Source organism: Prorops nasuta, unplaced genomic scaffold (assembly GCF_024137725.1).
Source record: "Prorops nasuta isolate Cenicafe-Biocafe unplaced genomic scaffold, Cenicafe_Pnas_1.2 PNAS00031, whole genome shotgun sequence".
NCBI classification, from domain to species: domain Eukaryota; kingdom Metazoa; phylum Arthropoda; class Insecta; order Hymenoptera; family Bethylidae; genus Prorops; species Prorops nasuta.
The window spans coordinates 2,091,222-2,163,310 of NW_027116828.1; the positions used below are offsets into that span (position 1 = coordinate 2,091,222).

General features: G+C 36.4%; 4 protein-coding genes across 4 annotated transcripts; 3 read left to right on the top strand and 1 right to left on the bottom strand.

The window, feature by feature from the left end:
- Window positions 1-12,526: 12,526 nt before the first annotated feature.
- LOC136783016 (piggyBac transposable element-derived protein 4-like) lies at window positions 12,527-14,173 on the top strand. The gene has a single exon (XM_066742809.1). The coding sequence runs from the start codon at window positions 12,527-12,529 to the stop codon at window positions 14,171-14,173; it is 1,647 nt and encodes a 548-aa protein (XP_066598906.1).
- A 21,435-nt stretch (window positions 14,174-35,608) lies between these two features.
- LOC136783017 (piggyBac transposable element-derived protein 4-like) lies at window positions 35,609-37,204 on the bottom strand. The gene has a single exon (XM_066742810.1). The coding sequence runs from the start codon at window positions 37,202-37,204 to the stop codon at window positions 35,609-35,611; it is 1,596 nt and encodes a 531-aa protein (XP_066598907.1).
- A 13,184-nt stretch (window positions 37,205-50,388) lies between these two features.
- On the top strand, window positions 50,389-51,390 carry LOC136783018 (uncharacterized). The gene has a single exon (XM_066742812.1). The coding sequence runs from the start codon at window positions 50,389-50,391 to the stop codon at window positions 51,388-51,390; it is 1,002 nt and encodes a 333-aa protein (XP_066598909.1).
- Window positions 51,391-51,725: 335 nt separating this feature from the next.
- On the top strand, window positions 51,726-55,508 carry LOC136783019 (uncharacterized). Its single transcript, XM_066742813.1, has one exon. The coding sequence runs from the start codon at window positions 51,726-51,728 to the stop codon at window positions 55,506-55,508; it is 3,783 nt and encodes a 1,260-aa protein (XP_066598910.1).
- The last annotated feature ends 16,581 nt before the right edge of the window (window positions 55,509-72,089 follow it).

The following is a 72,089-nucleotide window of genomic DNA, read 5'->3' on the forward strand; positions in this document are numbered from 1 at the left end:
TGTCCGCGAAATTTGATAAACCCATTTACGTGGGAATGAGTATTTTAGATATTTCAAAAATTTGCTTGTATGAATTTCACTATGACTATATGCTTCCTACATTCGGCGGTAAATGTAGAGCGATGTATACCGACACGGACAGTCTGATATACAGTGTCGAGTGCGACGACGTTTACTCGGTCATGAAACGCGATCTCGCGCGATTCGACACCAGCGATTATCCTGACGATAATCGGTATGACTTGCCACGCGTCAACAAAAAGATACCCGGTCTGATGAAGGACGAGAACAATGGTCGTATCATGACCGAGTTCGTAGGACTGAGGGCAAAAATGTATACTTTCAAGGTGCAGGACTGTGCGAGAATTACCAAAAAAGCCAAAGGTGTCAAAGGTTACGTTATCGATAGAAATATAACATTTGACGACTACAAGGATTGTTTGAACAATTTCACCGTACAGTCTCGCAGTCAAAATTTAATAAGATCGAAGCTGCACCGAGTTTTCTCGATCAGTCAGCGGAAGGTCGCCCTCAGTCCGTACGACGACAAGCGTTTCGTTACACCCGACACCGCGGCGACTCTACCCTGGGGACATTATAGTCTAAAATTATAATTTATTTATTGTTTTTATTTATTCGCTTTATTTAGTTATTTATGTATTTATTCTATATTTTGATACATCTTAATAAAAGTTTTTATAAAACATTGCTCTTATTTATCCAGGAATTGTGCGTACTGTCGAATCCCAGCCACTTAACGAACACTTTTTCGCCCTTTCTGCGCAATACTCTCTCCACCAGATACACATCGGGATTGATGGTTTTCGAAAGCTCGTATTCGTAAAATCCACCCAACAGTTGCGTGCCCCTGGAATCCTTGAGGAGATACGTAGCGGGATTGGTACTCTGCACTTTCGCCACCTCGAATATTTCGGTCGTCCAATTTGGCGTGTAGCCTTTGGCGAACATCTGCTTGTATTTACTGATTCGTACGAAATCGCCGACTTTGAACTTGGCACGACCTGCGACCTTGATGTTACTGTATACTGTCTTGAGTAGCTTATCTGCATGCTCGGGTTTCACATCCACGGGACGCATTCCCGTGGTACGATGCTTTCGCGCATTGTACGCGTCCACCAACTCATGCAGCATAGCGCGCCACTTGTAATTACCGTTCAACGTAAATCGTTTCCACATTTCCGTCTTCAACGTACGATTCCAGCGCTCGACTATCGACGCTTTCATCACGCTGTAGGTCGAGTAGTGATTTATCCCGCGTTTCCTCATCAACGCCCGAAAGTCACTGTTGTAAAACTCCTTGCCGTTGTCGGTCTGTAAATTTTTCGGACATCTGCCGTCCTTCAGTAGGATTCTCGTCATTGCCGTTGTCACTTCTCCGCCGCTCTTGGTCTTCAATGCCACCGCCCAAGCGTATTTTGAGAGGGTATCGATTACAGTGAGAATGTACTGGTGACCCGCATCGACGTAATTGCGCATATCAACAAGATCGGCCTGCCAGAGATCGTCGAAGCCGCGCACGATGACTCTTCTGCGTGGAAAATTTATCCTCGCCGGTGCGTGGAGCTCCTCCACCAACTGTATCTTTTCTTTGCTCATTTTTTTTTTTTTTTCGAAATTCCTAATGAAAAGTGTTGCTAAGTATTGCTCTTTCCAGATCTCTTTTACTCACTTTATCATCCAATTTTTCGCAAATTGTTTGAAAAATTTGGTCCATCTTTTTCTCAAATTGTTCATTATGTGTATTCAATGCCATTGTCAGATATTGCTTGAATTCAAGCAGTAAATGCTCTAAATTGGGTTCGTGTTTCCTACTCTCACCATCCAGTCCAATTCCAAATTTATTTATCGACATTTCAAATGCACTACTTTGTATTTCAAAAATCAGTCTCTTTTTCCTCGCTATTATTCCTCTTTTTGATGGCTCGTAATGTCGAGAGTAAACATTCTACGATGTATGTTAAACAAATGCAAATTTCACAACAGCAGGAATCAGACATTTAATTTTTTTTTTTTTACCTCGTACTACCGAAAGACGTTGATATTACACTGAGGTAAGAGTGTAACGTGCAACTTTCTTTATACGATGAGATCCTCCTCGCGCAACTCCTCGATTATCGACTGTATCTCGTTGTGATGACTCGTATTACCGGCAGCCACCGACGCGATCAAAAGTCTCAAACGTTCGATCAATTCATTCGGATCGTTCCAATGTACGTAGTTGATTGGTCCCTCGGTGACACGCATTAGTCCTTTACCCCTTTTTTTCGATGCTGTTGATGCTGCGCCTGACGGTTTACTTGCGCCCGACGGTTTACTTGCGCTAGACGGTTTACTTGCGCCCGATGTTGACGCGTCAGAAGTTGACGATTTTCTTGCGCGTGATGTTGATGGTAACCGATAAGGTGGTAAAATAGGTTTTCCCAATAGCAATGGTTTCATAATTTCTGTATATTTTGCACCTCTATTACCTTTGATTTGTTTTAGACTATCGTTTAACAGTTTATGCGCTTTAGTTTGATTGAGAATACTCTTGTATCGTTCCAAATCGTCGGGTTCTATAATGGCTCGATTGGGTTCTCTCATGAAAATTAGTTCATAAGTACCTCTTGTACCGGTGTATAACTTCTTATCGAGAATAATATCTCCCTCATGACTTATTTCAAATTTACATTTACCAAGCGTCAGTTGATCATCTTCATAACGAGGTCCAAAAGCATGATCAATCAAGTTCTCCCTATCAGTCAGAAGTAATTTAATATACTTGCCAGGGATCGGATGTAATTTAATATGTTGAAAGACATGTTGAAACAAGCCTGGTTCCTGTTTTTCATCAACATTTAATTTTTCTAGCAAACTTTTTTTTGAATCGGGCGACGGTTGATCGGTTATAGAAGACTCGTCGTCGTCGTCGTCGGTCATGAAATCCAATGGATTCGTAATAGTTTCACTAATATTACTACTACTAAGATTCTTTGCTCGTTTATGCGGTGTCGATGTGAAGTAGGCTCCCCTCTTCAATTTATCGTTGTATTTGACAAACGAACTATTATTATTATTATTTGTGTTATCCTCCGTTTGCGAAACGAGTTTCTTCAATGGTTCGACTATCGGCTTGAATGTCTCGTTCAAACTGCTCTCCATTATCGCCTTCTCCGATTTCAAGGCACGATGCTTGTCGCGAATGACCTCGCTCGTCTTGGCGATCCTCTTCAGAAGCGATTTTTCATCCATCGCGATGCTGTATAAAACAGCTTTCCCCCGAATTGAACGGTTTTTAACCGACCTGTTGCGATGCTGTATTCTCCCCGAACCGACACGGGTTTTAACCGACCTGACACGGTGATCCGAACAGCCTGCGCTCCAGTATCAAACTGACACTCAAGGCCGTGATCGTGAAACCTTACCGGCATGATTATCGACATTCACAAGGCCGAAACCTTACCGGCAAGGTCGAAACCTTACCGGCCTGACAAGACCGTTCACTCGATCGTGGCGTACTCGTTGAAACCTTTGCGATAACGACCGTTCCTCAGAGAGCTATCCTTGTCTATTACTAGGAAACCGTAATCGCGACTCCAACAGGTCGAACACAATGTGAGAAATTTCTCATACGACATATCACTGTTGACGTGATCGTTGAAAATATGCTTCAGATTAGTTCCATCCTGCTTAAATATTATTAGCAAGTTTGCGTTATCTCGTATCAGATGCTTCGGTATTTTCGCATAAGTCTGACAGAGGTAGAAACAATCGATGTTGGAATGTCTACCCATGCAAAAGTAGTCCCTTATATTGTCCTGCTTGTCGTTGGCCACATCGTCGAATATGAAAATGGAATTCGGCTTTGCATCCGCGACGTTCACAACCTCGCAATTGTTGGAAAATTGAAAGTAACCGATTTCCTCCGTTTCCTGCAGAAGCTGCTCCAGATATCGATACTTCGGTTGCTGCAGCGATTTCGAGTAGACGTACAGGTTCTCGAATCTCACACCGTGCGGACTCTCTATGAGGCTCAGCAGCACGTTTGTCTTACCGCAATTCGACGGACCGCAAACTATGCAGCGTATCGTAGATGGTAATAGCGATCCGTGACGTTTTTTTTTTATTTGCGCGGTAGCATTGTGAGCATCCAAATTTGTCACGCGAATAGTCGGCACGTGCTTCACGAAATGCATCCACGCTATTGACCTTCGGCAACAGCCGTATCGTTCATTTATATTTCGCGATTCACGGAACTATTCGGTCAGTTGCCATTACGATGGCGTTCATGCTAGTCGTCGTCGATTCCCTGCATAACTTGACGAATCATCAGCTCGAACACATACCGAAGATCGTATTGCTCGAGTACTTTCCAGACAGTATCGCGAGTGTGTGGGAAAGATTACCTCGGCACATTCGCGCGGACTCGGATGTGCAGCAATATCAATATTGTTTGCAACACTACAATCTACCTGATACCACTCACCACGACGGACCACCGAGACGGATAAAAGACTGTTACGTTTGTCAGCAAGAGAAGCAGTTGCTCTAAATGTCTGGATCGTTCTTCAATAAAGTCTTGAAAAAATTGCCATTTGAGCTGCACGTGCCCGGTTACAATTATTGCGGACCCGGCACTCGACTTCGCGAAAGATTGGAGCGCGGCGATCGTGGTATAAATCCGCTGGACGAGGCCTGCCTCGATCACGACTTAGCATATTGGCACAACGAGGATCTACCGGAGCGTCATCAGGCCGATAAAGTGCTAGCGAGGAGAGCGCGTGAACGTATTAACGCAAGAGACGCGACCTTGGGTGAACGCGCGGTCGCCGCAGCCGTATGGGCATCGATGAATGCTAAGCGTAAACTTGGCTTGGGATTACATAATAATAATATTGTTGCGATGAAGAAAGCAGTAGCGGCTAAAAAAAAGAACAACAACAACAAGAAAAAAATTGGTATTACGAGGAAGAGAAGAATTCGAATGCCGAGGAAACGGGGTGGTATAATACCTATACTTCCACTACTAGGTGCAGTCGGAGCATTGGCAGGTGGAGCATCGGGTATAGCGAGTGCTGTAAACCGTGCAAAAGCTGAGAGAGAACGATTGCGGGAAATGCAACGTCACAATCGCGCGATGGAAGCGTCGCGCGAGAGAGGCCGAGGTCTTTATCTGAAACCGTACAAGCGAGTCGTCGGAGCGGGTATCCGTGGAAAAAAAAAAAAAAAAAACAACAAAAAAAACGGTCGAGGAAGAAAATGAATGAGGGAAAATTTCGTCGTCGTCGCGATGCTCTCCCGGATTCAGGTCCTACTAGTAACGTACAATTGGCACTCATCTGCCGACGCATACCATACTTCCGTGGAGTCTTTATGCGCACATCTCTGCCGCTAGACGGACCGCGGTGCAACGAGTGCGCGATCGTGAATCTCGACGATCAATGCGGTCCTGGTACCCACTGGGTAGCCTACGTCAAGCGTAACGACATCGTCCTATACTTTGATTCCTTCGGAAATTTGAAACCGCCGAAAGAATGTGTGCGTTACTTTGGCCCTAATGTTACAATCTACTACAATCATGATCGATATCAATCGTACGATAAAAGCAATTGCGGTCAGTTGTGCGTGAAATTCCTGCGAGAACAGATACTTTGAAACAAAAATGTCTTTCACCGTGACATTATCGGATCGTAAATCAGTATTAAATTCAGATTTCTTCCCCCCCATCAATCTGCAAGACGATCGCTACGAGATCGGTCTCGTGGACATGCAAACGTTCAACTCGATAGCCAATGTGGACGAGACGAATAATAAGTTTTACTACGATAACGATAAGGTACTGACGATACCCAGAGGCTGTTACGAGTTGAGTGCCATAAATGAATTTTTCCAGTCTGAAATTTCTGCGAGACATGAAATTAAAGACAACATTGACAGCGTCATTCTTCTACGAGCGAATAACAATACACTGAAGAGTGAAATATTCTGTAAATATTCGATTGACTTTGGAAAACCGAATAACATTGGCTCGCTACTGGGCTTCTCGTCGAATCGCGTGATCGAGCCGAACGTCCAGGCTGAATCCGACGATACCGTGGACATTGTGAAAACAAATATTCTACGCATCGAGTGCAACATTGCGGTTGGTGCGTACACCCAGTGATGGGAACTTGTGGGAATTCGGTATCCCCACCACGCCGCCACTAGCTAGCACGCACACAGTGCCAGCGGTACATCGGTGAGCCAACCCCACTACTGTCGCCGCTCGCTGGTCACGCACACAGCTACATCGTTACGTGCGTGTCTCGGCTTTCGCCGTTGAAGTTCGGTTAGCTCCGTTGAGGTATGAGTACGAGAGGGATGAATATAATTTTTTCTCGGACCTCTCTTTCGCTCTCTATTTCTCCCAAGTTTAGCCAACGAGCCGCGCCAAACTCCTTTTCCACAGTATCGGCCGGTTCGATGCAATGGGAAAATAAATTTACTTTTTGACAATTATAATTCATGAAAATTTTTAAATGTTATTACAATTTGATAAATATTTTGAAAATGGTAAAAAATTATTGTGGAAAAAAAAATAAAAGTAACAAATAAATAATATTGTCCGTGACAGTAATTGAAAGAAAAAATCCTTGTTATATTGCACAAAATTATCACTGAAGTGTGACATTTAAAATTCATTAAACAAACAAAAATTATACGAAAATACATTAAAGATTGATTAGTATGAAAAAATGGTTAAAAATTAGGTAAAAACTCGTACATTCTCTTGCAATATCACTGCATCGATAGCAATTCGGATTTGTAAATATGACCAAATTCATTAATATATACTATGAAATGCAAAAATCTGACCTAATTTCTATGATGAGAGCCTAATAACAGAAAATGTGAGGCTGCTCGGAAATTTCTTCGGTTATTTTCCAATATGGAACACCTAAGCGAACTGAAATATCCTAAACTATATGCAAAAATAATAATAGGAAATAAAATTAGGACTTAATATATCAAAATGTGAAATAATGTCAAGAAATAGCTCAAACCCACTATTTTCAAATTTTTTTTATGCAAAATTTGAGTCTAGAAGGTACTTCTGCCTTGAAACTTTTGCAAATTCATATATAATTGTTAATAACTAAATAATTATTGCTCCAGAATTTATTTAAAATAAAAGTTTATTGAAATTGAGTTTTACGCTATGATATTGATAAATCTGACTTTATCTCTGCATTGAGAGGCAAATAACTCAATTTCTTATGCTTCTCGGATGTTTCTTCGGCTATAATCTGGTATAATATGTCCGAATGAACACAAATAGATGCTATTAATTATCAACAAATTATGTGGGAATCAAAATTGGGGATTCTAAGCTATGCTACAAAATATTGACCAGAAATGGCTAAAATTGTCCAATTTCAAATTGATTTTCTACAAAATTGGAGTATCGTAGGCGCTTTCGGTTTGAATTTTTTGCAATTTCAGTTATGTCCGAAGAATCATCCGAGAAATACGAGAAATTTAATTATTTGCATCTGAATATTTGCATAAAGCCAGATTTTTCAATATCATAGCGTAAAACTCAATTTCAATAAACTTTTATTTTAAGTAAATTCTGGAGCAATAATTATTTAGTTATTAACAATTATATATGAATTTGCAAAAGTTTCAAGGCAGAAGTACCTTCTAGACTCAAATTTTGCATAAAAAAAATTTGAAAATAGTGGGTTTGAGCTATTTCTTGACATTATTTCACATTTTGATATATTAAGTCCTAATTTTATTTCCTATTATTATTTTTGCATATAGTTTAGGATATTTCAGTTCGCTTAGGTGTTCCATATTGGAAAATAACCGAAGAAATTTCCGAGCAGCCTCACATTTTCTGTTATTAGGCTCTCATCATAGAAATTAGGCCAGATTTTTACATTTCATAGTACATATTAACGAATTTGGTCATATTTACAAATCCGAATTGCTATCGATGCAGTGATATTGCAAGAGAATGTACGAGTTTTTACCTAATTTTTAACCATTTTTTCATACTAATCAATCTTTAATGTATTTTCGTATAATTTTTGTTTGTTTAATGAATTTTAAATGTCACACTTCAGTGATAATTTTGTGCAATATAACAAGGATTTTTTCTTTCAATTACTGTCACGGACAATATTATTTATTTGTTACTTTTATTTTTTTTTCCACAATAATTTTTTATCATTTTCAAAATATTTATCAAATTGTAATAACATTTAAAAATTTTCATGAATTATAATTGTCAAAAAGTAAATTTATTTTCCCATTGCATCGAACCGGCCGATACTGTGGAAAAGGAGTTTGGCGCGGCTCGTTGGCTAAACTTGGGAGAAATAGAGAGCGAAAGAGAGGTCCGAGAAAAAATTATATTCATCCCTCTCGTACTCATACCTCAACGGAGCTAACCGAACTTCAACGGCGAAAGCCGAGACACGCACGTAACGATGTAGCTGTGTGCGTGACCAGCGAGCGGCGACAGTAGTGGGGTTGGCTCACCGATGTACCGCTGGCACTGTGTGCGTGCTAGCTAGTGGCGGCGTGGTGGGGATACCGAATTCCCACAAGTTCCCATCACTGCGTACACCAACGGTAGACCACGACACATTATTCACGAGTTCTTTCCCAGCGTACCACCGGGCTATAAAATCTCGGAGGCACCGAAAACCGTCATTTATCTACCGGTCATCGTCAGAGTAATCGACCGTCTCACGTTACGTATCCTCGATCAGGACGATCGTCTCGTAGACTTTGGACGTGAAGAAATTACCATAAGATTACACATTAAGAAATGTTAATTTACAAAAGTAGTAGCGAGGATTATAAAGCGGTGAAACTGGATGAAACGTTCGCTAGTCGTTCGTCCTACGTGGAGTCGAATACACCGGCTCGGAGTGAAAATCGCGACAAGAGGAGCTTCCTGCTAACGAGAAGAAATATCGAATTTTTACAATCATTGGGATTCACCGTGAAGAGATTGGGCGAAGGTAGTACATAGTGGAACAATGGCAGATCCCTTGAACGTCACCGCACCGCTGACCTACGACAATCGCATCACGAAAATGGAGATGCATGCCTATAATCCGTATGCGAACGCCTCGTTGGCGAACAGCGACGAGATTCGCATTCCCATACAGCAGCAAGATTTGATACTCCTGCCGTGCGAGAGTTATCTCTACGTCGAGGGCCAGGTGGTGGAGGGTACGCGTGACGCGAGCGCCACCAACGATGATACAGTTACGCTCGACTGCAATTCCGCGGCTTTCCTCTTCGACGAGATTCGTTATGAATTGAACGGTATCGAGATCGACCGATGCAGAAACGTCGGTATTACCAGCACTCTGAAGAATCTCGTTTCCCTGAGCACCGAGGAGAGCGCTAGTCTACGTCATTCCGGATGGTTCGTCGCTACGGCCAGAGCCCGGCTCAAAAAGGAGGCGGCTGTTAAGAATTTCAGCTTTTGCGTGCCCCTGAAAATGCTGCTGGGATTCTGCGAGGATTATCGGCGAGTCGTCGTTAACGCGCGTCACGAGCTCGTTCTCATTCGCGCGCGCGACGATACAAACGCCATTTACTCGGCGGTGAAAATCACCGATTCGTCGATCAAGCTGCTACGAGTGCAATGGAGAATACCCCATGTGACTCTGAACGAAATTACGAAACTCCAATTTCTCGGTATCGTCGAGCAGGACAAGAGTCTGTCACTCGCTTTTCGCGCCTGGGAACTTTACGAGTATCCCCTTCTGCCCAAGTCGCAGCGACACACGTGGTCCGTGAAAGCGTCCACGCAATTGGAGAAGCCGCGATACGTCATTCTGGCGTTCAGAACGAACAAGAAGAGTAATCAGCACGAGGATGTGCTGAGATTTAATCATTGCAAAGTCCTCGATGTCAAACTCTATCTGAATTCCGAATCCTATCCGTACGATCGTCTCGACACTGATTTCACGAAATCCCGCTACTCCGTCCTCTACGACATGTATGTAAAGTTTTTCACCTCCTATTACGCTGGTGAGAAACTCGGGAGACCCATGCTCGACTATACGGACTTTTTGACGTACGGGCCGCTCTTCGTCATCGACTGCTCGCATCAGAACGAGTCCATAAAAACCGGCACGGTCGACGTTAAACTCGAGATCGAGTGTATGGAAATCATTCCGGATAATACTACAGCCTATTGTTTAATCATACACGATAAAATTGTACAATATAATCCTCTTACGAATATTGTTAGAAATGTAAGTTAAAAAAAAATAAGAAAACAATTTTTATTAAATAAATATATAATAAACAACAAATTTATTCATTATTTTTTGATACAAAATACCTATCAAACTTTAGACTTAAATTCCACGTTGTGATATTTTCCTCCTTTATATAACATTATTAAATTATTGGATGCTGCAGCCTTTTGTAGGTGCTGCAACTGCTCCGTATCTTCCGCCAATTTTGCCATTCTCCCTGGCAAGAATACCCAATCGGTTGTTGACAGCTTTACAATGATTTTCATTCCATATTTTGTCATAATTTTGTCCACTTCGGAAATATCGTACTCTTGATTTTCCGTCAAGCTATTTAATTTCACAAAATTTTTTGGAATGACGCTTCCCAATTCATTGATTTTATTGAAATTCATTTTTATCTCTATGAAAAAAAAAAAAAAAAAAAAAAAAAAAATGATTAGTCTCATTAAAGTTAAAAACTCAATTAAATAATGCATGTACTAATCGAATGAAAAAAAATATCCTTACCTTTTTTATGTAACAAACAAGTTTCTTTTTAATGCGTTCAAACACACACAAACTTATTTTTTCTTAATAGTTCAAGCACGCGTGGTACGACTATGCAGCTCTCGTTTAACAGACTGACTTTTTATATGAACGATATTGTCATATATTAAGCGTATGCAATGTTTGGAAGGGGTAATTTTTGTTTATTTTTTTTCTTTTTTACTTGCGATGAATTTCCATTGTGATTGATCTATAGGTTTATCACAGTATAACACAATAGGAAAAAATATCTATGGATATCACTATACGGGGATTATTCAGAGGGTATAGTGTATCCTTCTTAATTAAGAAAGAAATAATGGAAGGGGTAATTTTTTTTTTTTTTTGCGATAAATTTCCATTGTGATTGACCTGTAGGTTTATCACAGTATAACACAATAGGGAAAAATATCTATGATTAAACAATATTATTATTATTATTATTATTAACCCTTTGCGGCACACATTTTTTACATAATCGGTTTCTCGTAAAAATTGGTATACAATAGTTTTCGGGGTCGCTGATTACGAATCTGATGTCAGAATTTAGAAATTCAAAATGGCGGATCCAAGATGGTGGACAAAAATTTCAATTATTACCGTATTTCAAAAAGAATTGGTATACAATAGTTTTCGGGGTCGCTGATTACGAATCTGATGTCAGAATTTAGAAATTCAAAATGGCGGATCCAAGATGGTGGACAAAAATTTAGATTATTACCGTATTTCAAAAAGAATTGGTATACAATAGTTTTCGGGGTCGCTGATTACGAATCTGATGTCAGAATTTAGAAATTCAAAATGGCGGATCCAAGATGGTGGACAAAAATTTAGATTATTACCGTATTTCAAAAAGAATTGGTATACAATAGTTTTCGGGGTCGCTTATTACGAATCTGATGTCAGAATGTTAGAAATTCAAAATTGCCGATCAGATTTGACGGACAAAATTTTTAAATAATATCAAATTCCAGTAAAAACTAATGTACAGAGATTTTTTAGATCGATAATTCATTCCAAAGTTTAGATATGTAGCTATCGGAGTTAGTAATTTCGAATTTTTAGTGGTGCCCATATGCTTGTAATAACGATTTTATTTCTACAGAAGTGTAGCGGTGAACTTGGACGTATGAGACAGATATTTTGGGTGGCTTATATTCTTTTCTGGGTTTTGAGTAGCTAATCCAATGGATCCTCGATAATTCGTGATTGAAAATAGTTTTTACCTCATTTTTTCTCAAAACAATCATTTCCAAGTATATAGGTACTGTGTAAATGATATATAAGTATATAAGAATACTCAGTGCAATATGTTGAATTATTGATTGAAGATTTAGTATTACTATATTATAAGTAGTTGCTTTCTCCACGTACCTATGCAAGTAAATTACACATGCTGAATCATATACTATTATTATTCAGTTACCGCGTATTACCGAGGGTATTATTTTCATTGTATTGTTTTCAGAATTTCATAATTATGATTTCTTGTTGATACAAATTTTATGTCTATTTTTATCTTTTGTGTCTCAATATAACTGTTACGGGATGGTTTAAATACTTTTCATTTTTTATTATACATTTATAATTTGGGGTATCTAAATTTGGTATCACTTTTTAAAATTCATTGATGATATTTTGATGTGCACAGCCCTTTGGTGGTGTTATTATTCTTCTTCCTTCAATCCTAAAGTTAATAAATTATTGCTTATTATCTGTCTTTTGAAATGGAAATTACTGATATTCCTAGTGATGGGGAGTCTATAGATGGACTTGCTGACTCAGATATTGATGAGAATGAGTATAATCTGATTGATGTAGAAAATGAGTATGTAGAAGAGGATGAAAGTGAGAATGATTTAGATGAAGATGAACAAGAATATTCTGGCAATGAAACATGGACGAAAAAAGGAAAAGAGAGAACAGGCGGACCATTCACAGCTGATTTTGGACCAAATATCCCTGATAATGTAAAATCTCCATTGGAAATTTTTTCATGTCTTGTTTCAGAAGATATTTTAGATATTATAGTTCAACAAACAAATATTTATATACAAAACAATAAACCTAATGCGACATTGATAACGAAAGATGAATTACGTATTTTTATAGGAATCAATATTATGATGGGAATAAAAAAACTACCTTCATATCGTGATTACTGGTCATCTGATCCAAAATTGAATGATTCATTTATGCAATCATTGATGCCTGTTGTTCGTTTTGGATTTATTTTAGGTAATTTACATATCTCTGATAATCGGACAGAACCTAAGAAAGGTAAACCGAACTACGATAAATTATATAAGTTGAGGCCATTACTAAATAGTCTTGAAAAAAATTTCAAAACATATTGGAAACCAAGTAAATATCAGTCAATCGATGAGTCTATGATAAAATTCAAAGGTCGTAGTAGCCTAAAACAATATTTACCAGCTAAGCCGATAAAACGTGGATATAAATGTTGGATTCGAGCAGATGAATCTAGTTTCGTTTGTGAATTTCAAGTCTATACCGGTAAAACGGAAAGTTGTGAAAAACAGTTAGGAGCACGCGTTGTCAAGGATCTGACCCGTGAACTTGTTGGCAAGAATCATCACGTCTATTTTGATAATTTTTTTACTGCTGTTGACTTATTGATTTCACTAAAGAAAGATAACATATTCGCTTGTGGAACGGTACGGTCTAATCGAGCTGGACTACCAAAATCTGTAATATCTGACAAAGAAATGGAACGTGGACAATATGATTTTCGAACATCCAAGACTGGTATTAGTTGGATAAAGTGGATGGATAAAAAAGGTGTACACTTTCTATCAAATTACCATGATCCATCTGAAGTCACAACTGTAAATCGAAGGCAAAGAGATGGCACTTTAGTAAAAGTAGATTGTCCTGTTATATGCTCTGATTACAATAAATACATGGGTTTCGTTGATAGCGCAGACCGCTTGATATCCACATACAAAATTGATCGAAAATCTAAAAAATGGTGGCACAGAATATTTTGGTATTTCATTGATGTGGCGGTTGTAAATTCATTTATCATATATAAAAAAATAAATACCGATAAGTCTGTGACTTTGAAAAAGTTTCGACTACATTTAGTAGATGGATTAGTTTCTAGAACCGTTCCAACTAAAAAAGGAAGGAAGCGACAGCCTTCAATTATCGGTTCTCAAAAACCACAAGTATCTATTGAAAAAAGGCGTTTTCAATCAGCTCATATGCCTATACATATTGAAAATAAGAGACGATGTACACATTGCAGTTCAAAAACAAATAATACACGGACTCATTGGATGTGTAATTTGTGCAATGTACCTTTATGTCTACAATCGGACAGAAATTGCTCCTTGATCTATCATTCGTGAATAAGTACAAAAAAATTAATATGAAAAAGTTGTGAGAAATTGTTTGAAAATGATGTTGAAAATAAAAACAATAATATTTATATAAATATAAAAAACATTATAAAAATAAAAATTATAAAAATAAAAAAAAATACTGAAAAAAGTAAAAAAAAAAAAATGGAAAAAATGGAGATGATAACCGCCACGTCCTCGTTCGTATCTCTGGGTTAGGCTAAGAGCGGATTTCTTTATTTATTTTACTATACTGAATTTCTGATTATTCCAAATCACTTTTCACAAATATCTGAGTTCAGATTCGTAATCAGCGACCCCGAAAATTGTTGTATACCAATTTTTTTTGAAATACGGAAATAATCTAAATTTTTGTCCACCATCTTGAATCCGCCATTTTGAATTTCTACATTCTGACATCAGATTCGTAATCAGGGACCCCGAAAACTATTGTATACCAATTCTTTTTGAAATACGGTAATAATCTAAATTTTTGTCCACCATCTTGAATCCGCCATTTTGAATTTCTAAATTCTGACATCAGATTCGTAATCAGCGACCCCGAAAACTATTGTATACCAATTCTTTTTGAAATACGGTAATAATCTAAATTTTTGTCCACCATCTTGGATCCGCCATTTTGAATTTCTAAATTCTGACATCAGATTCGTAATCAGCGACCCCGAAAACTATTGTATACCAATTCTTTTTGAAATACGGTAATAATCTAAATTTTTGTCCACCATCTTGGATCCGCCATTTTGAATTTCTAAATTCTGACATCAGATTCGTAATCAGCGACCCCGAAAACTATTGTATACCAATTCTTTTTGAAATACGGTAATAATTGAAATTTTTGTCCACCATCTTGGATCCGCCATTTTGAATTTCTAAATTTTGACATCAGATTCGTAATCAGCGACCCCGAAAACCCCTGTATCATTTTTTCCTTACGAATATAGCTACCCATTTCTTCAATAATGATTTTTTTTTAAAAAAAAGGATCTTTTTTTAATTTATTGATTATTACAAATAAATTAACAAACAAATTTATACCTTTTTTGCATAGATTTTAATTGTGTAACATCTCACGATCATAAAAAAACAAAAAGCATTGGTTTAATTGAATTTAAACTACATCAAAATTGTAAAAAACTGTTTTTAAAAAGGTGGCACCGTACCGTGCCACTGTGCCGCAAAGGGTTAACGTTCGTCGTATCAGGTCTCTATTGAAATTCTCTTTGACTGCGTTCCGCTTCTCGGATAGGAGGCTAATACGTTTTGATAAAGAGTAGACTAATATGTATGTATTGATAAAGAAGAAAGAAAGGTATCAGATTAACTACAAAATACGTGTGTAATCAGTAAGTTCATATTTCATTGGAAGATCGTTTTGCATCTGAGCGACTAGTGACGAAAAATCTTGAGATCATTTTAACGCTAGCAACGACAGTGACAATGTTCTGTGATACACCTAAAAAACGAGACATTTTTGAGGATAATCCTGATTTTGATGCCTTGATTGAAGACCTTGTGGGGATAATAAGTGAAATAGAGGAACAAATAGAGGAAGAGGACGAAGATTTGTTGAGGAATCCGGAGGATAATCCTGAATTTAGCGCCTTGGTTAAAGAACTTGTGGAAATAATGGGTAAAATGGGGGAAGAAGTGCAAGAGGACGAAGATTTGTTGGGTGACGATCCTGATTTGATAGTACTAGTTGAAAAACTAGTGGAGCTCAGAAATCGAATACAAGAAGGGCTACAGCAAGCGGAGCAAGAGCAGGTGGAATAAGAGGAAGAAGAAGAAGAAGAAGAAGAGCATGAGGAGGAGGAGGAGGAGGAGGAGGAGGAGGAGGAGGAGGAGGAGGAAAACGAAGGAGAAGCAGCGAAAGCCTAAAAATCTTTTTGTGATTTTTGTAAGTATATTTGCTTTGTTAAAATAGTTATTACAATATCAAAAAAAAAAAAAAAAAAAAAAAAAAAATAACAAAATGTTTTTCAAATATGTCCCAGGTGAAAAATATGGCCACACAAACGGAGTCCATTGCTACAAGAACTGAGGCTACGCAAATGGAGCCTCAGATAGATCTCACACCACATTACTGGTGTACAAATTGTACAAAATATGGTCACCTACGCATCAATTGTTCACTACCAGAGTGATGTAGCATTTGTCATAAATATATACATCATGCAATTGAATGTAAAAAAATTTCTAAAAAAAGCATTGTAAATAAAACCTTTTTAATACTTCAATAAATTATAATTTAAAAAAAAAAAAAAAAAAAAAAAAGATTCCCTTTTTTCTAACTTACGAAAAAAAAAAAATATGGGGGAGCGATCACTGGATCGCTCTCTACGAGTATTCTCTCTCTCTCTCTTTCTCCAAAGCGTCTACACCATTCGCCTTAAAAGAAGTCGGTCGCGCGGGCACCCAGGAGCGTAAAGACTCGGTTGGGCACCCCCCCAACTCTCATCCCAGGAGCGTCAAGATTCGCTTAGGCACCGCTCTTTAAGGAATTTAAGGTAAAAGGGGGAGGCCACATTTGTACCCCCCCCCCCCCCCCCCCCCACCAATGGAGTCAGAGGGGGGATACACGCGACAACTATCGGTAGTTAGCGATACCGACAATCATCGATGGAATCTCTCTCTCTCTCTTTCTCTCTTTCTCTACGTCCACTGCTTAACGTAAGAGGGGGGGGGTCACGTGTGTACCCTACGAGTTTAACGTCGGGGGAACGCGATAATGCGCACAACCGCATGCGCACAACCACACGAGGAGAGGGGGCAATTCCCCTACTTCCCTTGTCCCCGCGGGACCCCGACCCCCTCGCCACGCGGTCATAGAACCATCCTAGCCTATCTACTTACAAACAAATTTTCGAAATATCAAGAATGCTCATACCTACGTATATAGGCTTATCGAATTTAGCTGCTAATTTTGTTAATTCAATCGTGACCAAATTCTCACTGAATATTGTGCGAATGTGAAAATTAGGCTTAGCAATCATTGCTTCAACACCATATCTTCCCTCCCACCTTCTCACGAGTCTCACATCAACTCTATTTCTAACATTCTCCATAGTCTTACCGAACACCGCATTGTTCATTAATTTGAAAAGATTTTTCTCAAACTCATTTTTAGATGCTGCACGCAAACTAGTGTTCAGATCGATATATTTACGTAACCAGGTGGACTGCTGAAATCCTAAAACGCGATGAATGTGTTTTAAGATAACACCATTACGCATACATTGCTGTAAAGCACGATAGTGTATAACATAGCGCTCCTTATTTTCTAAAGTTGCAAGTAGCTTCTTCTGACGTGTACCCGGTGGTGCATCACGTACGGGACAAAATGGAAGGTCGGAATGTTTATCGTGAAGCATGCTTGGATACTCTAAGTCAACCTCTAAATATAACCCTCGGGTGAATCTATCGGTATATTAGAGATATCCAAATTATTAACATTTTCAATTCAGCGAAATCCGTGAGTAGGTAGCGGTTGAGACATTGCCCACCCATACAAATTATTTACATCGTAGTATATTAAATCCCACAAAAAACAAGCTTCGCTTGTAAAAAAATGACGGCAAGTACATAAGTCGTCTCCAGCATGATTAATACAGTAATATAAAATAATTTAATTTAAAAAAATAGTGAAATCCTAATGTTAGGCAAGTATAAATTTTTACCATGGCGAAAATTGAAATTTGGAAAAAAGTAAATAGTAATACAAAAATTACTTGCCGGGCCCGTAATATTCATGTGTAAGTCGCTATCTTGAAATATAAGTGTTGCTTCTCGTAAGTTAAAAATGCGGCTATTTAATACGATTGGATACAACGGGCCGGGCAAGTAATTATTGTGTTACTATTTACATTTTTCCAAATTTCAATTTTCGCCATGGTAAAAATTTATACTTGCCTAACATTAGGATTTCACTATTTTTTTAAATTAAATTATTTTATATTACTGTATTAATCATGCTGGAGACGACTTATGTACTTGCCGTCATTTTTTTACAAGCGAAGCTTGTTTTTTGTGGGATCTTATAACGTTTTGTAAGAATATAGGAATTAAAACTAAACAATTGTTTTAACTAATTCAATATAACAAAACATTTTCCAATGTCCTCATAAATCCATAATGTAAACCTTTAGTTCATAATGTTAATTTATTAATCTATTAAATAAAATACAAAATATTACAATGATGGATTCTTATCATAATTACACTTTTAGAGGCTTTAAACATAGTATTCAATGACTGTTTGAATAATATTTCCAACATTTTATACCCAAAATCACCTTAAAGCTCTTCGCTTTCAAAGATTTGCTTCTAAATTTACCTCTAAATCCACCTTTTTCTTAAGTGTTACTCTCACTATCAATTTTTTATTATGGCTCTTTCTTTGGTAAACTGGTGCCATTTATATATTCTTTTGATTAATATAAACTGTAAAATATATATCAGTTAATGCAATGGAAGCCTATGATTTTTAGGTATACTGCTTTCAGTTTCCTGAAGTTACACATCGTATGCTCTATTACATGTGAAATATTGAAATCCTGAATTACTTTTATATTTACACATCTACATGATTTTATTATAATTTTCATCAACTATGTGATTTCTAATTCCAAAGTTGTATGCCCAAAATCACCTGCAAGTTTGTCCCTCTCAAGGATTTTCTTATGAATTGACCTATTTTTCCACCTTTTTCTTAGCTGTCACTCTCAATATCAACTTTGCATTATGGCACTTTCTCCAGCACATTAACCCATTAACGTCCAAAATGTCAAAATTTCTTGCACGTTTTCAAAGTGATTTTTTCCTATGTAATTGGCGTTGAAAAAATTCTTGAACCACATATTCTGATGTAAAATTGCATGCTCTTTCAGAATCCGTTGCCAGAATCATGATAAAACTCACAGGAAAAGAGATATGCTCGATTGAAACATAAAAAACACCTAAATTTTCGAAAAAAAAAATTTTTAGGATTTTTTTTCGAAGTGTTACGGTGAAGATATCACCTTGCGACCGTGATCAAAGGTGATCATGGGAGTTGAAGTTTAACAGGGAATTTTTTTGTTGACCTTGAACCATCGCTTCTTTACAAAATGGCGGAAAAAACGAATTTTTTTTTTCAATCTTCATCAACTTTTTTCTCGAAATCTATGGTCTTTAGACAAAAATTCATAAAATCAAAAATGCCTTAGAATCGCTCGTGGAACATTCTCAAATTTTTTCAGAATTTTTTGAGACAATTTTTGATTTTCCGGGAAACTTGTGAAATGGAATTTTCAAAAATGTCTCCAAAAATTCGGAAAAAATTTTAGGATGTTTCTCGAGTGCTTCTAAGACATTTTTGTTCTTATGAATTTTTTTCTAAAGTCCATAGATTTCGAGAAAAAAATTGATAAAGTTGAAAAAATAAAAATTCGTTTCGGCCGCTATGTTCTAAAAACCTATTGGTAAAAAACGATTTCTGTGCAAATTTTAGGAAGATTTTTTTACTCTTAGCGTTACCCAGAGACTACGGCGTGGACGTGGTAAAATTCTGTCTCCTTTGGGGTGCTTTTTTCCCGTGAGTCCCCTTGCCTCTCACGTCTCGGGGTGCTTGTTTTCCGTGAGCCCCCTTGCCTCTCACTTATTCATACTTTTAGGTGTGCTTTTTTAGCCAACATTTATTGCAAATATTTAAATTACATGTTTTGCAGAAAATTCTTGTTCTTATTGGACAGTTTCCATTCGAACAAATCCTCAATTTGTCACTATTAGATCGTCCATGTGCTTTACTTTTGCGACTACTTTTTTGTAAGTAGCATTTGGCAATCGAAATAGTGAACTCTTTTATTCCAACTTTTTTCTTTCCATCGTTAGCAGCATTGAAAATTACAAGAGAATTAGTAATAGACGCCTGTATAAGTCTCATAAAAACTACCCATGTCCATTTTTTTGATCGTATACTTGGGAGTATGTCATTGCAATGTCCGTCATGCAGGTCAACACCTCCCATGAATTTGTTATATAGGTGAAAAGCTTGCGGAAAAGGTATTTCAATTTTAGATTTAGCCTCTGCGCTGTATCTTTTTGAAATAGATAGAGGATTGACACCTGCTGCAGTTGAAGCTATTGAGACGGGCTTCGAATCCATGATAGTAATGAAATTTATGCCACTGTTTAGGTCGTGCTTCACCACATATGTCCCTCTTGGAGCTTTCTTATCAAGCACATTTTTTTCTTTGACTCGATTATCTCTGATAGTACCAGTGCATTTCAAACGCAATTTCTTCAAATGTAATACCAAATCCATGTTCGTGAAGAAGTTGTCAAAGTACAGATGAAATTGAGAAATTTTGTTATAACTTATTATTTGAAAAATGGTTGTAATAAATATAATACTACTCGTGAACCTAAAGCACATTTAGATAACTTATCTCCAATTTGAGAATTCTTGCCGCAATAAAGATCCAAATTCAGTAGATAGCCGTCCGAAGTACACAAGCCCCAAAATTTCAAACCAAATCTTATCGGTTTTCCTCGAATAAATTGTTTCAAAACAGTTTTTGCATAGGATTTGGCCATCATCTCATCAACGGATAGAGCAGTTCTCCATATTCCGAATTTCATGATGTTATTTTGAAAAAGTTTCAGTAGAGAACGAACGCGCCATCCTCGATCATTTGAATCTTTGTCTTTGTTTTTTGAAAACTTCAATTTAGATTTTGTGATTTCAAATTGTTGGCGAGACATTGCAGAAGAAACTACTTCATTAGATAAATACGGATCAGATGACCAGTAATCTCTCTGTGATTTTCTGGGATTGAATGTAGAAAAAATAACTATTCCAATAAAAGTATCAAGATCTTTCAATTTCAGATCATAACCATTGTCTTTACACCCATCAATAATATATTTTTTCATTTCAATAGAAAAAAAGGTTTCAAACAATTGAAAAGGTTCGCTCCTACGTATTTTCTTTTTTTGCGATTCGGACAATAATACTTTATCTTCACAAGAATCAGGGTGTAACTTTTCACCCTCAATCCAAGTGAATTCATGACCTTTTTCAAGTTTATCTTGTTTTTCAGAATAATTTGCACGAGCTTTATTGTAAGTGATATTGGGTATTTCATGTTCGCAATCTGAATCAAAATCGGAACCAGAATCATCGGAACCTGAATAGTCAGGATCCGGAATCAATACGTTGCGTTCTGAATCACTATCTGAAGAATCTGATTCATATTCAGAAGATCTTACACGTTTCCGCGACATAATGTATGAAATTAATGATTTCGTTTATTTATCACTCATCCGTATGTACAAAAATACGAAAGAAGAGAACAAAAAAAGACGAATATTCATGAATACATGAGACCAAAAATTACGCTTATCTGCCGAAATGAAATGGAAATAAAGGATGAAATTTTTGTCGGAATCTATAAGTCTTTGAAAAATGAATGAAAATAAGTTAGAATCATTCGAGCAATATTGTAAAATTTTTTCCGAGTTTTCGTAGACAGAACGTTTTTTTACCAATAGGTTTTTAGAACATAGCGGCCGAAACGAATTTTTATTTTTTCAACTTTATCAATTTTTTTCTCGAAATCTATGGACTTTAGAAAAAAATTCATAAGAATAAAAATGTCTTAGAAGCACTCGAGAAACATCCTAAAATTTTTTCAGAATTTTTGGAGACATTTTTGAAAATTCCATTTCACAAGTTTCCCGGAAAATCAAAAATTGTCTCAAAAAATTCTGAAAAAATTTGAGAATGTTCCACGAGCGATTCTAAGGCATTTTTGATTTTATGAATTTTTGTCTAAAGACCATAGATTTCGAGAAAAAAGTTGATGAAGATTGAAAAAAAAAATTCGTTTTTTCCGCCATTTTGTAAAGAAGCGATGGTTCAAGGTCAACAAAAAAATTCCCTGTTAAACTTCAACTCCCATGATCACCTTTGATCACGGTCGCAAGGTGATATCTTCACCGTAACACTTCGAAAAAAAATCCTAAAAATTTTTTTTTTCGAAAATTTAGGTGTTTTTTATGTTTCAATCGAGCATATCTCTTTTCCTGTGAGTTTTATCATGATTCTGGCAACGGATTCTGAAAGAGCATGCAATTTTACATCAGAATATGTGTTTCAAGAATTTTTTCAACGCCAATTACATAGGAAAAAATCACTTTGAAAACGTGCAAGAAATTTTGACATTTTGGACGTTAATGGGTTAATGCCATTTATATTTTCCTTTCATTAATATAAACTAGGAAATACACCAACTCCTGCAATGGATGCCTCTCTTCTTTAGATATATACTTTTCAGCTTCCTAAATTTATTCACCGTATGCCCCATCACATGTTAAATATTGCAATCATGAATTCTTTTCATATTTACAGATCTACATGATTTTGTTATAATTTTCATCAAGTATGTGATTTTTAATTCCAAAATTGTATACCCAAAATTATCTACAAGCCCTTCACTTTTAAGGATTTGCTTAGAAATTCATCTCTTTTTCTTAACTGTTACTCCCAATATCAGCTATGAATCAGGGCTCCTTTTCAAGCAAAATAGTGCCATTTGTATTTTCTTTTCATCAATATAAACTCGAAAATACACAAATTAATGCAATGGAAGCCTCTATTTTAGATATACTGCTTCCTTTTTCCCAAATTTATTCACTGTATGTTCTATCCTTATAACATTTCCTGTGCCAGAGTCCTCAGATGTTCGTTTCGCTAATTTCTATACACTGTTGAAGCTGGTCGGACTTCTGGTGCTACAAAATGGAGTAGAAACCATTAATTTTTGGACTGACTTTCAATTGAGAATAAACATTGCATTTTTTCATCCATACCAATGACCAGTATACTGCCTTTGGCCTAGAATACTAGCATAGGTAACAGAGGAAAACAATTAATAGTTATTAACTCAATTTTTCAGAATTTCATCCAATGAGTCTCATCCTTAAATTATGGCTGAGCAATTGATGACGTTTTTCTGAATATTGGCTTATTCTTACTTTGCCAATCTTCCCATGCTTTCATCTTTGCCTGTTTCAAGTACCAGAATACAGGAGTGAAAAGCCCAGTTGTTGATTCAACTCCAATAGTCAGTATGTGAGCGAGCCTTCTTCCTTGGATTTTTAACTCTATTGTACCAAGTGTATTTATGTCAAAGCACAAGTATTACCATTTGCTATACGACACTTCCACAGTGACTGTAAAATACTAAATGATAACACTATGAGTAAGCCTGAAATCAAATTCATCATTTAACAATCTTAATCTTCAAAGAAAATAAATATTTGAAGCAACATGAAGCATCTCAGTTACTTACCAGTATTTGATTTTGCCCCATCTCCATTTTCTTTATTGCTTGTTGACCTAACTTCTGTAATATTTGGTTGTCTTCGCATCTTTTGTAAACATCTACTATCGTATAATTTGTTCAAATCCAAATACTGGTCAACTTGTATTTTACGTAAATGAAGATTCTTTAGAATGTTTCATATCTTTCAAATAAGCATTGCCATAATTTAATCTGAAATATTTGTTCGTATATATATGATATAACCTATCGGATAGTTACAATCAATATCAGTTTAAAGAAAACAAAAAGCAAAACATGCATTTGATTAATGATTTCAGTACCTGAAAGTTTAGCATATGATTACCTTAACAATTTCTTTCAATTAATATCCTCCTGATAATGACCGATTCACATTAATGTTGAAAGTATACTTCTCATAGGCACAGAGTTGTAAATATTAATCTTATTTAATCCAGTCAGCTCTATCCTCATCAATGAAAATGAAAATGTTCTGTTTTGATTTAATCTGAAAAAGAAAGACCACAAAGTACCACAAAGTATACTACATCCTGCATTGTAAAATATACTGTTATACTTATCTAATTCGCGAATCCTTCAGTCACTGTTAATTGAATTTATTTGTGATTGTATAAATTTAACAGATGCAATATCGCAAAACGATGAATAACCTCACTGCATTAAATAAAAATAACCTCACATTAGAATATACAATTCACAATAGTCGACGGATTAATTATATCGATCATATCGACTTTATTTGACAGTTCACAAACACAGTTCGGTCGTTGGTTATAGTTTATTATCTCGTTAGCGACCAACTTCAGCCCGAGACATACATTTTGGCTGAAAAAAGAGATGAGGAAGGAGAAAAATGTTATTTCGGCATATATATAGATAACAGAGTATGATATCTCTGGATTGCGTGAACCGATTTTCTTGTTCGTGGGCTCAAATGAAAGCTTTTTCAAACCCATTTTAAGAAAATCTTTACTTAAGCAATGACAATGGATTATTCACAGAGATAAATCGATTTGAAAGTTGAGACGGCCAAACTTGCTGTATAAGAGGGTAGTGCCTTGACGGCGGTATAGACACGTCTATACCTACTTTTATGTACTTGCCGTCGAGACACTACCGTGTCTCTTGATACTTAGAAGGCTCCTCGGGATCGTAGTTTTGCATGTACCGATTGTTAGCTTTTTCATAACGGTGCGAGCATTGACTTAAACCACCACGTATGCCCCGTTCTACGAAAAGCAGCATTTCTACGTCAGTGAAAATTTCTAATCTTATTCCTGTATGTTTGAGCATTGCATCCCAAGTGAAGCCTGGGAGTGTACAATAATCGGCAGGATCCAAATTATAAGTTTGCATGCAGTTATCACGAAAATTTTCGAAAACGTCAGCCAACAATAGTACATCAGTTTTCAAATAGAGATCGCTATACTCCCCAAGTGTTCGTATTTGAAATTTGGTCCATACCTCCTTAGCGTAATTATACGCACCCTCACTAATATCACTATCGGATAATCTATTATAGAATATCTCGCGTGGAGGTAAAACAGTTTCTTCCAGACGGTTCAGACTATCTATGTAATCGTAAGGAAAAATACCTTTCCTTGTCAGAAGGTTAAATTGTTCTATGTTTAAATAAGAGAATTCTGACTCTAAATTTTTTAACTGTGATCTCGTTAAATATGAACTCAATTTGTCTAAACTAGATGCCATAAATTTGAAATAATCGATAAACCTTAGTTGTATATTATATTTACGGATGAATTTAGTGAATGAAATATACTTCTCCTTATGTACAGGTAACAAGTGTACTGAACCTTCATACAAATTAGCGTTTGTACCGAAAATAAAATGTGCATCATAACCTGATAAATTATAAAAAATTACAGGTATTACATGTGAATCGTTAAAGTTTAAATTACAATTATTATGAGCAGGTCCCCTATATTTACCAGTTAAATGATCATGATCGCGAACACGTATTTGATCTGGAAGAAACGGCTTTTTACATATATGACAGTTGGGCTCAGTATAATGCCTTGAATTTTCACTAATACTTAGCGTTTTCATAGGCACTACAGTCTTTAGTTTTTCGCTCGCTATGCTAGCAATTTTATCGAGTTCTCGCACAAACCATTCTATACACTCGAGTCCACGATATGATTTGTAAGTTGAGAGCGATGAATCACGAACGCTTTTAAAATAATAACCTATACTAAAAGGTATGTGTTTTTGATAAATACCAATATCGTCATCCGTTTGCTCAACTTTTTCAAGCAAGCATTCAATGTCAGCGTATATGACAAATGGCACCCTCTCACTGTTCTTCATGATATTGAAGGAAACCCAACGGTCCTTGTCAGGTAGCACAATTCGGATGTTTTTATTGAGTTGCGCACAATCACGTTCATGCGATTTTAGTTCCTCATCATTGTGGAAATAGTGTAAGCAACTATAGGAGGGAAAAAGTAATATTAGAATATAGAAGCAGTAATTATATATATATTGTTACGCGGCAAAATCCGACGCGTCTGGCGACTGGTTGCCGCGTAGAGCAATGTTCGTAATGACTACACTAAGGAGTTTCTGAGGGACGATTACAAAATCAATCTTTAAGACGGCGATTACTCTACATTAATACCATAACTAGATCCACCAAAATCCACAATTATTGGGCGCCAGGTCCACTTGGACCAGTATCAATATCGCAAGAACGGAAGATTCTAATTCATACGTCCTCCCAAAGTTTCTCCCGCTGCTAGGCTAGCTCGGTCCCGGTCTGGATAAAGAGAGGGGCAGGGTTAGGATAGACTTTTTAGGGTTATATCATTCAGGATACGATACGTACTGTCTTGGCGACACAAAAGAACACACTAGAAATGTAGTGAAACCAAAGGTCTTTATTCTTTGGTAAGTGGGGAATAAGGATACCCCTTTCAATAAAATATAAAAAAAAACATACAATACGTCGGTAAGATATTCCCACCCGGACCCATATATTGGGCCTCACGGCCACACTCGCGTATCGGAAAGAGGATCTTACAATTAATAAGTCATTATACAAGAAAATAAGTTTAGGAATTATAGGACATTACCGCCTATAGGAATATTTCCACATGAATACTCGGAGAACGACTCCAAAAATCTAATCGAATACAACTAAGGAGCCAATACTCATATCGTTAAACTACCGCCAATGAATTCCTTAGAACCTATATACATTGGAACCACGTCCGATCGTCGGATGTTTCGAGTCCCTACCGTTATCGTCAACACTGCTATATGCCCTAGAGTTTTACTCCAATTACTTAACTCAAACGTTCGATAAACGGAGAAACTAACCCCAAAATATGAGTGAATCGGGGATGAGAGTATGGTATCTATCGACACTCAATCTTGGATTCCCCACCTCTCAACCAGAATTATCTATGCCGAGCCGGCACCAGGTCGGCCTCGACGCGCGACTCCGCCAAACGTTACTTCGCTATTCCTAAAACGCGGTAGTCCCCGTTTCACTCGCTCTACACTAAACTTCCCCAATAAAATCCCTGATTTCGGTAGATGACTCTCCTCATACGATATCGGGACGAAAAGGCATGAAATTGCATGAATAAACTACTAGCTAGGAGGGGACTATAGGGACGGAGTTTAAGACGCGTAATCTGGCATGGTCGACTCGAGTGGAGGGCACTCACCGCCTGATGTCCTTCTTAATTTCTCGATCTCGTTCTCTCTCTGGCGTTTTCTCCCCCTTTTTTGATCTTCTTCCCGACTCCCAAACAGGCTATGTATTTCAGGGAGGGCGGTATAGCACCAGCGAAACACTCGTAGTCGACGTAGTGTAGCTCAGGTCTTGGAGGCTCCAGGTCCACAGCAGAAGTGTCGCACTAAGGCGCACATTCTCGGAATCCTCGATCATCCCCACTTCTTCCACATTGATTTCGGGAATCGAGCGGATCACCGAAAAATCACGATGATTAACGATGTCGGTTCTTGCTGTCTGTATATTGTTCCTTTCCTTACTTCGTCGCCGGGAAAAACTGTCGTCCTAAACGACTCTCAATATTTACGTATCGGTCATGACGGTAGTGGTGGATATAATTCAACGTTGTTAGTGAACTAATATTGGGTATTAGTTGCACTAAAACATGAGCAAACAGTATTCCAAGTGTCTCTCTTTCCGATATCGTCCTTGCTTCGTCACATGGTTCTATCGCTCCAACAAAGCTTCAGGTATGCCCTATCCTTGGGACTCCTCTTCCAGCCTAGTAGTTGGTTCCGAAGGCGGCGGAAAATTCCAGTCGAATCCAAGCACTCTAATATAGGCGCAGCTTGTCCTTGGCGGAGGGTCAATTCCTTGGTGTTTATCGGCGAAGGGCAGTAGCTGAGGCCCTCCCCCCAGGACGACACGGACAGGGAACAGGTTACAATATAGGGGATTATCGTGCCCGAAAGAGCAAAAGCGAGGTCGAAAGTATCCAATAAAAACAAGAATGCGTAGTCCGTCATTAGCATTAACAGAGACCTAGATTAATTATTGTTATTCAAACCTTTGTATATTGGCCGGATCCTGCCGTGGTCCTGGAGTTTCCTCTGCCCTTGAGCTATGGAATCATATTCTAGCATGCCTGAAGAAAGTCAGAAATGCAAGGGTTTTAATACATTATAATAGTCGGGCTAAACAAGGAGGCCATACTCAGGAGTGCCAGAGAAAAGAAAAAAAAACACTATCAATACTTTTGTGACGCCACCAAGCCGCGCAGAATTGGCCACGTCACAATATAGTAAAACATACCGATCACAAATAAGATGAGAGCGTTTTCCTCTAGTAAGCTGTCCATTTAGCAGTCTGGAAAGGTTCCTGATGCATATAAAATGTGCTGCTGCTCCTTGATGCTCGAGAAGAAGAAGAAGATTAGCGATTCTGGTCCTCTTGCATTTTGTTAATTGTAGAGGTGCTATGATTGTATTCTCATTCGTCTCAGTCTCTTCCACCATAGTAAAAATATTAATAGAGACATCATTATCTTCCTCAAATTTCGGAATCTGTTTTAATGTAGTCGGAAACGTTATACTTCTAACGTCGAAAACAGTTGTAAAATGAGGATATGAAGATTTTCGTTGTGGATGAGTATTCGGTTTTGCCGGATAGAGTGCAGCCGTTACAGCCCATGCAAAACATGTATTATCATCACTGTGTATGTTTATCACAGCCTGTTTATTATTAATAGATTCTGGAAGCTCGATGGCACAACCTATATGCAGCGGGTTATAATAATTTATATTTATAATTAAATTCAGAATTTTTTCCAACGCCGATCCACTATCACGCTCTTGAAACTCACTCAATTCTTTTAGAATTTTGTCTATTATATTTGTATTGTACCATTCACTAAAACTATCAGTTTTGTATAAAACTGCATTGCGGGTTGAGATATGTTTAATATCACTTATCTCTTTACAAATAAATTGTCCGTTAAAGATGCAATTTATCTTAACTGCGTTCACGTTATTAAACACTTTTTCTGTGTAGGTCTGTACTAAGTCTTTTGCACCTGTTAGAAAATCACGTGGTTCTATATAATTATAATTTACAACCATTCCGCTACATATTCATGATTTAAATGAAGACTCGAAATCTTACCCAAAAAGCTTTCTCACTCCAATTGATTTCTTATTTTTTGCCACATGCAGAAGTAGACGCTGGATAGTTGTTATTTCAGTCAGATTTTTGTGTACTGTATCGGGAGCTGCAGATCTATTAGCATCTCTTAAACTTCGAATATAATCACGACACTTGCGTACCCACTCATGATAATTATACTGATTTCCTAAATCAGGATTCTTGAGAGCATGATTCAAACAATAACTCTTATCCTTAGCTGCTCTAAGTAGAAGACACTGTATTTGTGCAATTTGTGCAAAATTTTACTGCAGCGTGCCTATAGGTGCGTTGCGATTAGAGTTCTGAGTTTATAAATATATTCACGACACTCGCGTACCCACTCGCGATATTCTTCTTGCGTTTTCAAAACTCTCTTTCGTAGAGACATCTTTTGTTCTTTTCTTCGAGAGGACTATTCAGGAACTGAGGAAAAGTGGGTGGGAAACTGAGCTCTCTTTAGATAAAGGATCTCTGAAACACTTCAGGGGGTAAGAGAACATTGAGGACAGGTAACGACATGTTAGAAAATAGATGCAAGCGTTTTTCAGTTATACATATGTAATGTTCTTATTCTTTTAAACAAAAACACAGGGTTGATTCATCTAAAAATAGAGTTTTTATTAGTTATAATAAATTGATTCATATGTACACGTGTTTCTTACACCAACCTAAAAATAGAGAATCAACAATTCAATGTTTATGCTTCTCTATTTGTACTCTTCACCCAATCACTGTTATCACATTTCACTGATTCTTAATTCTTTGCAATCCTTATAAGAGCCGTGAACTATTCACTCTCAAGTCTTTCTATTGAAACTCTTCCTTCCATCTACTCCCCTTATTCTCTTTCTCCAATTCCTCCTTCTCCCTCCAAGACGCTGCTCCGTCCTGTGGCGACTCCTGTGACAGATCTCAGTATCCATATATGTGATACAAGCGTATAGCTTACATCTTCCCTCCCACGGAGAGATGCTTCATTTGGAGGAGGCAAGTATGAAGCATCTTATCACTGATCATCCATTATAGGGAGTAGTTTTGTGATGTGATATAGACCTGTCGATCTTTTTTTATACCCTATATCTATTTTATATATCGAGTCTGATACCTTTTCTATTATTTTAAAAGGTCCAATTCTGATTTCATCTAATTTTTTTCTATTCAATTTGTTTCCATTAGATACATAGACTAGATCACCTTCTTTGAATTTATGTTGTATTCTGGCTTTATCAAATAGAGATTTATTGTAATCATGGTATTTGTTTGATCGTGTAAGAGCTATTTTTCTATCTTGTTCTAAGTCGTTTATGCTTTTCAATTGGTCTTTTAACTCTAGTGGCAATAAATCAGTAGATTCACCACTTAGTAGGTACTTTGGTGAAAATCCTGTAACTGTGTGGTTTGTTTCATTATATTTTTGTACACATTCTTCTGCTATTTTTGACCAAGTTATTTTTTTTTCTTTTTCATTTATTTTACAACGAATCCTATTCACCAGTGTTTGGTTTGTTCTTTCATTAAGACCATTGGAAAAAGGTGCATCAATAGCTGTAAAAATTTGTTTAATATTTTTGTTATCAAGATAATTTTTGAATTCGTTTGAATTTAGTGCTGGGTATTTGTCCGAAAACAATATATCGATATTATTGTTTTTGGGAACCTTTTCAATTAACTTTATAAAATCTTGTGTGTTTTGATTCTTTGAACATAGAATATATGTGAATCGTGTAAAGTGGTCCACTAGTAAATGTAGATACCTTTTTGTTGAACGTTGGCCTCCAAATCCGCCAACTGTGTCCAATGACATTATTTGAAAAGGCCTCATTGCCGGACCCAGGTGTGACATTTTTCCGTATTTTCTGTTCAATCTTGTTTTGTTTCTCAAACAAATTTCACAGTTTTTACATATCTTACTGATATTTTCCTTTAAGTTTGGTGCTGTGTAAAATTTTGTTATTTTCGCTTCCATTTGGTTTATTCCTATATGGCAGAAATGTTCATGCATCTTTTGAAGAAGAATTTTACTGTATTCTTCACTTAATAGAATTTTCTTTGTTTTTCTATTTGCTGTGTAGTAAATTCCATTTTCTAAGATTATACCCTTTTTCCCTTTTAATTTTTCATTTTTTTTTTTGATCATTCGTTATATCATCCAATGTAATAATATTGACTGTTTTTAAGTTGTCATCCTCGTTTTCATCACTTGTGAAAACTGGGTTTCTGCTTAGGCAGTCTGCTTCTTGGTTTAGTTTACCTGGATGATATTTAATTACAAAATTATATTGCGATAAATAATGAATCATATCGCCCAGTTCTTCATCCGTCCTATTTTTTACATTGAGTTTTTCTAGTGGCTTGTGGTCTGTATATACCGTGAAAAATTTTCCTAGTAACCAGTGTTGCCAGAATATTAGGCTTTCTTTTATTGCCAAACATTCCAAGAAAATGGCTTTTTTTGTTTTTTGGTGATTATTTAATTTTTTTGAGAAGTAGGCCACGGGTTTTATTTCTCCATTTAATTGCGTTTGTTTCAAAACCGCTCCTATTCCTATTATGCTAGCATCCGTATAGATAGATATTGGTAGTTTTGGATCAAAAATAGCTAGAATTGGACTAGAACATAAATAATTTATTACTGTTTTAAATGCATTTTGGCATTCATCTGACCAATGGAATTGTACGTTTTTTCTCAATAAATTGTGTAATGGTTCAAGTATGCTTGTTGCATTTGGTATGAATTTTCCATGAAAGTTAATTTTTCCCAAGAATTGCCTAATGTTTTTTTTGTTTTTTGGCGTTGGAAAATCTTTTATTGATTTTAGATTGTCCTGTAAAGGTGTTACTGTGTTATTTTTTATTATGTGTCCCAGATATTTCACGGAATTATTTGCAAATGAACATTTCGTGAATTTTAGTCTGAATCCTTCTGTTCGTATGGCTTCTAGCAATTTTCTTATATGCATTATATGTTCCCCAAATGTTTTTGAGAATACCAGTATGTCGTCGATATAATTCACTGCAAATCCGGATAAATTATATTTCTTTATTATATTTCTGAGTATCCTTTGGAAAATAGCAGGTGAAGTTTTTAGGCCAAAGGGAAGGCACGTCCACTGGTAATGACCTTCTTGTGTTACAAATCCTGTTTTTATTCTATCTGATATTTTTAAAGGTATTGACCAAAATGCAGAGTTAATATCTAACGTTGTGAAATATTTGCAATTTCTAGTTTGCAATATTATATCTTCGATTAGAGGAATTGGTTGAAATTGAGGAATTACTATTTTATTTAATTCTCTAAAATCTACGCATAGGCGATTTTTCTTTCCTTCATCCCTTTTATACGCGAGCGTCACTGGCGCTGCAAAGGGTCCGTAGCAATCTTCGACCAACTTTGCTTTTAGGAGTTCTGCTATTTGTTTCTCTATTTCAATTTTATCTTCGATTGAGCATCTGTATGCTCTTTTATAACAATATTCATCTACTTGAAGTTCTATAGACGCTTCATAATCTTTTACTGTACCTACGTCATATTTGTTTTTTGCAAAAATAGAATCAAATTCGTTTAATAAGGCAAGTACTTGATTTTTCTGTTCCAGTTCTAAATGTTCAGTTTTTGCCAGGAAATGATCGATATTAATTCCTTCATTGAAATTTATTTCGTATTCTTTTGATGAATTTATTATATCTTTTTCTCCTATAATTTCATCTATTTTTTTATTTCTATTTTCTTCTAGTTTTATTATATTCAAATTCTCATTATGAGTTAGTTTGAATTTATCTATTGTATCAAGTCCTATTATGAGATCATGATCAAATTCTTTATTTTCTAATATAAATGCATTTATATTTTTTTCTATGTTTAGTATCTTTGCTTTTAGTGTTGTTACACCATTTGTTTTTCCCCTACCATTAATCGATTTTAACGTACTACTTGTTTGATCTTTTTTGTTATGCTTTATTTTTACTAATTTTGAATTGATTACTGTTACTTGTGATCCAGGATCATAGATTCCTTTTACTTGTAGAACATCATTCAATAGTACGTCAATTTTTATTAATGGTAGGAATGTTAGTTTTTTTTGTTTTCATTTAATTCTACATCTAATATTGAATTTGTGGATAAATTATGCTTTTCCACGTTAAATGTTTTTGTTTTGTACCAACATAAATGTTCTGGATGGTATCTGTTTTGTTTACCTTTCTTTTCACATAACGTGCATGGTTTCTTTTCATCTGGTCTTGGGAATTTTTTAAAGTTTTTGTTATTATCTGTAAGTTTTTTATTTGACAGTTTTTCATACCTCCTTAATTCATTAAATAAGTCTTGTGAATTTTTTAAGATTTCTCTATCTATTTTTTCTCTGATATTTTCAGGTAATCCTACAGCAATTAAGTTAATTATAGTTAAATTATCAATATTTTTGTTTACTTCTAACAAAAGACGTTCTTTTTTTAAGGCATAATCCAAAACAGATCCATTAAAAAATCTATAGTTAATGGCATGTAAGACTGGAGACCATCCTTTGTCTGCAAAAGTCTCTAAGAAATTTTCCTCCCAAACTTTCCATTCTGAATTTAACGTATTTTTTATCAACATAGAACTATGCCAATCTTTACAGCTTTCTTCTAAAAATAATCTTAGGACTTCAATTTTTTCTGCGTCCTTCATTATATTTAATCTTTCACATTCACTTTTATAAGTTGATAACCATTGAATTGCGCTTACATTTTTACCATTGAATTTTTCTATTACAAATTTTTCAAAAATTTTAATTAAATTCGGATTTTTGTCAGTTGGATTATACTTCTTTTCTTCAGATAGTTTTTCTAGAATTTCTACTAAATTTTTATCTTTATGCTTTTCTGGAGTTTGTATCTCTTCCAAGAGATATTCTCCCATTGACATATTACCACTCTCATCGATATAGTCAACTAAAACTTCATCTGGTAGGTTAAACCATACGTTACGAATTTGGCCACGTCTTGTAAGCGTAGTTTTAACTTTTTGTATTCTGGTAATGTTATCAATTTTCCATGATTCTGTAACAGACCTAAATTTCGTGGCACTTCAAATTGTACATTCTCGTTGTTGGTGATCGATGTAATTATTATGATACTTGACTTTGGATCAGTTGCTACTACAACTTCAAAACGAAACTTAAGTTTTGCCATGATATTATGTATATATAACCTTGTAGATTATTCTTATTTCACAAAACAAGCGAATTGTTGATTTGTAATGTTCTTATTCTTTTAAACAAAAACACAGGGTTGATTCATCTAAAAATAGAGTTTTTATTAGTTATAATAAATTGATTCATATGTACACGTGTTTCTTACACCAACCTAAAAATAGAGAATCAACAATTCAATGTTTATGCTTCTCTATTTGTACTCTTCACCCAATCACTGTTATCACATTTCACTGATTCTTAATTCTTTGCAATCCTTATAAGAGCCGTGAACTATTCACTCTCAAGTCTTTCTATTGAAACTCTTCCTTCCATCTACTCCCCTTATTCTCTTTCTCCAATTCCTCCTTCTCCCTCCAAGACGCTGCTCCGTCCTGTGGCGACTCCTGTGACAGATCTCAGTATCCATATATGTGATACAAGCGTATAGCTTACACATATATTCCAGATTTTTGCTCATACATATATTTCATATAATAGACATTTTTTAAGGCGCATACACCTTCATGATTCAAACATGCTGGAAGATGTGAATTATGCAAGCTATCTTCTAAATCAAAATCCACCCACATAAAATTATCTACATTAGTTATTTCTAAATTACAAATATCTCTTAACCAATTTGTATTTTTAATTCCTTTCACAAAAATCTCATTCTCATCATCATAGATATACTTCCTTATAATATCTTTATATTTATAGTAGGGTGAGTAGCCATCCGTCCAATTTAAGCCGTGATAATTTAGAAAGAACCAGCTAAAAAGAAACATTATATTAAACAAAAATACTTTTTTTTTCTTTTTCATATACTTACTCTGTCCGCTTTCGCTCCTCTTCACTTAGCCATGAATATGAATAGGGAGGCGAAAATAAAATATGGAACACTTTTTGTTCTTGTACAACAGCAAATTCTTTGATTATAAATGACTTATCCGTCAAACGGAATCCCTGAAAATCAACGAACGTTGGTGCCATTATGCCTACGTTTTGTATACTAAAATAATTCTATTTAACACGTTAAGCGCCACGTCGGTCCCTAGGGACCGACGCTAGACTTTCCGTTCAGGCCACGTCGGTCCCTACGGACCGACGGCAGACTTTTCGTTCTTCTATCGCGGCGCGTGTGTCCGTCTTTGCATACTTGTGAGACTGAACATTTAAATTATGCGATATCGGTTTTAGTTTGGTCAATGCTTCAAGGAAAAGAATATAATACTTAAAAACATTAATGTAATTTATTGAAACAAGATAAGCAAAGGTGAGGTTGCTGTGTACATTCATTACAAAAGGTTGTTGCTTTTAGCGTTACATTTCTAGCTGTCTTTGTTCCTAACATTCGTGCATTATATTGATAGCAGTTGGTGCAGTATTTTCTAATTTTGTGCGCACTGGCTTCCTTTTTTTTCAAATGATGTTGATGATTTACACGGGTGTTCACTTGTTCCTCCTCCTTCTCCTGCACAAGTGTGTCAATCAAGTTTTTGCGAAACATCGTGATAGACATCTTCTGGCCTGTTGTTTCTTGGTGTATGAAGAAGGAATTTACAACGGCGGTGTTCAATAATAACTCAAAACCCAATTTTCGATACCACTTCATGGATTTCCGTAATGGGTTACTATACGCAGCAATTTGGTCAGACAGGTCAATAGATTTTTTTCCCGCATTATAATCTATGACAATTGTTGGTTTAGTAATGATTTTTGATTTTGTTCGAACGGTCTTCATTTCTAATGTATGTTTAGTCGACAGTAATAGAACGTCACGCTTCTCTCTCCACTTCAAAACTGTGATCCCTTCTTTACTCTCTTGAGCGACACATTCCCCCCGTTTTAGTTTTTTGAATACCACTTCTTTTGGGTTATTCTTGCGGTTACTCCTTAGTGTACCAATCAAGTGGGTATTTTTCTGTATGAGTTGTTTGGCCAAATTTACACTGGTGTACCAATTGTCAGTACAGAGTGTATGGCCTTTATGAAATATATTTTCACACAAATTCAGTACTATATTTATTGACGTCGTGTTCACTTCGTCGAACATTTTGCCACTGTAAACACTGAAATTATATGTGTAACCGAGGCCACAGCTGAGTTTAAAAATTTTTATGCCATATTTGTGTTTCTTCTGCTTCATGTATTGTCGGAATAAAATACGTCCACGAAATGGAATCATCGATTCATCAATACAGATTACTTCTGTTGGATGGTAATATTTTTTAAAATTTGTGTTCAAATCGTCAATAATCGGCTGGATTTTGTATAAGCGGTTGGTGGTATCTGCTGTTTCATTGTTGCAAAAGTGAAGCATCCTCAAAAGAATCTCAAATCGATTCCTGCTCATGATTTTGTGTGGGAATGGATGATAGTATTGCGGATCCCTGGACCAGTATAAATATATCGCTGGATATTTTACCAATCCCATCCATATGATGAGCCCAAATAAGCGCTTGATTTCATTTGTATTTGTAGGGACCCACTTATTTATACGCCTCGAAGTACTTATTGATTGCTTTTGCACTGCGTATGTATTTGTTTGGTCGCTTATTTCCTGAAGTATTTCTTCCGTGACCAATAGAGCGTAAAAGTCTCCCACATTGCAACAATTTTGTACTGTGACATTAGATATGTCAACCCCACATTCACTCCTAAAAGCTCTTATATTAGGTTGATTTCCTTGCGGATCGAACCATTCTTGATCACCCGTTGTATTCGTATCCACACGCTCATTCTGTGATAAACTTTCATCGTCGGACGAGCGCAATACACGGCGATGACGAAGTGTAGGCACTAAAATTTGTTCGCTTGAGGTATCACTTGATGACATCTTGATTGTTAGGGCAACAAAATTTTGAATTTCTGGTCAAGAAGAAGTACGAGAAGACTTGGAGACTGAACTAAACTGGGTTACGATATCTATGCAACTGAGGATTTCTTACGTGTTTGGGCGTTATTAGGCCTCGCTTTTCGGGTTTTTCTCTACTACGACGGAGAAGGGACTATACGGATATAAACAAAGTATATACAAAGTATTTATTGCGATTTGAAAATGTCAGGCTCTCGAGTGCATCTTATCTACAAGTGGAGAGGTAAACATACGAAGGGAAGCCCCGGCCGGATTACGTTACCCGACATTTGTTTATACTCTGGCTCGCCTATCGGCGAGCGGCCCGGCAGAGCCCGCCTGACGGCTAACTGTGGCCTGAACGGAAAGGCACGCAAATTCGGCGTGGCGCTTAACGTGTTAAATATGCATGTTTCATGAAAATTTCCCCCTCTCTTCAAGCTAATTGTTCTTCATCCCTCCTACTATCCTCACCATAGGTCAAAACTATCTCCCACTATACGTAGCATAGGTAATAAATATTTTCTTGAGGGCCAATGATGTTTCCGTTCTTCCAAGAGTGACAGGTCAGTCATTTCCCCACCGTAGGACAAAAGTTTTGTCAACCCTTAAAGCATCTTAGAATTACCGCCCACTACATGTAGCATAGGGCAGAAAATATTCTCTCTTAGAGCCAATGACGTTTCCGTTCTTCTTCTAAGAGTAGTATAGGCATCTTCCTACCGTAGATTAAAAAAATGTTGACACCTCCCTAACAGTGCTTAAAAAGCTCGAAGAAATCGTAGGACAGGCATCAGTATTGCTTGAACGTTTGCTTCGTACGACAAATAACATTCCATTTTAAAAATGTCTTCACTGTTACATATTACACATATAATTGATTTTGACGGGTTTATGATAAACAGAAAGTCTGAATTACTTGGATATTCCAAATACAAATTTGGAAAGGTTTGGTTGTCCCAAATTTGATAATTTGATAGCCACTAAAAAACCTTGCAACACCCCGTGTAAACTACACGTATAAATGTTCACCAATCATACGAGAAAGCCTATACATTGTGTATATCAAGAGGTAAACGTTTTCGCACGATGGGTACATCAACAAATAGATGTGAGTATCAAATGTTAAACTTACAATTTGTAAAATATAACTGGATTTCTCTGTTTCAGATGATTGAATAATATATATATATATATATATATTGATATAAGTTTAATTATTAGTTTAATTGTAAAACATTTAATTTTATATATTTGTATATCCGATCAATTATAAGTTTTTATCATTTATATAAATTTTGTGTATATTTGTTTAATTATAAGTTTAATTGTAAAAACATTTCATTTTATATATATAAATAAATTCCGTCTGGCATTTAACTCTTCTACTAATTGTTTCTTCTCCTCACTTCCCATGACTATTCCAATACGTATTATGTTTACACTAGCTCATCAATCACTGGCGGTAATATAAGTTTCTTTAGAGCATAATTCCAATAATTTTCTCTTTTCTTCTCATTGGCAGTCGTGATTTCCTCTTTTTGACGCTCATTAGAGATATAATTTGCAACAATTTTCAATCTACCATACATATCTTTCCGTAATGCCTCAACTTTTCGATCCAATTTATTTTCAATATAATCGACTTTATCATTCAATTGATTAATTCTTTCACTAATATCATTAATTTTTTCATCAATTTCATCAGTTTTTTTCAGCAGAGTTGTAACTTTTTCCTCAAGGCGGTTACCTTTTAGGTAATAGTGAGTTAGCTTTTCACTGTATTCAAACAATTCCCTCATTAAGCTATCACGTACAGTCATCGAATTACGTAACAGAGCAGCCATATTCATAGCACTTGTCTCATCAGTAACATCACATTCTAAGTTTGAAATTATTTTCTTCTTGGCATTAAATACATTCCTTTTTTTATCAAACTTTGACGTATCATTGTCAATCTTGTGTGAATAATTTCTCACTTTACCGGTATTGAAACCAGATCCGAATTTATTTATCGACATAGTGAAGTAGCACGTTGAATTAAGAAAATCTTGAAACTGCAATCTCTTTTATAAGATACCTAGGTTTAGTAACAGCTACGACTTAATTAAGTTGTCCTAGCAAAAATGTTAATATTTCTGAAATTGATGTAAAATTGTTATTCTCCCCAATAGGGGAGACTATTAAAATTGTATCCTTTTTATTTAAAGTATATTTTGTAATCCGCTGCATAAGTTTAGTTAAAAACCCATGCAAAGTTATAATTCTCATGCTCGATGGAAAGTTAATTCCTTGCACGATATCAGCAACTTATCACAATAGCTATCTACAATTTTACTAACGAGAAAAGGGGAGATTGCGGTAGCCACCTAGCGGCAATTACTGGTACTATCAATTAAATTGAATTAGTTCACCCGTGTGTGTGTGTGTGTGTAATTACGTAATATTAAAATACCATTAGCGCGAAAGAAGATTAAGGAAGGCAGTCACCTAGCAGTGACTACTGGAACTAGCAATTAACTCAACCTAGTTTATCTGTGTAGCAGAGTCGGAAATAGTTAGGCTACGTAAGGTAACTAAACATCGACTTCGAAGGGTGAAAAAAGCTTCTCACAACTAGGGCCCCGTAGGATAACTTAGGTCCCCGTAGGATAACTAACCAACGGTACCATAGGGTGAAAAATACCCCCTCCCTAACCAAACTCGGTCCCACTATAAGACCTTCCAACTGTGACATAGGGTGAAAAATACCCCCACCCTCCCTACCCAAACTCGATCCCACTATAACACCCTTTCCTTCCTCATCCCCACCACTACCATACTAAGAGAGTCTTATCCCCACCCATCCCCCTTCCACACTACAAAACAGCTTCCCCCACTCCCTGTCATCGGAACCGCATTGCTACTCTACTAAAGAGGAATATAATGCATATTTTATTATTTGCCTGGGGATGTGCCGGTACTCAGCAGATGGCTTAGAATGCAAGCGTACAGCGTATTTCGCTCTTTAACAATTTTTTTAACCTATATATATATATATATATAGCAACTCCCACTTATTAAAGCATATAGGTCTATTTCTTATTAATCGCGGAATATTCTACATATTTTTTGTTTTGCCTGGGGAAGTGCCAGTGCTTAGCAGATGGCTTAGAATGCAAGCTCGCAGCGTATTTCGGCTTTTAACAATTTTTTTAACCTATACAAGGTGGAATGTTAACGCCGCACTTCCTTTAAACGGGTTATTCCAGAGACTTTTCTAAGGAAAACGCCGTTGGCCGTTTTAAAATCTAGCCACTGGTTAAGGAGATATTAAAGATTAAATTTTGTATGCAATTATTGATTTTACATATGATTGCAGTATTATTGGTATGTTGTGGCAAGTGCAAGTATAAGAGAGAAGTTGCTGCTATGACGTTTCACTCTCCCCTTTTATTGATTTTTTCGGAATCGTTGAGAAGTTGCTGCCGGTTAGCTGTTTTGCTTTTTTATTGATTAGCTGGAAATTTTGAGATTTAATTCGCGCTCTAATGCAGAAACTAACGCATACGCGCAATTTACCTACGGAGAATTTTGGTTAACTGTTATTGTGTGCGTCCCAATACCATTTAATTTCCGATGCCAAATAATTAATGGGCAAATCGAGATAATGTAAATTAAATTCTATGAGGATTGAACACTTTAAACCAAGACTATGCTCCAGTCAATGAGCGCTCAGTTGTGCATATCTGTCGATCATTGACTGTAAGCGAGAGAAAGAAGCTATAGCCGAATTGTCGCGTCGTTGACGGTTAGCCTAATAAATGAAAAGATTGCGTAATCAAATGTTTATTTACCTGATTTTATGGAGCAACTTCAAGGATGGACAGCATCGTAAATGTGCTCCATATGGCCACCTTCAGCATCGATGCACGCCCTTCTCGTCGGAGAAGATTTTCTTGAACAGTGACTACCATCTCAGGTGTGATCTCCGTGATAGCCACATCCAATCGCGCTGCTAGTTCTTCCTGATCCGGCATTAAATATCTTCCCGTATAGACCTTTTCTTTCAAGGCCCCCCAAAAGAAGATATCTAATGGATTCAGATCAGGAGAGATCTAGCAGGCCAAGGGATGGGACCACCACGGCCGATCCATTTGCCGGGAAACTTGCGGCGCAGCACGCCTTTCGCAGTGGCCGCGTTATGCGGAGCTGCTCCGTCGTGCTGGAACCACATTTTCTGCCGAATAACTGTCCAAGAAAATCTTCTCCGACGAGAAGGGCGTGCATCGATGCTGAAGGTGGCCATATGGAGCACATTTAGAATGCTGTCCATCCTTGAAGTTGCTCCATAAAATCAGGTAAATAAACATTTGATTACGCAATCTTTTCATTTATTAGGCTAACCGTCAACGACGCGACAATTCGGCTATAGCTTCTTTCTCTCGCTTACAGTCAATGATCGACAGATATGCACAACTGAGCGCTCATTGACTGGAGTATAGTCTTGGTTTAAAGTGTTCAATCCTCATAGAATTTAATTTACATTATCTCGATTTGCCCATTAATTATTTGGCATCGGAAATTAAATGGTATTGGGACGCACACAATAACAGTTAACCAAAATTCTCCGTAGGTAAATTGCGCGTACGCGTTAGTTTCTGCATTAGAACGCGAATTAAATCTCAAAATTTCCAGCTAATCAATAAAAAAGCAAAACAGCTAACCGGCAGCAACTTCTCAACGATTCCGAAAAAATCAATAAAAGGGGAGAGTGAAACGTCATAGCAGCAACTTCTCTCTTATACTTGCACTTGCCACACGTACATACCAATAATACTGCAATCATATGTAAAATCAATAATTGCATACAAAATTTAATCTTTAATATCTCCTTAACCAGTGGCTAGATTTTAAAACGGCCAACGGCGTTTTCCTTAGAAAAGTCTCAGGAATAACCCGTTTAAAGGAAATGCGGCGTTAACGTTCCACCCTGTATATATTGTTACGCGGCAAAAATCCTGGCGATAAAACTTGCCGCGTAGAGCAAAATACGAAAGTCTCTATTAACGGTATAGGGCACGATAATACATTACCAGAATTAATACGCTATTATCCAGGCGACTATATTATATTATGCAGAAATCGATTACTCTAAAAGCGATATGTTGGGCGCCAGGTCCATATAGACCAGTTTTCTCTAGTACGCTATTTTCCACGAAATTCACTTATTCGATATAACAAAGTTTTCCCCAAAAATGCTGGGTTAGCTCGGTCCCGATCTGGATAATGAAGAGGGGTCAGGTTAGGAGAGGCTTTCGATAAAGCGGTTAAGAGAATCATTAACTAATGAGGTAAAATCCGAATAAAGGAAAAGGCACGATTTACCCAGGGAATTTCTAAGGTTTATTAACAAAATAAGCTATTTTACAGCGATCGATAACACCTCCGATTCAAATCTTAAGAACTAAAAGTCGAAATTCGCAAAAAGATTGGCCCGCCACATTCTAATATAATGTACGATAATTCATTAAGAAATTATGACTATCCACTCTTTACGAAGACATACAAGAGAAATGCTAGTAAAATATAAGATAAGTCTCGCCAACACAAGATAACGTAAAGTGGAGGTACATCAGGAAGATACAATAAGTTCTAAAGAAAAGGTGGTGAATCCTGCCTATGATCACGGCCAATCACCTATACCGTCAATTATTAGATACGAATATTTGCTCCAACAGAACTCTACCAATCTCACACGCCTCAAAAGCGGAAAGCATATTCCTCAAACGAAGAGTGAGCTGGGGACGGAATTGATGTCCAGTGACACTCAATCTTGGACTATCAATCCGTGAAATGATACAAAACTCGGGCACTTTCGTCCCGGCAAAAACCTATTAATACCTCGAAAATTATGCCGAGCCTACAATAGGCAAGCCTCGACACGCGACACCGCCAACGATAATTAAATACAAGAAGAAATAATTAGTTTCTCCCCAGCTTACTTCCCGATACTCTACTTGGAACTTTACTCTCACGATTCGTATTCTAATTCACGGCCATGATCACACGCAAGCAAGAAATATAGGATTTTCGGCAGATTGCAATAAATGACTCGATTTAAAGAAAGTAGGCAATTACTGGCATGGTAGACCCGAGGGAGGCACTCACCGATCCGCTCAACTTTCCTTATTCTTCATCTCAAACTCCTCCTCTCGAGTATAGTAGTTTCCCAGGACAGCGTTGATCCGGTAGATTCGACTGGGCCCCTGGACGCGGTCGCAGGTCAGGTTCGAGAAGCTCCAGGTTCACGTCAGACTCCAACTAGTGCCAAATTTCGACTCTCGAGCGGTACAGTCCTCTCGGTACTTCTCGATCATCCCCACCTCGTGATTGATAGATTCGGGTATTGATCGGATTACCGAAGACTCACAAGGATCCGCGGTATCAGGCGATCCTCTTCTCTAGCTCTTTTCTCTTCTTTCTTTCTCCCGAAATCAGCTTCGTCCGGGACGACTCTAAATATTGTCGTCTACGGTAGCGATAGCGGGTGGTATAGGCCGCTGCTATGCGGGAATCAGCCATGGTTATGCGTCACCGTAGAGCATGAGCAGGCGACAACTAATCCATTCCAAGGCAATTATTCTTTGTCTACAGAATATTCCCAGCATGGTTCTAGGATGGCTCCGTTATGCTTCTTCCCGTACCGTGACCTCGGGGAATCTTCTCCAGTCTAGATCCTGTTGGGTGGATATGCGACGACAATTTAGCGCTGGCAAGGTGGTAGAAAAGCGGAGAGGCAAGGCCTCCACTCAGGTCGGCACGCCGTACAGAGAGTTTAATTTACAGGGCAAACACTTAACAAAAATGAGCTACCAAGCGTAGTCTAATATAAAATAAAATAACCTATGTCGTCATCGACATAAAACGGAAATGAATGAGTAAATGAGACCTCTAACCTTTAGTGGTGGCGGGGTTCCGCAGCGATCCTGGAGCCTTCCCTGACCTTGGGCTGAAAAGCTTATCCTAACATGCCTATAGAATCGCTTATTTGCCGGTTTACGACATAATTTTTAAAATAGTCAACCCGGAGGGTGCATACGAGAGGACAAGGAGTTTCAATAATTATGTTTATGACGCCGCCAAGGTGCCTAGATTTGGCCACGTCACAGCCCCCCCTTCCTTGGGTAAGGAGACCGAACTTAGGCTCTCCCTGAGCTCGACCAGCCAGTTTATCAAAGAATTGATTTTTTTTTTTTACTCGCGCCCGTTAGGATTGGAAGGTAGGAAGGAAACCTAATATAGGCAATCATATATTATCCCCCCAAAAAAACACTTTCGTGTAAAAAAAAGACGGCAAGTAATTAAAAGTGATTCCACTGAACAAAATAACCTATAAGACCAAACAATTTTTAAACTCAAATGTTACTTTAAAAATTTCTAGGTAAATAAATTTCCACACATCAAACATCAATACTTTTACAATAAAAAATAATACATTAAAAACGAAATATTACAGAAAAAGAATTTTAGACAAAAATATCTGAAAAAAATACTTTACAGTTAAATATTTCAGAAAAGGAAGTAGTTCTTCTGGTTGCTTAATAAATATATCTGGCAACATAAAGCATGAAGATCAAATAAATTAGGCAAGTAAGTCAATCAATCGGCAACATAAAGTATTGAGATCACATAAATTCAGGCAAGTAAATGAATGAATAATTAATTATTATATAATTTTTGTATACGTACACAGTGGGAAGTTGAACCGTGTGTGGTTTCAACTACAGTGTAGTATATCATTTTCCAAGTTAAATTACAGAGTGACGCTAGCTGAACCACCCACGATTCAATTTCCTACTGTGTACTACTTGCCCGGACGGGCCGAAAAGTGTAAAGTATATTTGAGTCTTCATCAGTTGCACTTTGAACTATCATCTACAGTACACATTTGGCCCGTTCGGGCAAGTAGTACACAATAGGAAATTGAATTGTGGGTGGTTCAGCTAGCTTCACTCTGTAATTTAACTTGGAAAATGATATATATACTACACTGTAGTTGAAACCACACACGATTCAACTTCCCACTGAGTGCGTATACAAAAATTATATAATAATTATATATTCATTCATTTACTTGCCAGAATTTATGTGATCTCAATACTTTATGTTGCCGATTGATTGACTTACTTGCCTAATTTATTTGATCTTCATGCTTTATGTTGCCAGATATATTTATTAAGCAACCAGAAGAACTACTTCTTTTCTGAAATATTTAACTGTAAAGTATTTTTTTTTTCAGATATTTTTGTCTAAAATTCTTTTTCTGCAATATTTCGTTTTTAATGTATTATTTTTTATTGTAAAAGTATTGATGTTTGATGCGTGGAAATATATTTACCTAGAAATTTTTAAAGTAACATTTGAGTTTAAAAATTGTTTGGTCTTATAGGTTATTTTGTTCAGTGGAATCACTTTTAATTACTTGCCGTCTTTTTTTTACACGAAAGTGTTTTTTTGGGGGATCTCAGAACTTTTTGTAATATTTTAAAGTTATGTGAATAATATATTTATAAATTTATTTGTGAAAATAAAATGAAAAATAGTAAACTTTTGGAGATACATCGGTTAATGAAAAATTAAAATGATGAAAGATCTGCTTATTACAACAACTTTCTATCCTCATTAACATTAGTCACCAAAAGTTTTTGTAAGTTATAATGTTTTATCTGCATATCTTTACGCAAACATGTGACTGCTTAGCCAATTTCCCCCTATTATAGATGCTCCTTCTTCTTTCTACGATAACCTGTAAATAAGATAAATTTATAATATAAAAAAATGCTATTTAAAAGAAAATTGGTTGGAATTAAAATTGGATACGTATAATACAATATAATTTTCCTTTCAATTGTTACTTTGCTACTGAAACTTCATCTCAAACATAATAGTAAACAAGCTGACTATTTAAATATACTTACACAACAATTAATGACAATTTTAAATGATGAAAGATATATTTATTACTTAAACCTTGTATCTTCAATAATTATAGGCACCAACAGTTTACATATGTTAAAATTTTTTTCTGCATACCTTTATGCAAATATTTGAGAGTTTACCCAATTTTCCACTATTCTAGATGTTCCTTCTTCTTTCTGACATATCCTGTAAATAAGACAAATTTCTTATATAAATAATGCTACTTAAGAGAAAATTGGTTTGAATTAAAATTGGATATGTACGTATTATACAATATCATTTTCCTTTTAATTGTTGCTTTGCTACATAAAGCTCATCTCAAACATAATATAATTGAACAATTTTATAATATCCACAAATGGCTCATACTCAACATACAGCTGCTGGATAAAATTATTTCTACTCTTTTTTTCCATTCGGATGCTTGTTGTTGCATTATTTAAGAATATATTGCCTGGTAATCATTTTGTAAGAATATAATAACAATACAAGAGGCTATGAACCGAAAATGTGATAATATTTAAATTTCCACTACCTGCAGGTCACAAATTAAATTGAAATAAGTATCTCAATATTATTGTATTAGAGTTTATTGATAAGCACCATGTATCACCATGTACCAAACAGAATTCTCCAACATAATCTGAAATTAATACAAAAAAATATATCTGTAAAAACATGATTATGTGTTTATAAATTTTAATATTTTTGTCTTACAATTTTATAGATCTTACGCAGTGTAAAATACCAGGCCTCTTTTTAGTCGAAATCTAAATTTATCATCCTCCGTAGCATTGTCTAATTGAATGATTTTCTAATATCCATAAATGGCTCATACTCTACATAATCACCCCAGTAGCAAAATTGGCTCGAATGATGTAAAAATGACTGGATTTCTGGTCATAATCACGTCACCTCGACCAATCTTGCTACTGGGGAAGCTCCTGGATACAATTTGATAACTTCTACTTTATTATCCCATTCCGATACTTGTTGTTGCATTTTTGAAGAATATATTACCTGCCAATCATTTTATAAGAATATAATAACAATAGCTTAAAATATATGTTGGTATATGACTGCATATAAGTGTATAAAAGTACTTATATAGATTCAATTTTTAAACATACGTACAAACCAAGTTATGGCAAATTTAAATAATGAAAGATTTATTTTGTTAATACAACCTTCTAACCTCATTGAAATTAGTCAAAAACAGTTACTGTATGTCAAATTATTCTTTCTGTCTACCTTTATATATATATCATTCTCATCGATCTTCGATTATTCCAACTATTTCTTGCATATTTCCAAAACAATCTGCTATTTAGGAAACAATAATAATATTCACTAACATATATAACAGAAAGACTAAGACTGAATTAAATCTAAATATTAATTGTTAAATGTTATTTATTTTCTAATTTGTCCATCGTAATCCATTATATCTGATTTAAATAGCCTGAGTAAGCTTGAAGTATATGCTGGTATATAACTGCGTATATAAATATATAAAAATATCTAGATTTAATTTTTAAATATACGTACAAACCAAGTTATGGCAAATTTAAATGATGAAAGAAGATATATTTATTAATGCAACCTTCTAACCTCATTAAAATTATAAGTCACAAAAGATCAATGTATGTTTAATTCTTGTTTCTGCATACGTTTATATATGTAATCTGTTCGATCTGCCATTCGTTCATCTGCTTTCTGCATTTTGCTAACACAATCTGTAATTCTGAAAACACATACTATAACAATAATATTGATAAACACATTTAATATTAAAACTGAGTAAATAAAAATCAGATATTGAAAAATGTTATTTAACTCTTAATTTGTTCTTCAAGATGCATTGAAACTAACCTAAATAATCTGCGTATTAAGGGTTATAGACTATACCACAACTATTTTCCTTGTTTTGGCATCTTTTTGTTACCAATTACTTTATTAATTGGAATGTGATGAGCGTTTATAAACGCCTGGTTTTCTATTAGTCACTCTATTTCCTGTAACCTATAAAACAAAGAAATCACAAAGTACCATTGCTCAAATATTTAAATATTTGTTCTAACAAACAATACTTATCTAATTGTTTTCTGGATCACTGCCATATAATTGATGCATCCAAATTTTAACTATGAATTCACGTGGAATACTCACGTGCGAATCATACTAACAAATTGAACACTTCGATGGATACTACATGCGCGTTCACGGAGCACGCTTTTAGCACCGCCAACGCTACTGCGCATAGAAAAATGATTAAAATGTGTGTGCGCACAGTAGCGGTGATAGCGTCTCCGTGAACGCGCCCCCTACATATACGTCGCGCCTGCGTTGCGGCCATATTGGAATCTGTTTCACACCTATAGCACGAACACATTCGGACTATATCGGAAGAGTGGTGGAGAAGGACAGAAGATGCCGGGGATAGGCTTCCAATGTGAAAGAGTGAGATTTCCGAGGGAGACAATAATTTTCGGTTGGAAGAAGAAGAAAAGCTGAAACTAAAATAGCTGATCGTAATTGCTCAATCTTGATATATCAGCATTGAATGTACCAATTTAGACGTTTGTAGTCTCATTCGAAAGCTTATAATCGATTTATATCATGAAAGTTTCATTAAAATTTTCATTAAATGAACCGATCGGAAAATATATCTATCGGAATAATCGAGTGGTATAGTTTGGTTCAATCTTTGCGTAAAAGTAAGTAGTGTCGCGCGACTCGTATTTTTTTCATTACTTGGCGCGTAACACTACCGTGTTACTTGATGTGAATACAGGAAGGGTTTATTTCAGTTTGATACATCGATATGAGACATCGGGAAACAGAAACAAATAAAACGAAAATAGAGTAAACTTCCACGAGAGACAATATGGTTTCACCGTTGTACAAGGGTTTATATCTGTTTTTCAAGTAATCGGTAATGAAAATTATTCGCAAAGGATTCCTATAAGTAGAATAAGATCTCCACGTTCATTACACGTAGAACGGTATAAGGCAAACAAAACAAAAAAATAAGGAGAGAGAGAAAAAAGAAAAAAAAGGTAAATAAAACGCATCTCTTAAGTGATTACTAAGATGTTCGGCGAACGGTCTTGTCCCAACTTATTCTGGGGCAGGGGAATTACTCTTCTGGGTGGAGTAACCACTGCACAAAAAAAAAATATATATATACTATTAGCGGGGCTGCATCTATGGTTGATTGACCGCTTTTGATACACCTGAGAGTAACCGCTGTTAGCGTCCATGGGTGGAGGGAAAAGGCGGATAGTAAACAGAATGTTTACTCGCGGCCGACATTACCCCCCAATGGTCCCCCCTCTTGCGCCCAGAAAGCTTGTCTGGTAGGAAATTCCGCGGCCCATTCCTCTCCGCACTGAGGACACTCACGCAGATTCACCCCCTTTCTTCCACAGCGGTAACAAAACTTGGTACGGGGTTTCTGGCATTGTCGGTAAATATGCCCGGGTTGACCGCAGTTGTGACAGTTGCGATCGGAAGTGGGCCTGGACGGTGGAGAAGTTCTCGTTTTAGGTAAATTTTGGGTTGGTTCTGCCGACTTTTCCCGAGGGGTGATTTCCTCGTATGGTTCCCACACAGGATCGGTGTTGATAGGGCTAGCGGGGCGGTTGGAGGTGGGCGGACCACACAGGATTCCATTCCATCCAAGTACAGCGTCGTTGTTCTGTACTGACATCCACGATAGCAAATAAGAAAGAGAGTTGATTAGACAAGATTCTTAGACTCTCAAAATTTTTAGCAATCGAACGAAAGATCTGGTGCATCAAGCATAATGTTAGTGATCGTACATTCGGAACACTAGATCGGATATGTGACGTAACATTCGGGAAGGATCGGGAGATGGGTGGGCCGTGGATGGGAGGGCGAGCTAAGGAGGCGCTGGGGTCACTTCCTATTAGGCAAGCTTAGAGAACGGTGAACCAGATTTTTCAGAGATCAATCAATCGATCACATCATAACATTTAAACACTTGAATTAGTCACATATTCAGTATAAATAAAGAAATATATAAATAATCTAATTCTCAAGTATAGTGAGTGATCAATATAAACCACAATATCCAACAGAAGCAGAGACGAAACTAGTAAAGGATATTTTGGTGCCTCCTGTGAGGTCCGGAAACAAGAGAAAGAAAAAAGGGTGAGTCATTGGATCAGTTAATTAATAAAATGGCCAATCAAATAAAATTAATCCTGCAAAAAAGGACTGCGTTAAAGGCGCAAATCTCGACTTTAAGCAACATCCTCGATAACGGCACGGTAGAAATAACTTTCATAAAGCTTCGAATGAAACGTTTAAACGATTTATACAATAATTTCGAGGAGTTATTCGATGAATTGATGGTCTTAGAAGCAAAGGATGAATATCAATCGGATTTTGATGCCTTGCAAGAAAGATTTTATCATTTGGCTAGTAGAGTAGAATTGTTAATAAATCCTCCCACAAATTCCAACGAACCAAGTACCGCGAGTGATAGTGAATTTCGTAACGAAGGATCGTCGGTGTCAAACAGCGTAGATAAGCAAAAGGTGAAACTACCGGAAATATCATTACCCGTGTTCAACGGTCAATTTGAAGATTGGTTAACGTATAAAAATGCTTTTCAAAGTTTAATAGGATCGCGTACAGACGTGTCAGATGTCGATAAACTACATTATTTAAGGTCTTCATTAAAAGGTGAAGCTGCAAACAAAATCGGAATATTTTCGGTTAGTAGTACCAATTATAGCAAGGCATGGGAGATCCTAGAAAAGGCGTATGAAGTTAAAAGAGTGTTAATATCGAAACACTTATCGTTAATTTTAAATTTACCTAGCTTAGAAAAGGAAACGACCAAAGGTTTTACAAAATTGGCTGACGATATGCAACAGCATATAGCATCATTGCAAACGTTAGGTGTCAACGTGACCCCGGAAATGGCGGTTTACATTCTAGAATCGCGATTACCGAAGACAACGATGAGACAATGGGAATCTTTACTAAGTAGAGATGAATACCCAGAATTAGACAAGATGTACGAGTTCTTGTACAAATGCGCGTTAACGCTTCCAGACGCGATCGGACACGTCCGCATGAGGGAGACGCCGACAAAGGCGAGAACCAAAATAAGAAACATCGTAAACACTCTCCAGGGCAAGCGTTTACGGCCACTGCAACACAGACTTGTATAGCTTGTCAATCGAATTGGCACCCATTATTCAGATGCGAATCGTTCAAGGGATTAACACCACAAGATCGGTTTAACTTAGTAAAAAACGCAAAGCTATGTTATAATTGTCTTCGATCACACAGGAACAAACCTTGCAAATTATCCGGATGTACGGTTTGTAATCAAAGACACAACACGCTGTTGCACATCGAAAGAGGACTCGTCAACACCAATCAGGGGGAGACTAAATCAGGGATCGATCGTTCCTCATGACTAGAAATTAACAAAAATAAACTTGAAATCACATGCACAGCAAAGGGTTCGTCTTCGACACAATTATTAACAACCGCGATCATAATGGTACGAGACAAGAATCGATCTTTCATTAATGGCAGGGCATTATTAGACACAGGAGCGTCAAATAACTTCATTTCCGAGAACATGGTTAAGCGTTTAGGTAGCCAGATAAACCCATGCGTAAAAACGATCACAACAATAGACGGCATGAAAACAATTACACGAGGTTCCGTACAAATAATGATGAAGTCCTGTTACAGCGATTTTTGTACAACTTTGACGTGTTTGATTATGCCGAAAGTAGCAGAATTTGTTCCATGTCAAATATTCCAAAGAAAGGGTTTTCAAATACCAAGGAACTTACAATTAGCTGATCTGGATTTTCACTTGCCGCGTGCAATAGATTTGTTATTAGGCTCGGGTAAAACTTTATCTATGCTAGCTATCGGACAAATTACTCTAACAAGCGGTGGTGTTGAGTTATGTTTACAAAAGACACGATTAGGCTGGATCATAGCTGGCGGAATTTCTGATTCATTGGCAAACGAACAAGCTTGTCATTTAGCAAGGTTAGAAAACACCATGAACAAATTCTGGGAAATCGAAGAAGTCACTTTGACCAAATGTTTATCGAAAGAAGAATCCGAGTGCGAAACACATTTCAAGGAAACAGTTACAAGACATGAAAGTGGCAGATATATAGTTAGATTACCATTTCGTATGCGAAGGGAAATTTTCGTCGGATCTAAAGAAAATGCCGCGAAACGTTACGCCGTGCTCGAGAACAGATTTTCTAAAAATGATGCATTTAGAGAGGTATATACTAAAACTTTCAATGAATATTTAGAATTAGAACATATGTCGCTCATAGATGATGTAGATGACGGAGGCTATTATATGCCACACCATGCTGTGGTCAAGGAAGCGAGTAGCACAACTAAGCTTCGAGTCGTATTCGACGCGTCGGCGAAAGATCAAGAAGGAATTTCCTTAAATGATTTGCTAAAGATAGGCCCGACCATTCAAAATCGGTTAGTGTCGCATTTAACACGCTTTCGTATGCATCGTTACATAATCACGGCAGACATTGAAAAGATGTACCGTCAAATATTAGTGCACCAAGAGGATCGGCGGTTTCAAAGGGTCCTCTGGCGTCACGAAGGTATTGTTCGGACATTTCAGTTGAATACACTTACATTCGGTGTATCTTCTTCACCGTACTTGGCAATCCGTACGATACAAAGGTTAGCTGAAGACGAAAGAGCTGACTTTCCGAAAGCCGCGGAAATATTAAAGAATCATCTTTACGTTGACGACTTATTAACAGGCGCGAATACAATTGAAGAGGCGCGCGAAATACGGAACGAGATAATTTCACTTCTCTCAAGAGGTGGATTTCGTATACGTCAATGGGCATCGAATGACCCACGGATAATTAACGATTTACCGGCTGAATCAGTACATGCCCATTTTATTATTAATATAGATACCACGTTGAAAACGCTAGGCATTACATGGAATGCCGATACAGATGAGATATGCTATATACCCAAAAGAATACAAATATGTAAAACCCCAACTAAAAGAATCATATTATCAGAATTGGCTAAGGTATTTGATCCCCTTGGACTATTAGGACCAATAATTTTTTACCTAAAATGGTTAATGCAAAACATTTGGCGCCAAAAAATTAATTGGGACGAGTCACTACCACAAAGCATTTATACTGACTGGTTAAATTTCGTACGCCAATGGGAAATAATGAGTACAATATCGTTCGATCGAAATTTACTAATCCCGAATTGTAAGAATATACAGTTACACGGATTCTGTGACGCCAGTAGTAGGGGGTATGGGGCGTGTTTGTATATCAGATCACAAGGTCAAGATGGGAATATAGCTACGCATCTACTTGGTGCGAAATCTAGAGTTGCACCGATAAAACCCACTACGATTCCACGACTTGAATTGTGCGGAGCGACATTATTAGCACAACTGTACAATGAAGTGAGTAAAACAATAGATAAAAGAATGTTTGAGTCATGTACCTTTTGGTGTGATTCTATCATTGTTTTATGCTGGTTGAATACACCTCCACATAAACTAAAAACATATGTAGCCAACCGCGTAATTAATACCAAACAATTGAGCGAGGGTCATGAATGGCGTCATATCAATTCTAAAGAAAACCCGGCCGACGCGATATCCAAGGGACAGTTGCCAATCGATTTTGCTAATAACAAACTTTGGAGACATGGTCCGAATTGGTTGAATAGTTCGGAAAATAGTTGGCCGAAGACGAAGTATAATGTTACTATGATTCCCGAGCTTAAAGAAGAAACATGCTTCTCGAATTGCACAAATGATTTCGATGTCTTCACCAGATTTTCATCTTACGCAAAAACGACAAGAATAGTAGCATATTGTTTACGCGTTTGTAAATCCAATAATTATCGAGGTCCTTTGTGCATTGACGAATTGAATGAAGCTGAAGAGCACATTATAAAATTATTACAAGCCATACATTTCTCAGATATTATCGTAGCCTTAAGTAAACCATGCAATACAAGTCCGCAAAAATTCGCCAATCTAAGTCCGTTCCAGGACGATAGGTGCGTCCTTCGGGTAGGAGGTCGTATTCATAAGTCCAATTTATCGTTCGGTCAGAAGCATCCGATACTAATGCCAAAACACCACCTGACTACTTGTATCATAAGAGAGTCGCATTGTAGACTCTTACATGCAGGAGTGCAAACGACACTCTATGATATTAGACAAACATATTGGATTCCAAACGGGAGAAATTATGTACGAAAGGTGATAAGGTCATGTATGCGTTGTTTTCGCTTTAGAACAAATACTGTCAATTACAAAATGGGCAACTTGCCTGCATCGCGAGTGTCAATCGGACCTCCTTTTACTCACACAGGGATCGACTTCTGCGGTCCGTTTTTTATAAAGGAGAAAAAATTCAGAAACCGTAACAGAATCAAGGTTTACGTGTGCGTTTTCATTTGCATGTCTGTTAAGGCCGTACACTTAGAAGTCGTCACTGAAATGACTGCAGACGCATTTCTAGCAGCACTGAGTAGGTTCTCCTCGCGACGGGGATTACCAGCACACATATATTCCGATAACGGAACCAATTTTGTTGGCGCTAATAACAAAATTAAGGAAATTTACGACTTTCTAGACATTGATGAAAATAAACAAAAATTTATGTCATACACGTTATCGAATCAGATTACGTGGCATTTCATCCCTCCGGCCTCTCCTCACTTCGGGGGTTTATGGGAATCGACAGTTAGGGTTTTTAAACATCATTTGCATCGAGCAGTGGGTGATACTTTATTCACTTTAGAAGAATTCAATACTTTTGTGGTCGAAATCGAGGGTGTTCTTAATTCTCGGCCTATAATGCCTATTTCTACTGATCCAAATGACATACAAGCCCTTTCTCCAAGCCATTATCTTGTCGGCAAATCATTAACCTCCGTTCCGGAGAAAAATTTATCTTCTGTTCCAGATAACAGGTTATCTGTATGGCAACACATTACAAAGGTCCGTCAAGATTTTTGGAAGCGGTGGAGCCTGGAATATTTAAATGAATTGCAAATCAGAAATAAATGGCAAAGGAATTGTCCAAACATCAAAATCGGCACGTTGGTCCTCATTAAAAACAAGGCAATGCCATGTTCACAATGGGCAATGGGACGAATAATAGAAACACATGCCGGTGAAGATAATATAGTCAGGGTAGTAACAATACGCACCCTTAACGGAAATATTCGAAGAACAATTAAATACGTATGTCCGCTACCAGACGACACGAATATACCATAATTGACAACATCAACATATGTATACTCAGCATTCGAAACGTCCACGAATAATAATGCTATTAAGCATTAACATAATGTTAAGAATGTGTATTTATAATTTTCTATGTATTATTATTAATATTATTTGTATCAAGTATGTTTAAAGGATGATGATTGATCGGTAACCCTCTCAACGGGGGAGTATGTTCTGTACAGACATCCACGATAGCAAATAAGAAAGAGAGTTGATTAGACAAGATTCTTAGACTCTCAAAATTTTTAGTAATCGAACGAAAGATCTGGTGCATCGAGCATAATGTTAGTGATCGTACATTCGGAACACTAGATCGGATATGTGACGTAACATTCGGGAAGGATCGGGAGATGGGTGGGCCGTGGATGGGAGGGCGAGCTAAGGAGGCACTGGGGTCACTTCCTATTAGGCAAGCTTAGAGAACGGTGAACCAGATTTTTCAGAGATCAATCAATCGATCACATCATAATATTTAAACACTTGAATTAGTCACATATTCAGTATAATTAAAGAAATATATAAATAATCTAATTCTCAAGTATAGTGAGTGATCAATATAAACCACAATATCCAACAGAAGCAGAGACGAAACTAGTAAAGGACAGTCGTCGTCGGGGGAAGACCAATATTGCGTGGTAGATCTGGGACAACTGGGACACCCGAACTGTTGCATTATCCGTACCATGAATGGCTGAGTCTGGACACCAACGTCTTTGGTTGTGACTAGCGGTTCGGTATTCGTGGACTTGGTGCTGGTAGAGGGGGTATTTTCCCTCCTTGGCGTGGCCTCCCGACGAGAGGTGGACGGCGGTAGTAAGGCTAATAAGATAGACACTCTGTCGGCGGTCGGTGAAGAACTCTGTTGTGGCACGGATGGTCCGGGCTGAGTAGCATAACCAGGTACATGGCGGGCAGTTCGATATCGTTGCAGGACCTCTTCCACAGCTTTATCGAAGCCAGGGATTTGTAGCAGGCGATTGATAACGGGTAGAAACTTTCCCAACGGCTCCAGGATATCGGCGTCACTCATGTGGAAGGGCATGTTAAATTCAGCGGTAGTATGGTGGGCGCGTCTTACATAGTTTCTCGCTCTACGGATGATAGATGCCCCTTAATTCTTTCCAGACGTAATCACCAGCACTGGAATCTTCCTTTTGTTTTCTTAACGGGATAGGTCAGGTTAGGCGGAATTGACACTTCTCTCCGTAGCGGTAGTCTCCCTATCAGTTTAGTCAGTACCCGGAATGTCAGGAGCTTGTATGCCGAACGGCGGTATGGGTCCGGTAGCTTCGGTAATCCACGACTATCCCTACTTCTGCAATTTTTAGCGTTCGATGATTGACAACCGATCGAGTAGTTATACGAAGTATTAGGCTCCTTGTTTACGGTGTCCCTCGTCTTAGCAGTGTTGACAAGCTCGCGTACTATTTTTCGGAGAATCCCAATGTTTTGGTCCGGGGTAGCGGTAGGGATGTCCATCGGCTGACGTTGGTCGTGAACAAGTAGGAATTCGCGATCGTTTCTAGGCTCGGATCAGAGATGGCACGCGACCGACGCTGAGTACGAACAAGGAGCACCGTCGCGCGGTATCGCGCAGGTGCGAGCGGTAGTTCTCGACTCACCCCGAACATGGACAAGCGATGTCTCGCTATTGCGTTCGAGCACAAACCAGCAACAGGACATGATTTTTTTTTTTTTTTCGTCGGTAGGTTAACTGGGTAGGATAATAACGAGATGGATCAATTGTAACAGGAATACATTACGACGGAAGAGTATATATTTTAACATCGGATATATGAGTTTTAACGCGTTTTTGCCCAGACTTTCAATCTCGTAGACGGTAGGTGATAGAGTTTTAATGACGCGATAAGGGCCATGATACTTCGGAAATAATTTGGCCGCTATTCGATCCTCGCCCGACGATAATTTGCGAGTCTTGGTTAAGACGAGATCGCCAACTTTCAAACGAATGTCCCGTCTATGAGCATTATACCGCTGGGCGGTTTTCTCGAACGTCTCCTCTAATCTCATGGCTATCCGTTCCTGCAAATCGCGTATACGTTTTACTCTTTGTCTCCATAGAGTGGTATCTAAGTCGGTAAGTACGGTAGGGTCTTCGATTCCAGCGTATCGGTAATGACGAATTGGCTCCGGTTCTCGCCCTAACTTCAGGAAGGCGGGGTTTATCCCCGTAGCCGTGTGCCAGGCTGTATTATAAGCGAAACGAAAATCGGAAAGGTGAACATCCCATTCGCGATGGTTTTCTTCTAAGAACGAAACTATCATGGTTTTTAATATGCGATTGGTTCGCTCTACGGGATTGGCTTCGGGCCTATACGGAGGGGTAGTTGATCGCACGAGGCGATACTCCGAGCATAACTCCTTCATGACTTTGTTAACGAATTCCGTTCCGTTATCCGAATGGAGAACCCTAGGAGTCCCCCAACGAGAAAGTATCAATTCGTGAAATGCCTCTTTGACCTTCGCGCCGGTAGCGGTACGCAATGGACAACACTCTATCCATTTTGTAAATAGATCTTGGAAAACGATAATATACACGAATCCGCGAGCGCTTTTTGGTAAAGGCCCCATTAAGTCGACAGCCACGATATCCCAGGGCATTTCAGCTATTCGGCGACCCATAAATCCCTTCGGAGGTTGTTGTACAACCTTGCATCGTTGTCAGGAGTCGCAACGTTTAACGAAGGCGACGATATCGCGGTACATTCCCGGCCAAAAATAACGATGAGTGAGACGGTGATAGGTCATTTCGACGCCGAGGTGTCCGGCTTGAGGTAACGAGTGGGCATTAGTTATAGCTTCATGGCGAAGATTCTGTGGTAAAACCAGTTTCCAAGGCTGGAGATCCTCTAATTCGGCATCGGTATCGGTAGGTAGTCGATAGTAATAAATTTTTCCTTGGTATAGCTGATAATTTGGGAGCTTTTCGGGAGTTTCAGCAAGGATCGCGTAACGTTTATTGTACCACTCATCTCCGGTATCATTGAAATTATCGTTTTCGGATAAGAGGGTGGACTCGCTGGGTTCGGTAGCTGGAATGGGAAGGTCTTCGGCAGCGGTGGTGGGATCGGTTACTTGGCTTCGCGTGATCGCATGGAGATTTTCAAAAGAGGCGCCGGACAACTGACTGAGATTCGGCGGTACGGAAAGTGGAACGTACTCGTTGGTTTCTAATTTCGAACGGGAATTCTCCGGCGATTCATGGAGGGTGGAATCGGAATCATTCGGAAAAGCAAATATTACGTTCGCCAGATCGGGACTTGCGGTATCGATAGTGGCAGAATCGTCTGGTTCTCCCTCGACTGGCTCGTACATCCTTGACACAGAATAGGGTACCACATTTAAGGAGCCCTTCCGATATACCACGTCGAAATTATACTGCATGAGATCGAGCGACTATCTGGCGAGTCGACCAGTCGGATCCTTGAGATTTTGCAGCCATCGCAAACTGCTGTGGTCGGTCACGACAGTGAACGAGTACCCTTCCAAGTAACCTCGAAATTTCTTGATCGACCACATTACGGCGAGACATTCCAATTCGGTAGAGGAATACTTCCGCTCCTGTTCGGTCAGGGTTCGACCAGAGATGAAACGGGAGATTGCTCATGCGAGGTCCCGAGGCAATGCCTACCGATAGGCGGCGCTGGTGTTGGCAAACGCGTGTCTCAGGTCCATCTAACCCCTAACGCCATCTATCGGAAGAGACCATGAAGCACGAGCGTTAAGCTTAGAATAGGGTAAAACATATATGCATTGTTGCCAGAAAGCGGAATAAAGAGAGAGCAGAGATATTTTCTCGGACCTCTCTGTCTTTCTCGCTGTTAGGTTCTAGCAGAAGAGTCGAGGCAAAATCTTTCCGTTTCGCTTTGCCGAAAATCTACCAATATTCGATGTCATTTATATTTGCAGGCCAATGCCTTTATACATGATTTTTTCAGCATATTTATTTATCAGCATTGACTTATTTAAATCAATAATAAATTAAGGAAATGTGTATTTGATATATAATAATTATTTTAACTATAATTTCATCGTAATATTTCGCTTATTTCCGTAAAATCTGCATTTCTTTAGTTTATTATTGATTATTGTAAGTCAATGGCAATTTAAAAAAATTTAATCTTAAAAAAAAAAAAAAAGTACCGATCAGGAATCGAACCCGGACCCACGAATCGCCACGCGATTACCTTACCGCCTAGACCACGAGGCTTCTTCAGTGCACCGTAAACAGATAGTCTTTTTAAGGGCTTGAAATCTTCTATTGAACCATATAAATAAACGAAGAACCGACATCTTTATTCATTATTATTCTATCATAATGGTACACAAATTAAAGAATAATTATATAATGTAGATTTTCAAAAGCTTTTCCAATAACCAAGAACGGAAACTGCGAGCGTTGATTATTTATCTTCGTTCTTGGCTATTGGAAAAGCTTATGAAAACTATTCAAAATATAATTATTCCTTAATTTGTGTACCATTATGACAGAATAATAATGAATAAAGCTGTCGGTTGCTCGTTTATTTATATGGTTTAAAAGAAGATTTCAAGCCCTTAAAAAGACTATCTGTTTACGGTGCACTGAAGAAGCCTCGTGGTCTAGGCGGTAAGGTAATCGCGTGGCGATTCGTGGGTCCGGGTTCGATTCCTGATCGGTACTTTTCTTTTTTTTTTAAGATTAAATTTTTTTTAATGGCCATTGACTTACAATAATCAATAATAAACTAAAGAAATGCAGATTTTACGGAAATAAGCGAAATATAACGATGAAATTATAGTTAAAATAATTATTATATATCAAATACGCATTTCCTTAATTTATTATTGGATTTAAATAAGTCAATGCTGATAAATAAATATGCTGAAAAAATCATGTATAAAGGCATTGGCCTGCAAATATAAATGACATCGAATATTGGTAGATTTTCGGCAAAGCGAAACGGAAAGATTTTGCCTCGACTCTTCTGCTAGAAGCTAATAGCGAGAAAGACAGAGAGGTCCGAGAAAATATCTCCGCTCTCTCTTTATTCCGCTTTCTGGCAACAATGCATATATGTTTTACCCTATTCTAAGCTTAACGCTCGTGCTTCGTGGTCTCTTCCGATAGATGGCGTTAGGGGTTGGATGGACCTGAGACACGCGTTTGCCAACACCAGCGCCGCCTACCGGTAGGGATTGCCTCGGGACCTCGCATGAGCAATCTCCCGTTTCATCTCTGGTTCGACTAGCATACGCTATTACGAATTCTTGATCTTCTTTACTCTGTGTCAGTACGGCACCCAATCCGATCGTGCTCTCGTCCGTTTGAAGAACGAACGGTAGGCCGAAATCGGGACTGGTTAGTATCGGAGTCGTCGTTAGGCGTGTTTTAAGCAGTTGAAAGGCTTCTTCTTGTTCCGAATCCCACACCCACATTTGCTTTTTCTTCAATAATCGATTTAGAGGTTCGGCGACGGTAGCGAAATTTGGCACGAACCGACGATACCAGGAGGTCATCCCTAAAAAGCGTCGAATTTGTTTAACGTCCTTGGGCCGTGGATATTGTAAAATTGGTGAGATTTTATCGGTATCGGTACGCAAGCCTTCTTCATAAATTCTGAAGCCCAAGTATCGAACGTTGGATTTACAGAATTCACTCTTTTCTGGATTAATAAGAAATCCGGCCTCAACAATCCGCGCAAAGACCCGCCTCAGCCACTCCTAATGTTCGTCGAAATATGCCGTCACGATAATTATATCATCCAGGTAGGCGAAAGCATGTGGTTCCGGTAGGGTGACAAGTGTCCTACTTTTTGATGGGGAGAAAATGGTGGCGGAAATAGCTAATTTCGTAGTGAGTATAGAAATCTAGTATTATCACATGAGACATGGTTAAATTTAAAGGGAACAGTATATAGATGTACAGTTACGGAAAAAAATAATGAAATATCTTGGCTACCTGCTCAGCTGTCAAAAACGTCATAACACAAATATCATACTAAATACACTAATGGAAAACAGGAAACAAGGAAATTTTTTTTCAGATAAGTAGCTAAAATTAGAAAGAATAAAATATTACTTTATTATTTGTGAAAATAAGGAGTACTTTGTGGTGATTTCAATTTGTTCCAGATTAATAGATGAAAGAAATTTACAGAGAATGTGACTAAAGTCTTCTTGGCTAAAGTAAGGTAAATAATACAATCATTTAATATAATTATATTAGCGATCCAAGTTAATACAATCCTGAGGATATTAAGCGTTGTATTGATATCCTCATTGGCTCCTTAGGACATTTCCTATGCCAATGTACATACTATTTCTGATATTATAGTGATCAAATATAGATGAAAGTCTTTCCCCTTTAAGATTAAAGTATCGCACTGTGTTTATAACTGTTACCTGTGTTTATTAATACTTCTCTAATTTGTTTAGGAAATGTTTATTTCTAACTGCAGACATAAACCATCGTACTACTCTGTGAAGAATTGCTGAAATCCACAGTTAAGGAAAAATGCATATAACAGGTATGCTAGCTAACCGACCAGTATTGAAGATGTATCCATTAAATCTGTATCGTACCAATATTAATGTGAGTTGGCAAATTGATCTGAAAGTATCAACCAGTTTATGACATATTGATTTTCTTTTTTATGCAGTTGTTTACTAAATTAAAAGATTAAAAGTTTCATGGTATTTATTCTTTAATTTAGATTTATGAATGTAATTAAATTTGTTATATTATTTTTTGAATGAAAAATAATTTGTTACTGAGATAATGTTAATTGACATGCTAGAAGGAGGTAATTTCAAAAATCTCTAAGAGAGTTTCTTCTACATGTCTCATATATAGATGGTAGGTGTTATGTATACTGAGTTGCTGAGATAGCATTCCAAACTATTGTAAAACATCTTTCAGCACAAACTTTCGGTGCTATGAATGGTATGTAAAGAAATATTTTCAATGTTTTTAATTTGATTTGTATATATGTAAAACTATAATTCTGAATACAATTTCAGGCACCACGCTAATACATTGGATAAATAAGTAAGGCTAGAAACAAGGAAACAAAACAAAATTACATTCATTATTAATCAGGATGGAAATAGACGAAGTATGGTTTAACTAAGTATTTTAGTTTTGACTGTGATTTAGAATTATATGACAGCTTGCTCATCTAATTCATTTAAATAATAAGAATAAACTCTTATTCTCTGACCAGAAGAATATGCAGGAGAATGCAATTAAGAAAAATCTTAGTTTTCAACAAAAACAAAGAGAAGAAAAGAGAAACGAGTGATCTACTGACTACATGGTAGAGGTAGAATGGAGAGGTAAAAAGTTGAGTAAGTTATTTGAAGTTGAAAGAGACAGAAAGAGTCATATATAGGTAGTTGGAAAAATATAGAAGAATCGGCGAATGAAATAGAGATAAGGAGACAAGGAGATGAGGGATTTGAAATTGAATTGAGGAAGGAATGAAATGTAGAGGCTGGAGGAAGAGAGTTGAGAAAACAATGAAGTATTTGAAGGGAATAAGAAATTGAAAGCTGAAGAGGAGGGTGGCAATAATATTTAAATTATGGAATAAGATTGAAGAGAGAAATTAAACGCTAAATGAAGGAAGAGAAAATTATAAGGATTTGTGTGCAGATTCCATAAAGGAAATATGGAAATACGTGATTGAAGTATGCAGGAGAGACGAGAGAGTCGAGGCAGGAGTGAGTACTTGAATAAAAGATATTTAGGAAAAGATGGAAGCAGGGATGACTGGATGAGGAGGTGGTTGATTGTGTAATTAAATGAGATAAGAAAGAAGGTGTGAGCGAGAACAGGAAGGGAGCGAAAGTCGGAATAATAGATAAGAATGGAAGGAAACGTGTAGATTAAGGGATATGCAAATATATTATTCTTCTCCTCTATATTATATAATGGGAGTGGTAAATTAGGATTCACAATAATGTATTAGTTGAAATATATAAATTTTATTATTACTTTTATTTTATAATATTTAAACAACGGAATGTTAATAGATGGAGGCTAGAAAGTTTATGTGTATCAGAATGACGAGGTTGTAAATGAAAAAAGTCCATTTCTTTGTGCAATTACGTCGAAATATATACAGCTTCAAATCTCTTTTAGAAAAAACAATTTAATAACATAAATAAAATACGAAAAAATTAATACATGCTGTCTACGTAATACAGAGATACAGCTATACATAAGAAACCTGTTCATTTTCAATTCTGAAGCTTATATATATAATTGGCCGGTGCTACACTCTATATGCCAGACAATTTCCGCACCTATAAGTTATTAAATCAGTCACACGATGTTTTAAGCTTTCTTGCCATAGGATTTGGATTTAAATAATTAAGTGAACTTTAAACTATTATGACATATATTCATATGCTTACCATCAATTTTACCACATTTGGATAATCTCCTTTCATTATTAATTGTTTCTTTTTGTACAACAATTGTGTTTTATCTGTAAATAATCTTATTTAATCTTTCTTTATTATAATATAATAACAATGGTATAAAGGTTAAAAAATATACACCTTCGTTCAGCATTTAATAAATGACTTAATTGTTATAATGAGTTTTACCTGTCTTGTTTAAAATCTGCCTATTTTTTATTAACCCTTAGTGTGCACACCTGTTTAATGAATCAATTAATGCATATGTGGTCAATCTGACCCCATACGACATAAACTTAGAGTATCTTCGCAACTGTACGTTTTTGGTATGAAAAAGCTTAATGTTTTCTATTGGCAATTTATTAAATTTTCACGATTTTAAATAAAAATCTAAAAAAGAAATGAAATATTAGTCAAAAATATATTAAGAGGAGAAATTGTTTAAATTATCGTTTTTAATTGTAAAAAAGGGTGTAAAATTTACATGCATTAATATCCGGAACAATCATTTATCGATTTAGTAGAGTAATCCACGTAGTTTAAGAAAAAAATATGAAATTTCTTAAGGATTTCAAAAAATATATTTATTTACGAATCAATAGTTAAACATTTTTAAGTTGTATGAAAAAGTGAAAATAATGGTACTGTAGTAAACGATATGAAATATTCTTATACACAATAACTAAAAATATTAATATAATTATAAAATTATAGTTATTAGTATATTTAGTCAACACAAGCACAATCTGTGCATAAATAGACTCTGTGGTTGTCACACATCGGCCGTCCGCAGGATGGACATTTTGCGTTTGTTTTTTTATCTTCTTTGCGACTGCACAGTGAACATCTAACTCTTTTTTCAAACTTTGGACGTGATTCTTCAGTAGGCAGTAACTCTATACCTAAAATTGTTTGAATGCTTTTCTGTATTCCTATTTTCAAACAGGACGTTTCAGCAAGTCGGCGATGGAGTAATGGTTTTAGCAAGTACATTGCAATCTGCTTTTGGCTTTCCCTTCCAGACAATCTCTCTCCTACATTTTCCGGATCATTCATTTGACGACAAGTATGGAGTATTCTGCTATTTACCGCTGCCTGATCCAACATCCCAAAAAAAAATCGCACTGGCCATCGTTTTGTACCACGCGTAACAGTGTAGGAGTGACATAATTTGTCAAAAACGTCAGTACCACCTTTTGTACTATTGTAATGACTTATAATGAGAGGTTTTTTCGACTCTGTTGCATTTTCTGTCGAATTAATGAATGAAGATGCTACTAGTACAACTTTCTTCTTTCGTGGTGTCCATGACAGTAAAGCAATATTATCATGGAAAGCATATTTTGCAGTTCCCTCTTCTCCTGCTATTCTCATTTCTAATGGTATCTCGCGTTTATTACTTCTGATTGTGCCTGTAATTTTCATGTTATACGGATCTGCCAATGCTTTCTCAATTAAATGAATCGAAGTGAACCAATTATCACAAGTTACACTACGATTAGTTCCATGAATTGGTGTCGTAACTTTCAAAAAAACATCCTCAGGAATAGATAATCCTTTTTCAACAACTACTTTACCTGTATAGGGAATTGCATTAATCATATAAAAGGTGGTCACGTCGTTCAAAGTAACGAGCTTAAGACCATATCTATCAGGTTTACTTTTTATGTAGACTCGAAAACTACACCTTCCTCGAAACGATAACAGCTGCTCATCAACAGTGCAGAGTTTGTGTGGTTTTTAATTCCTTTCACATTTATCAATAAACATGTTCCATAGGTCTTCGATACAAGCGAACTTATTTGGTGACCTCTTTGATTTATCATCGAACCGCAATGATTGCGAAAGAAAAATAAATCGTCTACCAGGCATAGCAGATCGAAACATAGTATAGCCTTCAGTATTAGCCCAGAGCTCTTTGACAGCAACATGATTGACCTTCCATATACCCATATAATAAAGCAATCCTATGAAACCGTTTATTTCAGTCAAATCGGTTTAATGATGATAAGTTTGAAGAACACCGCCTTTTGTCGTTATGTCACGTCTCGTTGATTCAATTTTTATGTTGGTATATTTTACGATCAATTCGCGCATTTCCGTCGTGAATAACACTTCCCAAAATTGAAAGATTTTGTCGCAATGTAGAGATTCATTCATTAGTGCTGGCATATCAACCTCCGTAGATGTAAATCGATCTAAAATAGAAATATAAAAAACGAACAATTTAATTTTCATTGAAAAAACAGAACAATACGCAAAGTAAATGTGATATTTTTACTCGAACGTCTTTCATTCTGTTTCGTTGTCCACTTGTATCCATTTTTACCTCTCAATACTGTTCTCGGTCTACCTCTCACGCGCGACTGTAAAGCACGATGTTGTTCCAACGAATTTTCAGTATCGCTCTCTATTTCGAATTCGCTTTCCTCACATGAAGTTTCCGATATCATTTCAACATTATCGTTTTCATCTTCACTTGACTCATCTCCAAAATCGTTGATTTCATCTTCATTTTGTTGAAGGTAATCTCCAATACTTCGCGACCGTAAATTATAAGCCATTCTGTATGCAATACGTTTGATAAAAAAAATTAAAACGTTATATTACACATTTATCTTTACTTACTTGAAAATAAAAGTGAATAATTTTCCTTATCACGAAAACACTTAACACTGAAATCGTGCACACTGGGGTCAATCTAACCCCACCTAAAGCAGAAGGTATTTATATGTGGCTCGAACGTTAATACTAGCAAGAACTCGCAATTGGTTATGACCCAAACTGTTAGAGGTAGGATGACTAATTATTGTTTATATATGTTTGAGGTCATGCGCCATCTTCCTTTAAAGTTATAAAGGTTTGATTTCAAAATTGGGGTCAAAGTGACCCCATATGCACACTAAGGGTTAAAAGGGTCTTATTTTGAAATGCAGATATTGCTAAAAATTCATCAATGTTGGTATAATTAAATTGATCCCAACTATCTTTTAGGAAATGTTCAAAATTTATATCCGTCCGTTTTCTTTTGCTGACTTTTATATTTAAATTATTATTCATTTGCGAGAATTCTATCAGCGTTTTTATAATCACATGTTTTAATTTTACTGTGGAATTTGAATTAAATTAATTTATAATAACATTAATTTTAGTCGAATCAATATTTTATACATTACAGAAAATAATCTGTAGTATTGTAATTTAAGCAAATTGCCTGAAATTAGAGAGAGAGAGAGAGAGAGAGAGAGAGAGAGAGTATGCTTACATATAAATTTATAAAATGTCGGTCTTCGCTTCATTAACTCATTTAAATATCTATGATAGCGTTCTTGTCCGTTATTAGTTCTCATTTCTTGTTTAAAAACGCTAAGTATATTGTGATCAGTTTGATCAATCCAAAATTTTTTTACATACTTTAAAAAATATTGCAAATTAGGCATGTTCTTCAGTTCTTTTTCCGCACATATATTATTTTTGACGATCCTAAATCCTTCAGGAATACATGCAGCAGGTAAAAGGGGCAAATTGTATATTTTCCTGAGAAGGAAAAGTCCCTTGATAAGCGTTTGACCTTTTTTATTTTTTAAACTACTAAATAATTTCAGCTTTCTAGCCTGCTTTCTAACATTCTAAAATAAAAGAAATATATTTACAGAAATTTTAGTTAAAACTTATTTTTTAATGATACATATATTTCATTATACTTACATACACATAATGAAAATAGCATCCTGTAAGTTTGCAAGAAGGAAATATTATTTTCACTGCATTTTGCAATCATAATTCAAAATCCATCATCATATGGTTAATTTCTAAATTTTGCAAAACTGACTGCTTCAGAAATTGCAAAACTCCTATATATTGGGCTTCACTTTTCCCAGCCATCAAAACCCAAACGCATGGTAAAACCTTTACATTAATTTCCATTTAATGATATTATAAATATTATATAGTTTCGCATTTCTATCTATATACGTATATAGTTACCTTATTATTGACTACGCCCATAAGAGTTAATAATTGGTAACTATCGCTTAATTTAGGCATGGAATAGTAGGTAGCGTCCATACTGAAGCTTTTTATATTTGGAAACATGTTTATTAATTCGCAGTCATATAAAATAACTTGAGTTTCCGAGTTAACTTCGATAACATCTACAGTTATTTTATGTTCAATGTTTCCAAATGAAAATGATAAAGCCACCTGCCACATTTCATTATTTTTCATTAATGCAATGTCCTTCAAGGATTTTGGTTTGAATGGGCAAATTTGTACTTTTTTTCTAATTAATGTTCTTTTTACATATTTATAGCTAATCCTGCTGGCAGCTTCGACGTGCCTACAAATACATATATATCTATGATCACAATGAAAATAAAATGTTCGTATAGCGATTTATTATATTTCCACAAAACTGACCCTTTTGATTTATAATCATATGCATCTCTAGTAGAAATGGGACTATCTTTCACAGTATTCAATAAATCCTCCCTAAATAATGCATCCCTCAAATATTCCCTCTCCATTTCGTGGTTGTGATTACAGCCAGGATAAAATAAATTTTGTATGAGTTTGGCACTTCCTTTACATTCTCGTCTTTTACATCTCAAATAGCTAAATAAATATTAAATAAATTACTTGTATTGCTATATAAATAATAAATTAATACACTATTATCCGATACACCAAGATCTGACTGAAATCATTTGATTCGCACATATGGATTTATGCGCGAATACACTAATGTTTACTTACACAACTTCGTGCCCAGCTTTATTCATTTTTTTTACGTTCACGTAATAGCAAAATCCATCCTCTTTAACAATTCTAGTCGTCTTTAAATTATTCATTTTAATGGTTTTTACAAATTTTCCTGAAAACTTCGTTGCTATGTTTGGCTACCGTCGGTATAAAACAATTGAAAAACAAAGATGATGCTTGAATCCAGCGGATTCAACAGTTGATTGGGCCATAAGTGTTATTATGTGATTGGTTACAAACCAATAGTTAAGGCAAAATCACATAATAACACTTATGGCCCAATCAACTGTTGAATCCGCTGGATCCAAGCATCATCTTTGTTTTTCAATTGTTTTATACCGACGGTAGCCAAACATAGCAACGAAGTTTTCAGGAAAATTTGTAAAAACCATTAAAATGAATAATTTAAAGACGACTAGAATTGTTAAAGAGGATGGATTTTGCTATTACGTGAACGTAAAAAAAATGAATAAAGCTGGGCACGAAGTTGTGTAAGTAAACATTAGTGTATTCGCGCATAAATCCATATGTGCGAATCAAATGATTTCAGTCAGATCTTGGTGTATCGGATAATAGTGTATTAATTTATTATTTATATAGCAATACAAGTAATTTATTTAATATTTATTTAGCTATTTGAGATGTAAAAGACGAGAATGTAAAGGAAGTGCCAAACTCATACAAAATTTATTTTATCCTGGCTGTAATAACAACCACGAAATGGAGAGGGAATATTTGAGGGATGCATTATTTAGGGAGGATTTATTGAATACTGTGAAAGATAGTCCCATTTCTACTAGAGATGCATATGATTATAAATCAAAAGGGTCAGTTTTGTGGAAATATAATAAATCGCTATACGAACATTTTATTTTCATTGTGATCATAGATATATATGTATTTGTAGGCACGTCGAAGCTGCCAGCAGGATTAGCTATAAATATGTAAAAAGAACATTAATTAGAAAAAAAGTACAAATTTGCCCATTCAAACCAAAATCCTTGAAGGACATTGCATTAATGAAAAATAATGAAATGTGGCAGGTGGCTTTATCATTTTCATTTGGAAACATTGAACATAAAATAACTGTAGATGTTATCGAAGTTAACTCGGAAACTCAAGTTATTTTATATGACTGCGAATTAATAAACATGTTTCCAAATATAAAAAGCTTCAGTATGGACGCTACCTACTATTCCATGCCTAAATTAAGCGATAGTTACCAATTATTAACTCTTATGGGCGTAGTCAATAATAAGGTAACTATATACGTATATAGATAGAAATGCGAAACTATATAATATTTATAATATCATTAAATGGAAATTAATGTAAAGGTTTTACCATGCGTTTGGGTTTTGATGGCTGGGAAAAGTGAAGCCCAATATATAGGAGTTTTGCAATTTCTGAAGCAGTCAATTTTGCAAAATTTAGAAATTAACCATATGATGATGGATTTTGAATTATGATTGCAAAATGCAGTGAAAATAATATTTCCTTCTTGCAAACTTACAGGATGCTATTTTCATTATGCGTATGTAAGTATAATGAAATATATGTATCATTAAAAAATAAGTTTTAACTAAAATTTCTGTAAATATATTTCTTTTATTTTAGAATGTTAGAAAGCAGGCTAGAAAGCTGAAATTATTTAGTAGTTTAAAAAATAAAAAAGGTCAAACGCTTATCAAGGGACTTTTCCTTCTCAGGAAAATATACAATTTGCCCCTTTTACCTGCTGCATGTATTCCTGAAGGATTTAGGATCGTCAAAAATAATATATGTGCGGAAAAAGAACTGAAGAACATGCCTAATTTGCAATATTTTTTAAAGTATGTAAAAAAATTTTGGATTGATCAAACTGATCACAATATACTTAGCGTTTTTAAACAAGAAATGAGAACTAATAACGGACAAGAACGCTATCATAGATATTTAAATGAGTTAATGAAGCGAAGACCGACATTTTATAAATTTATATGTAAGCATACTCTCTCTCTCTCTCTCTCTCTCTCTCTCTCTAATTTCAGGCAATTTGCTTAAATTACAATACTACAGATTATTTTCTGTAATGTATAAAATATTGATTCGACTAAAATTAATGTTATTATAAATTAATTTAATTCAAATTCCACAGTAAAATTAAAACATGTGATTATAAAAACGCTGATAGAATTCTCGCAAATGAATAATAATTTAAATATAAAAGTCAGCAAAAGAAAACGGACGGATATAAATTTTGAACATTTCCTAAAAGATAGTTGGGATCAATTTAATTATACCAACATTGATGAATTTTTAGCAATATCTGCATTTCAAAATAAGACCCTTTTAACCCTTAGTGTGCATATGGGGTCACTTTGACCCCAATTTTGAAATCAAACCTTTATAACTTTAAAGGAAGATGGCGCATGACCTCAAACATATATAAACAATAATTAGTCATCCTACCTCTAACAGTTTGGGTCATAACCAATTGCGAGTTCTTGCTAGTATTAACGTTCGAGCCACATATAAATACCTTCTGCTTTAGGTGGGGTTAGATTGACCCCAGTGTGCACGATTTCAGTGTTAAGTGTTTTCGTGATAAGGAAAATTATTCACTTTTATTTTCAAGTAAGTAAAGATAAATGTGTAATATAACGTTTTAATTTTTTTTATCAAACGTATTGCATACAGAATGGCTTATAATTTACGGTCGCGAAGTATTGGAGATTACCTTCAACAAAATGAAGATGAAATCAACGATTTTGGAGATGAGTCAAGTGAAGATGAAAACGATAATGTTGAAATGATATCGGAAACTTCATGTGAGGAAAGCGAATTCGAAATAGAGAGCGATACTGAAAATTCGTTGGAACAACATCGTGCTTTACAGTCGCGCGTGAGAGGTAGACCGAGAACAGTATTGAGAGGTAAAAATGGATACAAGTGGACAACGAAACAGAATGAAAGACGTTCGAGTAAAAATATCACATTTACTTTGCGTATTGTTCTGTTTTTTCAATGAAAATTAAATTGTTCGTTTTTTATATTTCTATTTTAGATCGATTTACATCTACGGAGGTTGATATGCCAGCACTAATGAATGAATCTCTACATTGCGACAAAATCTTTCAATTTTGGGAAGTGTTATTCACGACGGAAATGCGCGAATTGATCGTAAAATATACCAACATAAAAATTGAATCAACGAGACGTGACATAACGACAAAAGGCGGTGTTCTTCAAACTTATCATCATTAAACCGATTTGACTGAAATAAACGGTTTCATAGGATTGCTTTATTATATGGGTATATGGAAGGTCAATCATGTTGCTGTCAAAGAGCTCTGGAGTGGGATTCTGTAACTCTTAGCGACAACTTTCGGTATCGTTAAG

Bases quoted from the DNA above. Each gene is read 5' to 3' on its own strand.
- LOC136783016 (XM_066742809.1), top strand. From the start codon at position 12,527: ATGGAAATTACTGATATTCCTAGTGATGGGGAGTCTATAGATGGACTT.
- LOC136783017 (XM_066742810.1), bottom strand. From the start codon at position 37,204: ATGTCATCAAGTGATACCTCAAGCGAACAAATTTTAGTGCCTACACTT.
- LOC136783018 (XM_066742812.1), top strand. From the start codon at position 50,389: ATGGCCAATCAAATAAAATTAATCCTGCAAAAAAGGACTGCGTTAAAG.
- LOC136783019 (XM_066742813.1), top strand. From the start codon at position 51,726: ATGGTACGAGACAAGAATCGATCTTTCATTAATGGCAGGGCATTATTA.